The 71,382-nt window shown below is 35.8% G+C and overlaps 6 protein-coding genes across 9 annotated transcripts; 3 read left to right on the top strand and 3 right to left on the bottom strand.

The window, feature by feature from the left end:
• Window positions 1-13,928: 13,928 nt before the first annotated feature.
• On the top strand, window positions 13,929-25,450 carry LOC131632956 (ubiquitin-like domain-containing protein CIP73). 4 transcript variants are annotated; one of them, XM_058903680.1, is made up of 17 exons: window positions 13,929-14,148; window positions 15,540-15,729; window positions 16,157-16,301; window positions 16,903-17,020; window positions 17,648-17,728; window positions 18,610-18,728; window positions 18,813-18,887; window positions 21,406-21,567; window positions 21,681-21,750; window positions 21,847-22,022; window positions 22,195-22,359; window positions 22,445-22,516; window positions 22,588-22,717; window positions 22,808-23,194; window positions 23,621-24,009; window positions 24,348-24,422; window positions 25,118-25,450. In XM_058903680.1, exons 3-17 carry the CDS (start codon window positions 16,179-16,181, stop codon window positions 25,124-25,126), a joined length of 2,151 nt encoding a protein of 716 aa, XP_058759663.1. In that variant the 5' UTR covers window positions 13,929-14,148; window positions 15,540-15,729; window positions 16,157-16,178; the 3' UTR covers window positions 25,127-25,450. The 4 variants fall into 4 exon arrangements, with proteins under 4 accessions (XP_058759663.1, XP_058759656.1, XP_058759659.1 ...); XM_058903673.1 differs by having other exon boundaries at window positions 15,515-15,729; XM_058903676.1 differs by having other exon boundaries at window positions 15,506-15,729.
• A 4,867-nt stretch (window positions 25,451-30,317) lies between these two features.
• Window positions 30,318-32,179, bottom strand: LOC131602421 (uncharacterized). Its single transcript, XM_058874563.1, has 2 exons — window positions 31,960-32,179; window positions 30,318-30,736 (listed from the first exon to the last, which is right to left on the bottom strand). Exons 1-2 carry the CDS (start codon window positions 32,177-32,179, stop codon window positions 30,318-30,320), a joined length of 639 nt encoding a protein of 212 aa, XP_058730546.1.
• Window positions 32,180-32,733: 554 nt separating this feature from the next.
• On the bottom strand, window positions 32,734-33,477 carry LOC131602338 (uncharacterized). Its single transcript, XM_058874452.1, has one exon. The coding sequence runs from the start codon at window positions 33,475-33,477 to the stop codon at window positions 32,734-32,736; it is 744 nt and encodes a 247-aa protein (XP_058730435.1).
• A 2,736-nt stretch (window positions 33,478-36,213) lies between these two features.
• Window positions 36,214-38,055, top strand: LOC131632977 (small ribosomal subunit protein uS17-like). The gene is made up of 6 exons (XM_058903686.1): window positions 36,214-36,357; window positions 36,476-36,516; window positions 36,617-36,717; window positions 37,309-37,453; window positions 37,540-37,629; window positions 37,748-38,055. Exons 1-6 carry the CDS (start codon window positions 36,346-36,348, stop codon window positions 37,836-37,838), a joined length of 480 nt encoding a protein of 159 aa, XP_058759669.1. The 5' UTR covers window positions 36,214-36,345; the 3' UTR covers window positions 37,839-38,055.
• Window positions 38,056-60,264: 22,209 nt separating this feature from the next.
• On the top strand, window positions 60,265-62,419 carry LOC131632947 (probable protein phosphatase 2C 27). Its single transcript, XM_058903662.1, has 3 exons — window positions 60,265-60,601; window positions 60,993-61,190; window positions 61,331-62,419. The coding sequence occupies exons 1-3, from the start codon at window positions 60,443-60,445 to the stop codon at window positions 62,105-62,107; spliced, it is 1,134 nt and encodes a 377-aa protein (XP_058759645.1). The 5' UTR covers window positions 60,265-60,442; the 3' UTR covers window positions 62,108-62,419.
• A 454-nt stretch (window positions 62,420-62,873) lies between these two features.
• LOC131632938 (110 kDa U5 small nuclear ribonucleoprotein component CLO) lies at window positions 62,874-69,239 on the bottom strand. Its single transcript, XM_058903657.1, has 10 exons — window positions 68,351-69,239; window positions 66,640-66,708; window positions 65,348-66,541; window positions 65,132-65,230; window positions 64,861-65,019; window positions 64,696-64,781; window positions 64,417-64,615; window positions 63,964-64,074; window positions 63,644-63,850; window positions 62,874-63,374 (listed from the first exon to the last, which is right to left on the bottom strand). Exons 1-10 carry the CDS (start codon window positions 69,092-69,094, stop codon window positions 63,276-63,278), a joined length of 2,967 nt encoding a protein of 988 aa, XP_058759640.1. The 5' UTR covers window positions 69,095-69,239; the 3' UTR covers window positions 62,874-63,275.
• Window positions 69,240-71,382: the final 2,143 nt, after the last annotated feature.

Genomic DNA, 71,382 nt, shown 5'->3' with positions numbered 1-71,382 from the left:
TCGTACTTCACTTGAAGATCAAATCACCAACTTCAATAATTAACCCAGTGTGTTCATATAGGCACAAAAGTATGTGGTTTCTGAATTGTTGTTTATTGTGCGGAAATTTTATATAGTTGCTTTACTAACATTATGTCTCCCCAAGTTTTTAATTTTTGTCTTTTTTATTAATAATACTTGCTTGTGGTTTCTGAATTTAGGTTAATGATGTTAAATTTATTGAGATGACTAATATTTTTTAATGTTGCTCTTATCTTTTTTCCAAATTTGTTGATATGAATCCTCAAGAATCCAATAGAAAATAGAAAAGTAAAAAATCAATGAAGTTTTGTGAAGATTTTCACAATAAAATTGAGACAAAATCTAACGGATTAATAATAATACATTGGCTTTGATGTCATATTCCTATATTTGATATAAATCACTTATGAGAGAAAAGCAAATAAAAGTATACCCAATTAATTGTATAAATCATGAAAATTCTTGTTACACGAAGAAATACAAAACAACTATCTAGTATGAGCAACTAACCAGTATAAACTAACTAGTGTGAGTGAAGTTGTATCAAGTAGCGGAGCCAGGAATTTTAGTCAGCCTGGGCAAAAAATTTATACCATAAATTATTCATCTGTTTTAATTTTCACACTATATTTTTACTAATTTAGCCCTTAATTTTGCCCCTGATTTTATTTAAAAATCGGCTATTTAATTGGGGAATACAAAAAAATAGAGGTTGAGCCCGGGCGCGTGTCCGAGCTAGCTGGGCCTTAAAACTGCCCCAGATTGTATCTAATATTGGTCTTTATGTATAAAAAACGATCATTTTTAAAAATTGAAGTATGGAACAATATAAAATGAAAATTTCTTTATAGACCTCCCTACTTTCTTGGTCACCCCTGGTGAAAAACCAAAAATACCCCTACTTCGAAAATGCATTTCCGAAGTAATTTTTTTCAAAATTTTTTCAGAATTCGGAAATGCACTTCCGAAAACATGAAATTGGAGTGTTTTCGGAGATGAATTTCCGAAAACCCCCATTTTTGGGAATTTCGGAAATATACTTCCGAAAAATGTATACCCAGAACAACTTCCATGTTGAAAAAAACATAACTTCAAGATCTTGTTATGTTAGTTTACGGTTTCTCTTTCACGTTTCATGTAACTTTTTTTTTCGTTTTCATTTTAGTTACATTTTACATTGGGTTATACTACTAATGACAAACAGAAGAAGCCCTTTTGTTATACTTCTTTGATTTTTGTTGTTGTTCTCCTCTAACATGTTTAATGTACAATGATGATGTTGTTGTTGTTGGGAGTATTTGATGGATTAACAATATACAATCTTAGTTTTACATTTTGTTTTCTAGCTAATCCCTTTAGATATAGTTCTAATCTGTAGTGATTATTATGCAACTGTGATGGAGTTTTTTTTTCAGATTTCATATAGAATCTATTGTCTTGAGTGGTGCAAGAGCTAATAATTAGGTAGAAAGTGCAGAGAAATGCTGGCCAACCTTTCTGGATCTGCTTACTGCTAGCGAAGAGGAAAAGGAATGCTTGTTGCTCTGGGTAAGTATTTTTCGGAAGTATACTTCCGAAATCTCTAAAAATAGGTGTTTTCGGAAATGCATCTCCGAAAACACCCCCTAATTGATGTTTTTGGAAGTGCATTTCCGAATTCTGAAAAAAAATTTAAAAAAAATTATTTCGGAAATGCATTTCCGAAGCAGGGGTATTTAGGGGTTTTCGCTGGGGGTGAGCCCCATAGGAAGGTGGATAAAGAAATTTTCTATAAAATTTCAGAAATGATATAATGACATCAAATTTAACATATACACCGTAGATATATACTATACAATCTATTTTTTTTGTCTTTTTTTATTATATTTTAGGTGTATTGGAATTTGTGCCACTTTTGGGATGAAATGTAGTAGCTACGGTGTATTGATACGGTGTTATTAATTTGGTATCAATATAGCACCTCTCATAAAAAATTTATACAACACTTAAGAGAGAATAGTTTAACACTATGAAGACAAAACTCTAAAGGGTGTGAAAGCTTATATAAAGGATCAATTTGAAGGATGCTGGAATGCTTCCTACATGGTTAAGTTTGACAATGAGAATGATAATGCTAAAGTCATAAATGGTGGTCCATGAATGTTCTTTGATCAATATTTTACCATTAGTCAATGAAAACCAAAGTTTATTGTAACCACTATGAGATTAATAAAATTAGGGTGTCTATTATAATGCCAAGTTTAAATTTGGTTTATTATAATATGAGCCTTTTGTGGATTTTAGCTTAGATAGTTGGAAATCCTTTTAAGGAGGATCTTCAAACTTTTTTTTTGTTACTTAGAATGATTTACTAGAATTTATGTCAAAGTTAATCTAACACGTGTTGTCATACTTTAAATTTGTCCTACTTTTTTTAAATTTTTATTTGGCTTAGATTTTTCATTCATTTTCATATTCACTACCTCTCATTTAGGAAACTCATGCATTTGCATCATGCATACTCATAATCTAAAGGTCTCGAAACCAAGGCTTATGTATCTCCTCAATAAGAACAAAGGAGTGTTCGATAGTTATTCAAAGAATTGTGATTGGCTCAAGTCTTTTGGAAAGGGCAATTGATCACATGATTCATATATATCTACAAGTAATATTTAAATATAATATGTTTATTGTTGTGTGCTTGTTTAACTGTTTGGTGTGTATGAAATAGTCTTGGAGATATTAAGAACATGTTTGTTTCAGCTTTAAAAAATAGATTTTTTTTTCTTCGTATTTTTTAAAATAGATTTTTCAAAATCATTTTTCATGATGTTACAAATTTTCATATTCGTTTTTTCTAAAATAAAACACTAATTTTGACATGCTATAACATAAAAATACTTATTGAAGACCAAAACTTAGTAAAAATTACAATTTTTAAAAAAAGTGTTATTTCAAAAATAATTTTAATGAAAATCTATTTGAAATAGCTTCAAAATTAAGTGATTTTTTAAAATTTTGATATCCAAATTTTTCCTATAAATAAATGAAATACTTAAATTCACATTTTTAGAATAATTATTCAAGCCAAATTTTCATTTGAAGCTTTTATATAAAGTTTCTTTGTAAATTTTTTTACACAAAATTATGTAACCCTGTAAAAATCATTTTTTAAAAAAAACAAAAAAAAAGGGCCCTAAATTAGATCTAAAAAATTACTTCCAGGGATTGTAAACTATAATAATAATTATAAAACAAAAATCAGACTTAAGAGAAACAAATAGAGACTGAATTTACCATACAACGTTTCCGAATCAATAGCAAATTTGGTCACAACAAACATATAAATTAATTCAAAATCAATCACAAAAATGGTCTTTGATTTTGGTCGCTGATATCAGTCTCTGAAATCGGCCACTGAATTTGATCTCTAAATTCGGTCACTAAAAGGCTGTCTCTAAAATGGTTGTTACGAACTAGCGACCAGGGTTTTTGCTATTGCACAATCTTGGTCGCAAATTTAGTCGCGGATGAATTTATTAGTGACCGATTTTAAAGCTTCTTCGGTCTCTAATTCGGTCACAATAAGCGAAAATTCTAGTAGTTGAAGTTAGTCCCCTTTATTAATATTACTAATTTATTTTTCTCTCTAAATTGTTGGGATAAATAAGTTCTTCAAAAACATTACAGACCAGCGACATGAACATAATTTTGAAAATTGGAGATAGCTTTTGAAGACCATAAGATCCTGCACATCTTATTTTAAAATGGCGAAAGGTGTTGACAATTGTAATCAACTCCATTAGGTAGCCCGTAAATATGGAACTTCATTTATTAGCCGGAAAAAACACAACAAATAGTGGTTAAAGCTCAATTGTGATTGAACATATAAAGAAAAGAAAACTGTTTGTAAGGTGTGAATGTCTGCTATGAGATTCAAATAACAAATTGCTAAATGGTTATTCTCAAAAGTTTGATGATTATGATGCTCTCCATACAGAGTTGTATGGTGTATATCTCAGTCTGGATTTGACATGAAGACGAGAAGTCACACACTTACAAATAAAGAGCAACTCAAAAGTTTGATGATTATGATGCTCTCCATACAAATTTGTGAGGCATGTACCTCAGTCTGAATTTAACTTGAAGACAAGAAGTCACACACTTACAACTAAAGAGCGACTCTAAAGCCCTTTTGGATATGGTAGAGAAAAATATTAAGTTCAACAAAGGTGTTCCCACCCTAGTTCGTTGTATATAGAGTATTCTGAATTATAACTAGCATGTTTGAATTAATCACCCATGGCATGAAAACAACATAAATGCATATAAGTTAGTCAACTTCAGTATTTCTAAGGGTTATTTTAATATCCATATTATTGAGACTCTTTCAATGAGTTTCAAAATTTCCTTCTGATGATATATTAAAAACTTGCATTTTTAAGAGTGTTTGTGTAGTTTAGTTTGTTGTTTTCTTTGGACTTTTGTCTCCCTTTTCCCCCAAAAATGAATTAGGTAATAAAATAAAAACAAAAAACTCATGTCATTACATGTTTAAATTCTTCCTATTTCATTAAATTACAAAAATACTCCCTTCATTCTTATTTATAAGAAAATTTTAACATTTTACATTTATTGCATTAATGATGTATCTAGTCTTTATATCATCCAAATACAACATTTATTCAATGACGTAAAAAGTCAAAATTTGCTTATAAATAGGAATGAATGGAGTATTTAATACGTAGAGTGCAAATTTAAACAAATAATTCTCAGTTTCAAAATCTAATATGTAATTTTTTGAATCAAAGAGACTTGTATTAATTCAAAAAGCCATTATATACACGACGATCGCTAGGATCCAACTAGGGTTGGACATGATTTTTTGAACCGGCCCAAACTGACCAATCCATGAGGCCCGCACAGGTATGGTTCGGGTTGGTATGGTTTCCGGGTTAACGGATTAGCGGGTTAATTGTTGTTGGATTCACATTGGTTTTTGTGGTCAGTTTTGGATGGTTGAATTGAGCCCATCATAAACTAAAACCGACCGCCCCAATCACTTCTGGTTGATCATTAATTAAAATGGGTTGGGTTGAATTATTTAAAATCTCAATAAGATATATCTAAATCCTTATATATCATTGCTAATGAGAAACCCTAGCCGTCAGTTTTATCTTTCACCTTCAACTTTTTCTCTCGCTTCATTTTTCATCCTCGTTTTTCTTTTCTCTTCCTGCATCTTTGTTTCCGACTTTTCATTTCCTCTCACAATTGGTTATGAAACTAATCAAAGGTAAGCATTGAGATTATTTCATATTGTGTAATCTTTCTCTCCTATATTTTCTTTGTTAGATCTATATTTTGGTTAGATCTATATTTTCTATATGTTAAGTATATATTATGTTAATGTTCTAACTTCTTCTCTTCTTCTGTTGTATTTGGTTAAAGCTATATGTTGTTATTGTTTGAGAAGATAGATGGTTGAACAATGAGCTTGGAAGAATCAATTCTGTTGTAAACTTATCGTTTACGTTTCTTTCAATTTTTTGATGTATTTTGGAGTTTGATGTATCTTGTATTCTAGAAATAAAAAATTTGTCCAACTTTAATATTTTGGATGTTTTTTTGTTATTTTAATTAATATTTTAAAATTATTTTTTGATATTTTCTTATTCTCTGATCAGGCAGAGTAATAAAAAATTTAATTTGACGTCAAAACCAACAATTAGAAACAATGAGAAATTAACACTAGAAATAACTCATAATATTTTACTGAAAGATTGAGACAACAATGGAGAAAAAGTGATTTGTACTAAATGAAGAAAATCGGTCAAATCGATCCGTCAAAGCGCCAAACTGTGAACCTGTAAATCGACAAATATGTATCTTTAACCGGACGAAAAAGGAACAGTACATGTCAACCGATGGTTAGGCCAGTTTGGGGTTTTCGGTCTGAAAATTGAACCGACCCAACCGTTGTCCACCCCTAGATTCAGCCATCTAGAAATACAAAATGATATCAAAAAGAGAAACCACCCCTATACCATCAAATAAGCTATATATCTCCTAAGTTTCCCACTATACCAACCTCTATAAACTATCATATCGATTATATTTTCTATTACTTTATTTCAATTTATAGGATTGCCAAAACACTTTCTATTTCGATAGTTCCAGACACCATAAACCGTCTCAGCAACTGCTAGTTTAAGTAAAGTAGTTTTGCATCCTTTTCCTTTAGTATGATTGGTGAGCCAATGCAATTCTTCTTCCCATTCCTTAGACTATCTACAATAGTTTACATATTCAACACCTTTTTTTTTCACTTTTTACACTCCACATCATCTTCTCTCTCTTTCACCTAATAATTCAACATTCATTCAGCTTTTACTCACTACAATGGTTTGTGTTTATAAAATTCAACACCCTACCCCACCACTTTTATTTCATATTTTAATTTTCTTTTATGTTTTTGTGATTATATATTAATAACAATTGTCGATTGAAATTAAATTAAAATAATTAAGACTTAAATTTTTTATTTTTTATGTTTTTTCTAATTTAATAATTTATTTTTATAATTTTATATTCTTAATTCATTTTTTTATTTGCAAGTAATAAAGACGATATATAGAGATAGTCATTATTAAAACAAATAAAATTACAAAAAACTTAAAATACAATACAATACACTAAACACACCTAAAATGAAACACATAACTTAATTAGCACAATAGACTCAACTCACAAACAAGAATTTATTGGAGGCTAAATAGAAAAATAAGAGAGAAAAATAGATTTTTTTTTCTTTGTCCAAATCAAATGAACTAAGGCTCTATTTATATACACAAAAAATGATGAATTTTGGTGAAAATAAAAATTGATTTTCTATAAAATAATTGACTCCAAATAATTAAGGTAAGATAAAAATATAAACAATCACAACAATCAATAAGATTTTGCAAAGTATTATAAGTGGCCCCCACTCATTTCTCATTCAACATGTTGAATGTTTTCAACACAAATTAATCCATGTCACTTTCAACACCTCATTCAACCATCAATTGCAATTATTCAACTATTGAAACATATATTCAACACCCCATTGCAAGTGGTCTTAGGAGTATGTTTGACATGATCCAAACTAAAACCTTTTCCCATATCTCCTATAAAACTTTATAGTAAAAAAGGATGTGGTTAATGGTTTCCTCCACTTGGCAGAAACAACACTTCGTATTATCTTCCATGCCAAACATATGCATTTTATCCTTGGTAGCTAACCTCCCGTGACAAGCAAGTCATATTGTCATTAAGGCTTGAGGTGAGACTCTTTGATCTCAACCATTCAATTTCAAGTATATACTTTCATGCAAAATTTTCTCTTAGTGAGCATATGATTTCAATCAACCTACATACTTCTAATAATCTCCCATTGCTTCGAGATAACTATCATATTCCAAGAGTGTGTAGACTTAATTGGCATCTCCAATAATGCATATGCACTCATTTAACCCACATACTACATACCTTTCTCTAGACCATCAAACTCTTCTTTTTTATAAAGAAATGTACCAACCAGTTTCGATCCACATAGTGAACCGACTAATCTGATTTTGTGGTTCAGAGAAACGACTCGCTGACCAAACCTTATTTCCACCAAGAATCAAACTCAGATAATTCCCGAATATTTTGTCCTTAGTGGAAGCTCCTTTCTCACTATAGCCCAAGTATTTGGTTAATATTGGTTAATATGTGAGTTTTGTTAATAAACAAAACAAAACTCATTATTTTTAGATTTGAGTTTGCATAGTTACAATATTTACTAAATAAGAATTTATAATTGCAACAAAACATTTATGTAAAATATATAATTTTTGGTAAAACTATAAAAAAAATTAATAAATAATAAAAATTCTTAAATTGTTGAATAACATTAGTGATAATAATAAGGGTTTAATATACTTCACCCCCTGCCAATATAGCGAGTTTTGGTTTACGCCCCCTGAAGTTTTTTTTATTAAAGGCCCCTTATGAAATATAAATCCTGGATTTACCTAACCCTTTTACCACATTTGCTGATTGGACTTGACTTAATTGAATATGTGGCAAAAGGAGACTTGATGACTGTATATGATAATGGACTTTTACCATTTTATCCCACAATCACCTCTCCAACTTCCATCTCCACCATTACCAACTTCAATCTCACATTATTTCGCCGAGTTCATCAATGTCGCAATTCATCAAAGCTAAGAGGTCCAAAATCATTATGTTTTCATATGCAACCAAAATCAAATGGTCCTGCAAAAAGAAGACAGAAGTATTCTAAATATGAAGTTTTTGTTATTGGTTCTTTACAGTCGGTTCAAGTTCAAGTTCAAGTTTCCATCAAAACTCCATCAATGTTCATTCAATTACAAACACAAAAAGTTCATAAAAAGGAAGTGACTCGGCTCCTCAATCTGAAACTGCGACTTGATCTAGACCAAAGCAAACTGGTTTAGCATCATTGAACCAAACCGAACCTGCTGCAAGATAAATCCACTTCAGCCCCAGCTATATTGATCACACAATCCTGCATAAGTAAATAAAAGACCTGCAAACATCAAACAGTTTCATACATTCATTCATCAGACGGTTTCATCCAAAATCAAATTCCCTAACCTATTGAAGCTAATAGTTTCACAATTTATTAACCAATATCAATGTAAAGCTAACATCACAGCAATTTAGCATTTACAACTAATATAAACCTCCATTTATGCCATAAACTTGCAGCCATACAACAACAACAAACAGTGTGTTCCAACCTCATATCAGTGAAACTGTTTAAAATAAAATTCCCCCGTGGGTGTGTTTTGCATGCATCTAAAGCATTGAAAGCATTGAATTCAAGTTTAAAAGCTGTTGATGGTTATGAAGAGGTAAAATTTATATTTCAAAAGAGACTTTTCAAAATAATTTATTTCACAAATCACTATTTTTGCAAGCCAACGTGTTCCTTAATTGCTTAGTAATATGATGCAACAACTTGACTTAACTTTTTGCATCAAAGCAGGTGTGCATACTCATTTGGTTTGTTATTCAAATAAGAGTTTATATTTCTTCTTTGCTTTGAAACCTCCACCTTCTCTTATTTATTCATGCAAATCAACAGTTTCTTAAGCAAGAAAAATGAAAGAAGTATAACCATGTAAAATATTAGGACACAACAAACATACATATTTGCTGCATATTGTCAAATTAAGCAGACAAACTTTAATAGCTTATCTCCCTTCAATGATTCTTGTGATACCTGATTGTCTTTTTTCCCCTCATCTACCAATCTCTCTTTTTTTGTTTTGATAGACTGTGACTGATTTTTGACATCAGAATTATTATCATCTTTCAATTTTTTCTTGCTGTTGTGGTTATGGTGGTGGTGTCCATGCCCCCACGAATTAGCTCCTCCAGAGTTTTCTTCAACATACCTCACTAGCTTTTCCACAAGAAGAGTACAATTCCAGCTGCAAGAACCAGAAAACATAATAAGAAAGAGTGACTCTTCCATCTAAGTAATACCAATTTCTAAATATAAAAAACTGACGAGAAAAATCTATAGTAATGTTGAAAATATTGGTCATGACGACACCATAGTGGATTGTGGTGGCATTACAACCGAATCGTCATGGCCAATTTGTGAAGGACGGTGGTTTCATGACGTTTTATGGTGGATATGCCGGCTTAAAATGGCAGATTTTTGACTTTCCGCTAATTGCAATTAATAACACTGATTTAGAAATGAAAGAGATCAATCACAACCACAGAAAATGTATAAGTACTTCCTTTCTTGGATGCTAAAGTTATTAATTACCTAAATGAAGACAAGATAAATATAAACTTATTCCATGCAATTTGTCAGTGGAAGAAAAGGAAGCCAATAATTCAAAATATATGTATATGAGTAATGGATTCAAGTACTCAAATATTATCTCTTTGTTTTTCGTTTATTGCACTTAAGAAATTATGAAATATGACTATATGAGTAATGTTGCTTGCTATAAAAAAAAGAACTTGGTATACTGGAAATTTTAAAAGAAGGAATATATAATTCTAAAAGCACTTAAGACACAGGGAAGAAAGTAACAAAGAAACATCCAAAAGAACTCATAGCAACGTTTATAGATCCGTAAGCGCGAATAGTGTACAGATGCTGGTTTGTTTAACTCTTTGGCAAGTTCAAGCTGCTGCCTTAACACTTCCACCACCACCACCATTACCAACTTCAATCTCACCTTCAATCTCACTTTAAATTAGTGATTTGGGAGGAAGCTGTTGAAAATGAGATGCAAGAAACAAAATGGTTTTAACCAAAAAGAACAGTAATGGCGGCGAATGAAGACGGAGGAGAAGAAACAATTTTGTGTTTTTTCTTTTTTTTTCAAAATCACCAATGTTGAGTTTCATGTTTTTTTTAATTAATTAATTAAATAGTTATTTTATTGCCACCTAAGTCAACAATGGGTTTATATTAGGGGTGGCAAAACGGGCCGTGGCCCGCCGGGCCAGCCCGCCACCCGCCAAATAATGGCGGGTTGGGTAGGGATTTTAGGCCCGCCGCTCGCCAAAGCTCGCCCCGCAAAAACCCGCCGCCCGCCATACCCGCCCCGCCAAAGTCCGCCGCCCGCCAAAACCCGCCTCTCCTCCAAAACTCACTCTTTTTTAGTTAATTCTAGTAATTTTAATTCTTGATGGTTTATTTTATACATTTATTTATAAATATATGTAATATTTTTTTAAGTAAATTTGTTAAAAAGTTGCTTTTATAAAAAATTGTTTTAAAAAATAAGTGAAAAGTTTAATTAAAAGGTAAAAAAGCCTATTAATCTATTAAAAAAATATAAATAAAAATAGGAGGGTAAGTCCGCCGCCCGCCAACCCGCCATCTTGGCGGGGCGGGCATGACTTTTATGCCCATTTTACTTGGCGGGCATGCCCGTCCCGCTCGTTTTTTGGCGGGCATAAGACGGGGCGGGCAGCGGGCGGCCCGTTTTGCCACCCCTAGTTTATATGACATTGCCCAGTCAGCAAGTGTGGTAAGAAGGAGTGGTAAATCTATGTTTTGGGTTTTATAAGGGGCGTTTGGTAAAAAAAAACCTTCAAGGGGGCCAAACCGAATCTCGCTATATTGGCAGGGGGTGAAGTATATTAAACCCTAATAATAATTTATAAAAATAATTAATATTACATTTAAACTTGTTAAAATTAGGCGGAGATTAAAGTGAATGTGAAAGATGAGCACATTGGTTGATATAAAATAAATTTGTTTACAGTAAGATAATTAACATTATTGTATTATTATAGTATAATAAATTTAAGTGTTTTTATTTATTTATTTATTTATTTATATAGAAAGAGTAAAAGAAGGAGAAGTAGGTTAATTGATTTTAACAAATTGATTAAAAATTTGGTAAATTAAAAGCAAACAATGTTTAAATTGGAACAAAAAATGAAAGAGTAAACAAGAGAAAAAATTTGGCATAAATATAATTTTATTTGTATTTTTAAAGTAAGTTTATTTTCACATTTCTTTTTAAAATGCTAATACCTATAAACAATTCTATTCGTCTCATTTTAAAATAATAATTGATTGTGTTAATTTAAGTAATAAAATATTATTTATTAAAGTAATGTATTAATAATTAGGAAAATATTAAGTTATTTATATTTTATTAACTTTCCTAAATATTTTATTATAATATTATTAATAGTTAGAAAAAAATATTTTATAAAATTAATAAAGTATACTATTTATGTTACTTTATAATTTATTAAATTTACTAAATATTTTATTAAAATATTAGTAATAGTTAGGAAAAATATTTTATAAAATTATTAAATTACCAATAATTTTCTTGAATATTTTATTTTATTATAAAAGAAAAAATAATTCAAAATAAAAGAATATAAAAAAGACACAGACAACAAAGTTAATAATTTAAAATATGTTTACATTCCTTAAAAAACTTGGTATAAATTAATTATTCAATTGTTTTTAAAATCAATTAGAAAAAATAAAAAAAGCGGTGGTAGCTATGACCGACTCTTCACTCGATAACAAATGGCCAAATTTAAAGTAAAGGGTGAGAATTAATTAGAAGAAAAATAAAATCACACGCAATTGGAAGAAAATAAAGAGCTTCAAGTAGACAAGTAAAGATCAAGCCTCTCATTCATTTTTTTATCCACCATCTTCTTGAAATCAGAAGCAAGAATCAATGCAAGTTTTCTTAACTTAGACTTTGATCTTAAGGTATTTGAACATGTGATGATGGTTGTGCAAAATGTATGTGGATTTTAACATGATAAATGAGTTGTAATCATGTTTTTCTATATGATTAGTGCCAAGAACATACTTATGATTGCTAGGAAGGATTAGGTTTGAGCAGAATTTAAAAGTTGGAAAAAAATCTGGTGAAGAACTACCTATATTGGGAGTTTTAGATGCGTTTTGAACCTATTATGGTCGTACTGAATACTATGTTTATGTTGTATCACTCTTTGGTTTTTGTAATGAAAGGAAACCAACACATAAAATTTAATGATTGGGTCAGCTACGGCCGTAATGAATACTACAGTCAAGCTATAATACTTTTTGGATGTTGTATAAGAGGATAATCACTTATGAATGACACACATGGGGCGGTCGTATTTGATACTACAACCAGGTTATAATATCCCCAATAAGATGAAGGAATTTTTTTTTTTCATGTCTAAAATCTAACTACATGCGAGCAATGACCTTAAGCATAGTAAAATAAAGATTAAGAGGGAATGCTAATTGGAAATTGCTCAAAACCAATTATTATAAAGCTAATAGTGAATCCCTTCTTGGGCGTATGTTATTTAAGGAACGCATTAAGAAAAGACTTAAATGGTTATATAACCTTCCATTGTGCTAGTTCTGGTAATGCGTCTTGGAATGATAATGGTATTGTGAACTCCATTGTGAAGTGTTGTTTATTATCACGACTTATTACACATAAGTGTGGTAAGGATAATAAGATGCATGTAGAAGTCAAGCATGTCTTAACGCATGATCCAGACTGTATATTTTGTTGCAGAATTGGAGTATCATAGAGTTATAGTAAGATGTTGATAATCCGAATACTATGCTCGAATGTAGGGGACCGTTGTGGTCATAATCTGTGAGTTATATAAAAGTATATGGTAAGCATGACATTTCTATAATACGTGAGATATATAATTTATCCCAATAATGAATATAAAGTTGTTGATTATCTCATAAACTTCTCTGAAATAAGAAAGTCAGATAACTTTGTTAGATTCGTGTATTATTGGTTTGTTGAAATTAGAGGGAGTTTTGGTAATTAAAAAGTATTCCCACTAAGATTATATCTCATCCCACGTTGTCTATGTCTTTTACAAATACATAGGTAACGAGAAAGAGTAAGGAAAAAGTTGTTTGAAAATGGATTACTACATACTATCTAATTAGTTTTATTTTCTATTGTACCCTAATATGTTTTTTGTGTGCTAGTCTCTTTTATTTTTATATTATTTTGATTAATCCAATACAAATGTTAATGTCATAAGTTATTATTCTAAATTCTTAAAAGATTAGGGTAGTATAATCAGGGATGGTAAAGTGGATGATCCGTCCCGTTTAAACGGTAAAGTGGATGATTCGTCCCGTTTAGACCTATCCATTTAAATCTGTTCAAAAACGAAGTGGAGTGGGATGACCAACTTAATCGTCTAAACTCAAAATTCAAATCCGTCCCGTGAGTTGGCAAAACGACTCGTTAGGCTCTTAATTGTACTTTTAACTTTTAATAAATAAATAAATAACTCGGTATAAATCAATTATTTATTATTTAATTGTTTTAAAGATCAAGAAATAAAAAGGCGGCTGCAGCTACGACCGACTCTTTCACTTGTCATCGAAGTTCCGAAGTTGAAGTAAAGGGCGAGAATTAATTCACTACTCCACAATCCAACTCAGCCTTGCATGCACACCAGCTCGTTGTTTCAGAATTGAAAAAAACCCGTGCGTGCGTGAAACCCAACGGTGAAAGCTTTAACGCTGCAACACCCACTCCCATTCTCAATCCCTAATCGCTTCCTCTTCCACTTCACTTCAAGGTACAGATTCCTCATTCACCATCTTCATCTTCTCTCCATTTTTTCTCTATTCAATACCCTCTTTTCATTTTCAATTTCAATTTCAATTTCTTGTTCATATTCAATCATCATAGCGTTTTCTTGGTTCGGTTTTCGTATCTTGTTCGGTGAATAGTAATCGGATTGTTGCTGTTTATTCATCATCGCTGCTTTCGTAACTAGGTTTTGATTATATACTGTTGTGTCTTTAAGCAATTTTTGTAATTTGTAATCACTTTACGAGAAATTGAAATTAGGTTCGCGAATTTGTTTCACTTTTCACAGGCTTGTATTGGATTGTGTTCACATAATCATGCATGTTTTGATTCTTGATCATTTTGTGAACAAAAGGGGACATTTTTGAACTGTTTTGATCAAGTAGTATTTTTTTTTTTTTTTGGATGGTATTTTTTTAGGGCATATATTAGTCTTAAGAAAAACTGGAAAGTGCAAACTGATATTAACGTACTTTACTTTCTTCAATCTTCAATCTTCAATAAAGATACAATTACAAAATGCTATGTACTTGTATTTGGGTTTTATTTATTTATTTATTTATTATTGGGATAGGAATGTTCTTGATGCCTTTCATTTTGGATGCGAGAAAGTGTAGCTGATAGTTTAGCTGTGTTTTGATTTTTTCCTAGTTTCATTCCTATGCCTTCATTTTCGGTTGTAAGAGTTAAGTCCCGTGCGGTTTTCTTCTTCATTTTTATATGGGTGCGATTGACTGGACTACAAATTGTGGCTACATGCTACCATGCAATGAAAAGCTTCTAAATTTCATTATGGGTTTTACTTCCCTATTTCATGTATTATTTCTGAAATCAAAATTTTATGAATTTTGAATGTGCGCTTTTTTGGGTCAGGAACCCTACAAGTTTTGTGAAATAATCAATCTTAATCACAAATGGGCTGCTTGTGCAGTTGCTTTGCTGTTTGAGAAGTCACTGCCTTAAATTTTGTTACGCCAGCTAAAATACTTAAAAGTTGTCTGTTTAAACATATATATAATTGCATTGGATGATCTTTATCACATATTGCATTGCTGATGATAATATGATATCAGTATAAACATAAGCAGTTATTACTTATTAGTGCATGTGTAAGGGTTTATGCTTATGCACAATAGAAGAGGATTATAAAAAATATGAGTTCCTAAGTAGGTGCTTATCACATATATGCTTATGCACAAATTTGTAGGGAATTGTTACCAGAGTGAATATTGTTCTATTTTACTCATGTTATCAAGTTTCAAGTTGTGCTTTAGCTTCAGTTTATTGGGATTGGTTGGAGATTTCAAATTGTCATGATATCTATCATCTGCCATGGTGATAAGTTGGTGCAGGAACTCTAATGTTAATCCCTTATAGGATGGGCTTCAGACACATCATCTTATAAGCATATGCTTTTTGAAGAGGATATACGCTACACATGAAATGGTATCGATGGCTTGTTTTCCTAACTGCATGTGGGGATAAGCTTGTCTTTCCAAACCATCAGGGTTGATGTAAGAGTTTGAGTCTCATACTGACTGGGTGTGCAGCACAACTCCCATCAATGGTACTCTTCCCTCTTACCAGGTTGCTTGTAGAAGTGGGTTCATCACTATAGGAGTTCCATCAAGGCAGAATGAATCTTGCCTACATGTAGGACAGTTGGAGTTGTCTTTTAATTCATTATGTACTTTTCTGCAAGGGTTTGATGATTGCGGAAATCATGTGAACTTCCAAAATTTCATATTGTTGTTCATAAAATCCATTTTGCATTAATTGATCTTTACATGCGAAGAGGCTTTTATACTTCTATTAAGTTGGGAGTTTAGCATGTAAGCTGTAATATTGTGTTCATGTGATTTTTTTCAAATATTCTTTCTTTTCATATTGTTTATTTAGTTTCACGTGGTTTGTTCCATAAACACCTTGTGTCATGGAAACAACAGAAATACCAGCAAAATACTAGTAGTTTCTGACGCCTTTTCATTTTATAGTGTATTGTGCGGTCTGTGGAGAATGGGAAGCAACAACGTTGAGAAGATCCCTAGCAATAACAGCACTGGAAGTTCAGAAACCACTATTGAGATAAAGCTCAAAACACTGGATTCACAAACTTATTCCCTCAAAGTTGATAAACAGGTGATTCTTTGACTACTCTAAAACTTTCTTTTCTTTTTCTTATAAAATTTCTTCAGTGTAACACTTCTATTTTATTTCACGTAATCTTACTTCTTGCTCTTCCTTTAATTTAAAACATATAGTTAGAATACATATCTAGTTGTGCTTTGGAGTAATTTAGAATATCTTAGATTATCTCAATAGGTAACTAGAATCGCAAACTCCTATGGATTTAAGAGGTAACTCGAGTGTTTGACAACCATAACTCTAATACCGTAAACTCCAATGAATTTAAGAGGTAACTCGAGAGTTTGACAACCATGACTATAGTACAATTTGTTTTCCATCCATCTTGAAAGGTGCTTGATACCTTCGGTTGTGGCAATGTCCACATCAATGGTGGAAAGCTGCAAAGTGCTCTGCGGCCAACTTCTTGATGAAATCCATCGAGTTTTCCAAAGCTGACACTTATTTCTCATATACTCTAAGACAACTTTATTTAATTATTGCTGGTTGGTTGTCATAACTCCTCAAAACTGCTATCTTGATCATTGAGCTGGCATCTTTCTATTACTTATCTGAACTGTTGATTGTCCCTCTAACTATTTCTCCTGTTCTGCAGATGCCAGTCCCTGCTCTGAAAGAACAGATTGCTTCTGTAACTGGAGTGATATCAGAACAGCAGCGCTTAATTTGTCAAGGGAAAGTTCTCAAGGATGATCAACTATTGTCTGCCTACCGTATCCTTTATCTTTCTATTTTGTGTTCAACAACTTCAAAAAGGGGGCCAATGTGCATTTTATTGGCAGTTGATTGACAAGAGTGCCAGGTTTCTTATTTGATATAGTTATGAGAAAAGATTTTGATTTTCAAATGGTGCCATTGTGCAATACAGCCTGAAGGCGTTTCCTTTATATGTAGTTGATTTTTCCTTTTGTGGTTCCCTTTGCTTGTCTAGCAGGTTGCCAATCATTAACTTCGCCTGTCACCAAACATTAGGAGTTTGAGATTTTGGGGCGGAAAGGTCCAGTAAAAGAACAGATTGGTAGAGTGGGCATGGTAGTCATAATAGTGGAATATTTATAGCAAAATGACTTTGTGTTCGTGCCAAAGTTTTTGCACCTTTACAAAAAGTACTTTGAAGTAAAATTTACTATCAAGTACATTGATATTGAATATCAATATTGAATAAATATGTTACAAAACAACAAAGCATGCTTGTTTATGACTTAGATTTGTGATAGACCTTTTATTTACACTCAATCAATTCAAAACCTATGATTTGTTGTGTCGCCATTCTAGTTTTAATTTGTATTATTCATATAATATTTTTTCTTCTATTCGGGTTTCTTCCCTAACGCAAGTAGACGTTGAAGATGGTCACACATTGCATCTGGTTGTGAGGCAACCTGATCTGCCACCTCCAGGAAGTCTGCCCAATCATGCAGGTTTGATGCAATTTTGTATATCATCTTTGCTATTGTAATGACTATGAATCCTGTTCTTATTTATTTGGATTTATAGCGTGGTTCTGTTTTCATTGTTTTGTGATTGTTTTGATAATTTCTTTCTATGTAAAAGAGTTGGTAAAATATGAAAATTACCAAGGTCTTCATCATTGAGCCATACCTTACTAGTAGGCAAACTGTCTTCTAAGAAGGTTATTCTTAGTTTAAAGCTATTAATGTTTCTATCTCACATATTAAAGCATCCCAATGGGAAGAAAAATGAGTTGCATTTGACTTGCTGATGAATTAGACTTTGGATTTTAAATATCATTACTCATGCTTGAAGAATTAGTTAAGATATTAAGTAATCAGAGCATCAGAGTGTATACTGATCAGGTGCACTTGCAAGAATTAGAATGAATAATTTGTTCGATACCACAGTTTGTGCTGGAAAAGGAAAGGAATCAGAGCATAAACAAATGATTTGGAATGGAGGGAGTACAATCGTAGATCTTATCAGTCTAAGAATTAACTTGCGAGTTTAACAATCATGCATGCTTCTGTCTTAGTTTTGGGGCTTGTCATCACTCAATGCTATCGGGGATTGAAAGCTTAAGATATGACTTGAACAATGGTTATAACTTATAAGTGGAGGACAATCCCAAAAGCTAACTCTTGGCAAGAGCTAGCTTTCGGGATTGAGTTAGGCTCAAATCCAAATTCTGAAGTGTCTCTTCATAAGTTTATTTTAGGGGTGGGGTGCAGAACAGATTCATTGTAGATCTTGTTTTGTTTATGCTTTAACGCCATGCGCAGCAAATGAAAATGTTACTATAATACACCGATAGGTATTTACTGCTTGCTAATCATCCATTTTACAGTGACTGAGCCAAATTCAAGCACAAGCCATAGTCACGGTACTCAAATCGCTCCAGGTGTATTCATTGAAACTTTTAATGTTCCTGTTCACGGCGAGGGAGTTCCACCTGAAATAAATAGGGTATATTTTAAATTGAAAGAAAAAGAGGTACACCTGTGGGTTTTTTTTTGCATGTTTTTGTTTATTTTTTATGTTATTCTGCAGATTGTTTCCGCTGTTCTTGGCTCTATCGCTGGACTTCCAAATTTCGCAAGTGGTGGTGAAGGGGTTATTGTCAGGGTGAGTTCAACCTTTCATATGTTTATTGATTTGTAGTGTTGCATTTTGACAAATTTAATTGTAGCCACCCACCAAAAAACACTGAGAGGAAATGTGCGAATATATAATATTCTCATTCTGTATGTTCCTTGAGTATTAAAGGGAAGAGGAAAAGAAAGACATTATGAGGACTCAGTCTGAAATTACAATAGGAACTAGAATTTATTAGAACGGAGTTAAGGCAGGATTCTCTTAATTACGAAATGAACTGCTGTACTGAGGGTCTACATCCTCCCAAAATGTCAGACTTCCCTCTTAACCTCTTCTCTTATTTATAGGAAACATGTCTTCTTTCTCTAATTACCCACTAGTTAACTCTAGCAAACTTGGTGTAATGTGGTTTTTATTTTCACTGATGTACTGGTTGTACTTTCCCCTTTTGCACTTCTTGTCCTTGTGACTCAGTGAGTCTTAGCAATTTAATAAAAAAACATTCTTTGCCTTCGCTATAAAAAAATTAACTCTCAACAAATTAACTCCTATCTCATCAACTAACATATGCATATCAATCTATTGATAGGAACTGGAACTTTATTAGAGCGAAAGAAGGGAGGATTCCCTTGTTTATAGAATGAATTGCAGAACTTTTGGAGGTTGCTTGTAATTAGCTCTAACAAACTAACTCCAATCCCATCAACTAACATATACCTATCAATCTATTGATTAGAATTGGAATCTCATTAGAGCAAAACTAGGAGAGGATTCCGTTGTTTAATGTACTGCAGAAGTTTTAGAGTCTACAACCACCCAAAAATTCTTTCAAATAAAAAAAATCCCACTCTCTTGATCTCGCCTTTTAATATATGTGACGAGCCTAGTTTCTCTAATTACCCATTAATTAACTCTAATAAACTAACTCAGATTCTCTCAACTATATGTATCTGATGAGGGAAAAATGAAGTTAAACAAACAGAAAGAAGATAAGATATTACAGTTTCAAGCAGTCATGTAAATTCAGGAGATGCAATAACTTGATATGTGTAGAATTGGAGAGCGAGACTGCAATGGTGTGTTTTGTTTTGTTTCTTTTCTTGTCTTATTTAAGGATGGTTTTATCCTTTTATTAAACATAAAAGTGTTCTGGTCAAGGTTGTCTGAATCGAAAGAGGATAGTAAGATCGAAAAATCGTAAATCGCAACCAAAATCGATGGATTCTACTGAAATCGTTTTGTTGAATCAAAAGGGGAAATCAAGATTGCATAATCGAAAATCGCAACCAAAATCAATGGATTCAACTCATAATAGTAAACATATATATAAGTACTCAAAGTTTAAATATAAAACAACCAAGTCTCAATTCTTAAATATGAAAGTACTCAAAAGTTAAAAATCATAAAACAAACATAAAACAACCAAGTCTCAAATCTTAAATATAAAACAAAATACTTAAAGCCTAGATGCTAAATTAAATTACTAATGCACCATCTACTTGGATCATCTCCCATAATATCAACATTGTCATCTTCATTAATCTCATCATCTCCACCACTACCACCGCCACCGCCACCATCATCATCACCACCAATACTTAAGACCGGGTCACAAAACTGAAACGGGTCGTCTTTACCCATTCTAAAATTACTCTAAAAAACGGTGGAATCCATATGAGATCGCGGATTTTGCTGCAATTTAGCGATTTTGTGCGATTTTATTGGGGATTTTGCTCTGAATTAGGATTCTACTCACGATTCAGATCGTTTAGGGTGAGCTAAATCGCAATATCCATGGATTTCACAATTCTGATCGCGATTCTGACAACAATGCATAAAACAACCAAGTCTCAAATCTTAATATAAAACAAAATACTTAAAGCCTAGATGCTAAATCATTATGAGATCGCGGATTTTGCTGCAATTTAGCGATTTTGTGTGATTTTGCTCTGAATTAGGATTCTACTCACGATTCAGATCGTTTAGGGTGATCAAAATCGCAAAATCCATGGATTTCACAATTCTGATCGCGATTCTGACAACAATGCATAAAACAACCAAGTCTCAAATCTTAATATAAAACAAAATACTTAAAGCCTAGATGCTAAATTAGATCACTAATGCGCCATCTACTTGGATCATCTCCCATAATGTCAACATTGTCATCTTCATTAATCTCATCATCACCACCACTACCACCACCACCACCATCATCATCGTCATCACCACCAATTCTTAAAATCGGGTCACAAAACTGAAACGGGTCGTCTTTACCCATTCAAAAATTATTCAATAATAAAAAATAATCGGTGGAATCCATATGAGATCGCGCTTTTGCTGCGATTTTATTGGGATTTTTCTCTGAATTAGGATTCTGCTCACTATTCAGATCGTTTAGGGATCGCAAAATCCATGGGTTTCACGATTCTGATCGTGATTCTGACAAGAATGGTTCTGGTGATGTGTTTATTTATTTTATTTTATTTATTTATTTATTCATCTGGCAAATCTTTGACATTACATCTTGTCTGTACATGATTGGATAAAGGAGCATGATTCCCAAGGCCTTGGAAGAACTTCAGATTCTAGTGGAGTATCAGACCCGGACCGTCCCTTACCTGATCAAACTGGTTTACGTAGTTTGTCGGATAGATTACGGAATACTTTTGGATTTCCGGCATCAGTCTCTCTAGGGTCTTCGCAGCCTCCTGTATGATGCTCCAAGTTTCATCTCTACATAATTCAGATACATATTTTTTTAGATTTGATATTTGACTTTCTGTTGGAATTAAACATTTTAATCATTAATATCTTGTTTTTTAGGTCATTCCTGACTCTTTGACAACTTTGTCCCAGTATCTAAGTCATATGAGCCATGAATTTGATACAATTGGTAAGCAAACCATTTTGAACTTTATAGTTATCATCATTAGATAGCTCCTGCTGCATTCTTGTTATTTGAGAATGATGAAACATATTTTATTGGCAGTCAGAGAAGGGGAGAATAATGCCCAAGCAGCTGAGGCTCATAGTAATGATGAAGTGGGATCTGTTACTTCACGTTTGGGTTCAACACCGGAAAATCTTTCATCACCCGCATCCTTGGCAGAAGTCTTGCGTTCTACCAGACGAATGATCACTGAACAAGCTGGGGAGTGCATACTTGTGTGTTCTATCTTCTCATATTTTTATCTGTATATAAGCTGACCCCCTAACAATTCAATAAAAGACTCCCCCTTTATTTTTCGTTTTTCCTTTCTCCATAATTTGAACTTGAGTAATCTCTTCACTAATGTTAAAGGTAGAAATTTATTGAGTTCATTACATATTTCCACAGCAACTGGCAAGACAACTGGAGAATCAAACAGATGTAACTGATGCCCAATTGCGATCAACTGCCCAATCTAGGGCTTTGGCGACTGGAGTATTGTTTTATAACCTTGGTGCGTTTTTACTTGAGCTTGGTCGAACAACCATGACAGTGCGTATGGGTCAAACACCGGTAGGCTTGGTTATCCATCCTTGTGATATTTTATTTGGTACTGCATCTGTTTATACTACTTACTAATATTGTGACTTTTGTGCAGTCTGAAGCTATAGTTAATGGTGGACCCGCAGTTTTTATATCACCTACTGGTCCTAATCATATCATGGTTCAGGTTGCACTTGTCCTTCGTCTTGCATGTCATGAAACTATCATACTTTTGCTTATTGAAATGCATGTTTCCAGCCTCTTCCTTTTCAACCTGGAGCAAGCTTTGGTGCTGTCCCTGTAGGAGCTGCACAGTCTGACTCAACTTTAGGTAGTGGACTTGGCTCAAGTTTTTTCCCAAGACGTATCGATATACAGATAAGACGAGGTAAATCATTTATTTATTTATCTATTTGTGTTATGCAGCCTGTGTTTCTGTGTAATGCTTACGTCCTGCAAACTTTATTGTTAATATTAGGCACTTCAACAACCACACCGAATGCCAATCAAGAAGAGCGCGGGGATACTCAACCTACTTCAGTTCAAAGAAATCCAGCTGAAAGTTCTGCTAATCAAGCAAGCGCTAGGCGATCAGATGCATCTATTGCTGGAGAGTCAGGAATAAGGATAGTGCCGATTAGAACCATGGTTGCAACAGTACCTGGTCCCTTGAGCCGTCCTTCAGAATCATCTGCTACTTCTACAGGGCTTTACCATCCAATTATTGGGAGATTTCAACGTGTAACTACAGGACATGCAAATAGTGAACCGGGATCTCAATCAGCAAGTCAGCATCATGCTGCACAACATTCAACTCCTGAATCCATATTGCCAAGGCAAAGCGCTGAAGACTCTGCAAGGAATGGTAACTAGACATAATGAGCAATTAACATTTCACAAAGATAACTGCTTCCTAGTACTAGAAGTTTCCTAATTTGATATTTCTTTTCTTTTTCTCATCACTGATATTGAAGATGTGGTTCTATTCAATTTGGTATTGCAATTTTCTACTTTTGGCTCATGTTTGACTTATTAGAATATGTAAAATATTTACACAGCTTTGTATTTTTCTACTCATTTTTGTTTCTTCCTCAAAAGGTTGCTTGTATATTCCTTCATTTTGTGGTCACTCAATAGGTTGTTCGCGTAGCCCATCATCACTGTGCGCACTGAGTAACTGCTGACTAAAGCTTATTGTTATGTAATTTGATGATCTACAAACGTATGTGATACATAGGTTAAATAAAAATATCTTATGGGCTTAAATAAGTTTGTTATTGGATTTCTGTAGGTACCTCGTCAACTCCAAACACGAGACAAGAGCTATCTAGTTCACGTGTTGTAAATATCAATATTCTGTCAGCTGGTGGACCCCAAAACAATCAAGAGTCTGATAGACAGATACCAAGCAATGTAATTCAGTTTTTAAGAACACTCTTTCCTGGTGGAGAAATTCACGTGGAGGATTCAAGCTTACAAGGAGTAAATGCGGGTTCCGCCGCAGTTCATGCTGCAACATCAACAGCTGCTCCCCAAGTCCCTACGGCTGAACCCCATGTCAGTGATGAAGGAGTATTTTTGTCAAATGTACTCCGTGAGATCATGCCGATCATATCCCAACAAATAGGATCTGAAATAAATTCTTCTGATGATCAAATGGCTCAAGATTCGTCGACCCAGGTTAGCACGCCTCATTATTGTTTGTTTTATTGTGATCAATTTTTTTCATGGAAACTTCAACTGCTGATACCCTTCTCTTCAACCACCCTAATAACTACTGGATTCTGATGCGTACTAGGGACTTCCCACTAGTTGAAGGTGGGGAATTCCAAAATAAAATTCCTTGGTTCAAACCCTTAGGTCTTCTTTGCTCCCAGGTTACTGAGCAGCTATATAATGTAACAAAAACAAATAGGTGCAATTGTACAGGAGGACTTTATCTTTTTCTGTGAAAATGGAATATTATAATCACCCTCGTCTGAAAAAGAAAAGAAACTGACTAGCAGGTATATATGTAGGTTGAAACTAACGCTGGGACATCACGGAGGCACAGAGGTTCTGAACCAAGCGCTCCAGATCCAAAACGCCAAAAGGTTTATCTTCTACTTTTGAGTTTGTAAACTGATGTTCTATGTTACATTACATCTGTGTGGCATCATGATTGTTAATATTAATTGCTATAACAATAACAACTAGAGTCCTTTATAATGGGTTAGATACATGAATGAAATGGTACCTTGTAGGGATCCTATCTTGGGCTATCTCTAGTCCAACAGTTATTATCAAGCTATTTTGACTGGGTTTCTATCGATTTTTGTTGCACATGTCCAAATCATCCAAACCATATTAATATGATTGTACCACTTTTCCCTCTATGTCGCTCCAAATTTCTTTTTAATACATATTTATGAAGTTAATGTGCTCAAACCCATAAAATACGCAAAGGTTCTAATATTTGGGTTGTAAAACACACTTTGATTGTCCTTGCAGAATGTTGTGATTGTAAAACTTGGGCAGGCAAAATAAAATAGTTTGGGTTTAATGATAAATAATTTTATTTGCTTATAATTTTAAGTAGCATCGATTTTGAATAGTGTTAAATTACTGGGTCCGTGATGGGAGTATTGAAAAACTTGTCTAGAAGGTGGATTTGGTTGATACTCCATGAGGAAGACTTCATTTCCCTTTTTTAATTGCTGTTATTATTTCTCTAAAAGTGCCTAATGTGTTTTGAATGTTCTTAATTATTGTTACAACTTTTGAACGATGATGTAACTTCTTGATGCAGATGGAATGATGGTAATTGTAAACAAAATATGCTCATGGAAGGTTGTGGTCATAAGAGTCAGACTTCAGGGTGATTGGTTCTCTTGATATCAACTTGGTATTTTGCGCATCTTTAGGTATATATGGCAAGCATGATTTAACATTCAGCTGTAGACAGTTTATAAGAACTGTGATATTGCTGTACAATATTGGAATTAGAATTGGAATTGGAATGAATCTTTTCTTATGTGACTTTGTTTATGCTTGGAAGTGATTATAGAATCATGTTTACCATCGGTTAGAATTGAGGTGACATCATATAAATTTCATTGGTTTCTTTTAAACCATTAAATTATTTTCTTTGGTTTCAATTTTTTATCGTACAAATTCCATGTTGCAAAGGTAACAACATCTGTGTACAAAACAAAGGTTGAAGTATCTATTTAGCCTGCCTATGAGTGACACATTATCTACGGTCTTCAGCTTAGTAAGCCACCACGTTTTCCTAAACGTCATACTAAACATGATATGGAACTGAACTATATAAACCAGTGTGTTAGAATAATTCAAATTCCCTAGAGAATTCTATATTCTTTCATTTGAATTCGTTTGCTATAATATCTTAAATCTGTTATTCAATTAAACACTATTTGTAGATTGTTCCATGCTTCTAGAGTATTCGAAAGGTATAACTGAGATATTCCTTTAACACATTGATCATATCTTTTGGCTAACTTGAGTTTTCCTTCAATTATTTCAACTACAACTGAGGTGAATCACAAAATTCTTAGCTCAAATATAGTGTTGTCATGTCTCTAATGCTCAAGCCGCACCACCTAATTTCTTTAAGAAATAAGTGAATGGATGTCCTTTCTACATTAAAACAATGCCAATGCACATCACTTTCAACTTAAAATATATTGGCAACGAGAAACTAGCTTACAATTTCTCTTTTAGTTGTGGGAGTGGGAGTATATCCTCTTATTCTTCTACCACTCATGTCCAACACTTATTTTACCTAAAAAAAAAGGTCCAGCACTATAGTTAGTCGGCTTATCAATATGGTGAAGTTATAACACTGAAATCCTTCAAAAACCATTGATGGAGATTAGCAAGTCACAGAACTCTACACCTTCTCCCATGTTTGATGCACTCCACCATATTGAATGACCCACGTCATTTTGTATGTCATGACCACTAACCAAACTAATAAAACAACATTGTAGACCAATAAAACACTTATTACTATATGATTTTATCTGATCAGAATGGATCATTACGGCAGCTGGATCTGGCTTGATGAACAAGGTGGGGGGGGGGGGGTACCTGCAAGGTTCTCCGATGCTAAAGTCAGAAGCTATCGGAGAGAGCGAGGGTTTAAGAAGTAGAGAATGAATACCTGACCCTCTAGTGAAAGAGGGTATTTATAGCCCCCAGCGCTGGACCAAGGTCTCCTAATTGGGCCAAATCCAATTGGAGGCCCACGTGCTAGGAAACTGTCAGAACATCCTCTGCTAGGGCTGAGTCAGCAGGTGACTCACGTTCTGGATGAGCGTGACGTAGGATTCGGAGGTGGTTGACCGGATCCTTCGCTGAAGTGTTACGCATGTGGTCTTCGTGCTTGACCAGTTCGTAACGGTAACAAGAAAATGGGCCTAAATGGATTGGGCCTGCTCGGGTGGCAAGGGGAACTGGGTCTGCTCGGCCCAGTCTAGAACAGGAGCCCCCCAAGTCGTTAGTCCCGTGGGAGTGACGACTTTCGCTATGGGGTTGGCCGAGCATATGTCCGAAGGAGCGTTCGTAGCTAAGGCCTTCTCGAAGACTGGGTCCTCGGCTCGCGGGGAGCGTAGTCGTTGTGGAGAGACGTTCAGGTCGAGGAGAAAATCGGTTCGACGACACATAGTTTGGCCGAGGAGGTGAACGGAGTTACTGTTGGTTTTTAATTGAAACGATCTACCTTGTCAGGCTTTGACTGACAGGTGGCGACCGTTTGGAGCGTCATCATTACCCTGCTGTTTTTTGGTTCAGGCATTAATTGCGCCCTTTGGGCTCCCCAAGGCATTTTATGGCACCTTTTGCGTTTTCCTATGCTGGGAGCCGCCTTTTGGGGTAGGCAATGATTGCGTCCTTTAAAATCCCTAGGCAATCATGGCGTCCTTTCGCTTCCTTCTCCTATATAAAGAGTGAGGAGGACATTCATTTGTCACTTAGCTTTTGAAACTCTCCCAAGATTTGCTCAAGGATTTCGCCTTCCACCGCGTGTTCCTCTTCTGCTGTCTTGATCCAAGTGTCCTCGACTTCTCCTTTGTACTTTCTTCATAGATTTAGGAGATCTAGCTATGAGTAGGCCGAGCGGGTGAGGGAATAGCGTATGTTTTGTATGAGTTTGCCGAGCGCGGGTTTGGGTTGACGAGGGAAAACGGTTGCGTGAGTCGAGTAGGTTATGAGCGTGGCGGGGAAATGAATGTGTGCGCCGACCAAGTTATGAGAATGATCTTTGAATTGCGCGTTTGCCTAGGGTATTTTAAATGGGACGAGGACGTTTAGGTGAGAATTCGTCTCATAGCTTATTTAAGAATGGCGTCATCGGCGAACTCTAGATGGCTATTCCTCGTCGTCTATTTTCCTCGCCCTTTCACTTGGCATGCGGTGGAAGGGTGGATTTGACACGTCGAATTCACTGTTTCCTCTACTTTTCAGGTAAATGGCTCACGACGCCCGAAACGATGATGTTCTCGACATATCCGACGAAGAAGAGGCGATTGGTCGTTCCCAAGATGAACACATCCCAGTTGTGGAGACTACTCCGAGGAAATTCGAGGATTGGGTGGCTGTAGCGCCCCGAAGTATCGCCTTGCGTTTCACGATGCACCCTAAGGAGGCTTTTAATGTCCTTGAAGACCTTGAGCCGGGCATGGAGCCTTCGTGGGGGGCCTTCGCGCCGAAGTCCCACCAGAGAATTTGTTCGGCTTATCCTGGTCCTCGATTCGCCATGTACGAGTTCGTGTTCAAGGAGGCCGGTCTGAGGCTTCCCTTTACTCATTTACAGCGGAGTGTTTTTAGTTGGTTGCAACTGTGCCGGTCCCAGCTTCACCCTAATGCTTTCGCTTTCTTAAGGGCCTTCGAGATCGTGTGCTGCTTCTTGGAGATCGAAGCCACACTTCCTCTCTTTTTTAGAGTTTTTCACCTTCAGATGCTCCGTGATGTGGACGACAAGTTTAGCTGGGTCTCTTTTAAGAAGCCGAAGAAGTTGTTCGCCATCTACCAGGACTCCATTAAACACTTCAAGAATCGTTACTTCATGGTTAAGTCATACACTCTCGAGGCCGAGGACCATCTGTTTGAGATCATCGAATATTACAAGGACGGGGTGAAGAAGGTAGGACCTTTTGCTCGGTTTCCTCTAGAGTGGCAGTATGAGTACTTTGAGAAGGGGACGCATGCTTATATCTTCAGGGATGAGGATTTGAACGATCGAGATTTGACGGGCTACAAGAGGCTTGTCACTTTCGTTGATGGGTTTAGGTTGGCGACGTGTACGTTGCCCAATGGGGATCTTCTATTCGGGGATGATGGGGAGCCTCAGATTGAGACTCGTCATATCAATACTAAGGCTATCCTCGAGTGCGAGACTGACGGGGATGCCATGATTTTACTTGGTGAGAAATTTTTTGACTGTTTAATGTGTTTGTCTTGGTTGCTAATTTTTCTTTTCTCCTTCAGGGCAAATGACTGACTTGCACGACAAAGTTGTGAAGATGAGGGCGAAGAACAAAGCGGCTGCCAAAGGGGCCGTGAAGAGAACTCGTGTCGAGGAGATTAAAGCGGCTGTTGCGGTCGCTGTTGGTGGTAGCTCTCCTTCCTCGGCTGGAACAACGTCGAGCAGTTCTTCGGATGAGAAGAAGCAAAGGACTGAGGGGGTTCCAGAGGTCTGTCCCCTAATCAATGACAACCCTACCGACGACGACATCGTGCTGCCTCCCTGCACCTTATATCGGGGGCTTTTCTCGAGGAAGAATCTTTTGCTGGAGCGGGATGAGGTGAAACACATCATTAGGCGGGACAGGGTGGCTCGGGGAAATGATCTGGCCGAGGATGTCGAGGGGATGATGAGGGTGGCCGCTCTGGCCATGGCTCTAAATGCTCATAGGGTTTGTCCCCAGCAGGATTACGACGTCCTGCTGCAGAAGTATGAAACGCTGGAACATGAATTCGAAGCTTATAAAGATAAGTATGAGATTCACACTCATGTTGTTGAAGACCTCTGCAAGGCTCAGGATAGGGTCAGGGAGTTGGAAGCCGAGGAGAAGAGGTTGCGCGAGCGGGTCGCCGAGTTGGAAGAGTCTCATCTTCCCGGGGCCGACGAGGCGGAGGACGAGAAGGCTTTGGAAACTCGTTCTCAGCTGTTGGGCAAGGTGAGGGAGCTCGAAGTGGATTGCGTCGCCACCTTGGGGGCTGGTTTCAAGGTGGCCGTGGAGCAACTGCGGGTCCTCAACCCGCGTTTGGTCACTGCAGGTATCAGTCCGTATAACAAGGTTGCGAACGACAAGATTGAGGCGAACCCAGACTTCGATGAATGGGAGGCTGAGCAGGGTGAGGAGGACGACGGGGGTGAGGAAGACGATGGTGGTGAAGCGTGATTGGTTATTTTTTGTTTTCGGCCTGCGCGCCAAGATTTTGTCAGCCTGCGAGCCGTTTATGACTTGTATAATGGGCGTTTGCCCGACACATTTGGGGCCTTCGAGTCGTCGTAATGCACTTCTTTTTTTTGTCATTGTGTTGTTATCCTGTTACGTTCGTATGTTTAAATTAGCAATTCGATGTATGTTTGCTCGTTTATTTTAGCAATTCGTTTTATGTTTGCTCGTTTATTTTAGCAATTCGTTGTGTTTACTTTCTTATGCTCGACCAATATTTGTCATCCGAGCGTGTGGGGAACGAATCGGGCAGGCGGGGTGTACTCCCGACCTTAGGAGAATTCGAGGTTGCGTTTGAAACCAAGAGCTCGCGGCGCGGACTATCCATCGCGAGCTGGTGTCCGGCCAGTGTGGTACTACGACGGCGGAGCTAGATGTAGGTCTCCCCGTCGAATCGGGTAGCTGCTCGGCATGGGCTGCGACACGATTTATGATGCATGAGAAACAAAAACGTCCGTACCGAAACGCGTCTCTTGGCCGACCTGGTGGCGTCGTTGCCGAGCGATGGTTGGTGGTTTTGACGTTTTAGCTGTAGTATTGATGGAGTTTTTCGGCGTTCCATGGTCGAGCAAGTTTTTCCCCGAGTAGGTTTTCGAGGTAGTAGGCTCCGTGCTCGGTTTTCTCGTAGACACGGTAGGGGCCTTCCCAATTGGGTGCGAGTTTGCCGTCGCGCGAGTCTTTCTTGTTTCTGAGGTGGACGAGGGAGCCGACCTCGAACTCGCGTTTGATGACCTTCGCGTCGTGGCGCAAAGTGATTTGTTGTTTGATTTTGGTTTCTCGGAGTGACGCTCCGAGGCGTATCTCCTCGACCATGTCGAGTTCTTCCCTCATAGCCTCGTCGTTTAGTTCTTCTTCGAGAGGGAGCTCGGTGCGACGGGATGGTTCGCGGATTTCTACTGGGATTACGGCTTCGGTCCCGTAAGTTAATCTGAACGGAGTTTCTCCTGTGGTCGAGTGGGGAGTGGTTCGGTATGCCCATAAAACGCTGTGGAGTTCTTCGACCCTAACCCTTTTCGCTTCTCCTAGACGTCGCTTGAGCCCTCGGAGGATGACCCTATTGGCGACTTCGGCTTGCCCGTTGGTCTGGGGGTGTTCGACAGAAGTGAAATGTTGTTTCGTGCCGAGTTAGGCGATGAAGTCTTAGAATTTTCTGTCCGTGAACTGTGTTCCGTTGTCGGTGACGAGAGCTTGGGGTATTCCGAACCGTGCGAGCACGTTCCGCTTGTAGAATCGTAGTATGTTGAGGGAGGTGATTTTGGCGAGGGCTTCGGCCGCGATCCATTTCGTGAAGTAGTCTACGGCGACTATTAGATACTTGTTTTGATACGAGCCAACGAAAAACGGTCCCAGGATGTCCATTCCCCACCAGGCGAAGGGCCAGGGTGACGATACCGTTTTCAGCTCGTTCGGGGGCGCCAGGTGCCTGTCGGCGTGGCGTTGGCATTTATCGCATTTTTGGACGTGGTCCTTGGCGTCTTATTGCATCGTCGGCCAATAGTATCCCGCTCGGAGAGCTTTTTGGGCTAGCGAGCGTCCCCCAAGGTGCTGTGCGTTTATGCCCTCATGAATCTCTTGCAGGACCTCGAGGGCTTGTGTGGAGTCGAAGCATTTAAGTAAGGGGATGGAGAATCCCCTTCGGTATAGTTTGTCTTCGATCACTACGTAAGAGCAAAACCTTCGTTTGACTATCGCGGCCTCTTTTTGGTCGGCTGGGAGTTCGTTTTTCGTCAGGAAGTTGTACACAGGGGTCATCCAGCAATGGGCTTCTCCGATGGCGTTGACTGTCGGTGGGTGGGTGGCCGCTTGTACGCTTGGCCGGGGGAGCGTTTCTTGAATTACGGATCGGTTACTCCCCTTCTTCCTGGTGCTTGCCAACTTGGAAAGGATGTCTGCCCGCGCGTTGTGCCCGCGAGGGACATGTTCGAACTTGGCTTGAGCAAAGTTTTTGATTTTCTCCTTGACCATGGCCAAGTATTCGATTAGGAGTTCATTTTTGGCTTGATAGTCACCATTTACTTGGGAAGCGACGAGCTGGGAGTCGGTGTAAATGGTGATTACCCGTGCTCCTAGGTCTTCGGCTAGACGGATTCTCGGTAAGAGGGCTTCGTATTCGGCCTGGTATTAGATGTTTGGAACGACAGGATGAGCGAAACTTCTATTAGGATGCCTTCGTTGTTTTCGAGGATGATGTCTGCCCCGCTTCCTGACGAGCTGGACGCTCCGTCGACGAAGATCGTCCATTCGTCGTTGGCAGGTGTTAGAGGCCCGGGGATTGTCATCTCGGCGACGAAGTCGGCCAGGACCTGTGCTTTAAGGGCCTTTCTGCTTTCGTATTGGATGTCGAACTCGGACAACTCGAGGGACCATTTTAGCATTCTACCGGCCATATCTGGGCGGCCTAGTAGTTGCTTGATGAGCTAGTCGGTTCTCACGACAATGGTGTGCGCGAGGAAATAGTATCGTAGTCGTCTCGCCGCGATGACGAGCGAGAGGGATACTTTCTCTATTTGCTGGTACCTCACTTTGGGTCCTTGGAGGGCTTTGCTTGTGAAGTACACGGGTTTCTGTCCTTCGTTCGTTTCTCGTATGAGCGCCGCGCTTATGGCCTCGGCAGACAAGGCCAGATAAAGGTAGAGCGTTTCTCCGACGTCTGGTCGGCTTAGGAAAGGCGGCTGCGAGAGTACTTGTTTGAGGTGGGATAAGGCGTTCTCGCATTCGTCGGTCCACTCAAAAGTTGCCTCTTTGCGTAGAAGTTTGAAAAACGGGAGGGCGTGCTGGGCGGATTTCACGACGAAGCAGGACAATGCGGTGAGATTGCCGTTCAGGATTTGGATTGATTTTTTGTTGTTCGGCGTGGGGAGGCTGGAGAATGCTCGACACTTGTCTGGGTTGGCCTCGATGCCCCATTCGGTCAGGTAGAAGCCGAGGAACTTCCCGGCTCTTACCCCGAAAGTGCATTATCTTTCCGAGGAGCATAACCTCTTTTGGTGTATTTCGAGAGGCGTCCCTCCTTGATGAGTGTTTCGATTGCGTCTTTTAGGTGGACACAATCTTCGGTCAGATGCCCATAAGATTTATGGTACTTGCACCATTTGGATTTGTCTGCTCCCGGCCGCGGGGCCCCTGGTTTCGGAACACAAACTCCGCCGTCTTTGAATTCGATGCTTTTGCATTCTGTCCAAATGCTCTCGCGGGGAGCTGTGAGAGGGGTATATTCCGTGAAACGCCCAAACGGGCCTCGATTTTCTTTGCCGTCGCGGGACCTCTCCTCCCTTCTTTTTTCTCCTCCACGCCGAGGAGGAGTGTCGTCGCGTCTGGAGCTCTTCTCAATTCGAGGAGGATTGGCCCTTTCCTCGTAGGTGATGTACGCTTGAGCTTTGATGAGGAGTTCTTCCAAAGTTCGCGGCTTCTCGATGCCGACAGCTTTGTGGAAGTCGCTGCCAGGTCGGAGTTCTTTATCGAGCAGATACAGCTTCATTTCTTCGGTTGTGGGCACCTGAACTGCTTTGCGGTTGAACCGGTCCAAAAAAGCTCGGAGTGGCTCGGTTGGTCCCTGTACTATAGCTTCCAGAGAGGCCTCTGTCTTCGGGTGCCGACGAGATCCGGTGAAGTGGTGGGAGAACTTGTCTTTGAATTCGGCCCAGGAGCGAACCGAGTTCCTTGGCAGATTCTTGTACCAAGTCATCGCTCCTCCCCCAGTGTCGTGGGGAAGATGCGACATTTGATGGCGCCGCTGACAGAGTGGTAGTCGAGCATGGTCTCAACGCTGAGGATGTGGTCTTTGGGATCGGTGGTCCCGTCGTAAAGGTCCATCACCGGAGGTTTTTCCATTCCCTTGGGGATCCTTGCCCTTACAATTTCCTTAGAGAAGGGGTTCTGTCTCTCCTCGTCACTCTCAAGAGGCGAAGGAGTGTAACGGTGGTGACGAGGACGTTTCGGGGAGTGTCTCGGCTTGGAAGGTTTTCCAGTTTTCTTGAGAGTTTCCCCGTGCCCTTTGTGAGGGGAGGTGGGCTTCTTCCTCGGCGATAGATCTTTGTGCTTTGAAGCAGAGGTCTTCTATGAAGCTGCGCCACGATTCCGCTTACGTCCTCGGGGACTTTCAGAATCGGATAGGTCACGCCTGTACTCAAGAGACAGGCTGCCCCGTGTAGGGGACGGGCTGTGGGACCGGTTGCGACGTCTCCTCCTGTGAGGGGAGCGAGAGCTGGAGGAGGAGCGGTGGCGGTGACGCCTCCTCGGAGGCGACCTGGAGCGGTGTTTCTGTTCCAATGTAGCTATAATCCTTTTGTTCTGTTCGAACAACAGGGTGTTGGTCCGGTTGACTGTGCTAAGCAGTTCGGCTGTGACCGGATCAACGTTTTATGGAATCGGGATTTCTACTCGGGTGGAATCTGCATCGGCTTCCAGGTCCTCGAACTGTTTGGAGCTTGGGGTCGACGGAGTGGCCGTCTGACCGTCTCTTGAAGGTGGTCTTCCGTCATTGTGTTTGGATTGTCCGACGGGAACTGCTTGTCCGTTCTTTGGTTGGGGCTGCCCGTCACGATGAGGACGAGACTGGTTGCCAGCAGCGGTTTCTTGGATCAGTCGTTTAACGCTGATTATTTTATTTCTTACAATAATCAATTATTTTAATTTTCACCACATTTAATAAAAGTATTTAATAAGCAAAATATACCATTTTAAACTCTTAATCAGTGCCCCTGGGGCACTCGTTAGCATTACCCTTTTTTTTATTTATTATTTTTTATTAATAATTTTAGTTATCAAGTAATTTATTGTGGTTAACATTTCTGTTTCTTAAAAATGAACAATGAACTGTCGCAAATTCGAACTTATGTCTATATAGTTTAATTAGTTGTTTACCCTACGATACAGGAATAAATTTTATAGAATTTATATTAATAAACACATACTTAAAAAATTATTTAAGCATTTCATATTGATTGTGTTTTTTTATAAAAATATTGACAATTATAATTTATATATTTTTTTGAAAATATAATTAAAAAAATGTATAATTAAAATATAATAAAATTTGCAAAGTGTACAAATATGCACAAAAATTTATATACTAATATTAATATATATAAATAATTTTGCAAATAAATTTATTTTGAAAAAAAAACTATAATTCAAAATTAAAGATATAGTAGACAAACCATAAAAAAAAAATGAGAAGAAAACTTAAGTAAGAAATAGAAACATATCATAGAAGAATAAAAGATTAAATAAGTAAAATTTATTAATTAAATAATAAAATTAAAAATAAGTTAACTCTATGACAAATAATTATATTTTGTTTATTAATAAATAATATAGTTATTGGAAAAAAAACTAAATGAATTTTATTTTAAGGGTCAAAAGTATTTTCATTAACATTAATAAATGGTGGTGAGAGAAGTATCTAATGAAAAACTTACATAAAATTATTATTTATTTAATTTATTATATATTATAGATTTTGGCAGTTTTAATTTATTTTATATAAGAAGAAGTTTTAGGATAATGATTTAGTACGATTGTAATATTTAGAGCTTAAAGGTTGTGCACTGTCAGTGTAAAATATTCACAATCTTTAAAAAGAAATATTTTATATGTGATTTAAAAAAAATAGTCACACTTCTACAAAAATTAACGTTTATGATTTCACTAGCCGTGTAAAACTGCTTTACATCGTCGGTGTATTTCCATTAAATCCTAATATTTATTTATTTATTTTATATTTATTTAATTTAATTATTATTTATTTATATAAATTTTTACTTTTTTTAATTATTTTTTAATTTATTATTTATTATAGGATTTGGCGGAAAATTTTATAATAGAATGGATCGTCTACCTGTAAGGTACTCTGATGCTAAAGTAAGAGGAGAACAAGTACATAATAGATGTGATAGAATGAATAATAAATACCTGACCCTCTAGTGAGAGATGATATTTATAGCCCCAACACTAGGTCAAGATTTATTAATTGGGTCGGATCCATTGGAGGCCCACGTCATAGGAAACTGCCAGAATTCTACGTGGTAATGCTGAGTCAGTGAGTGACTCACATTCTGGATGAGCATAACGTAGGGTTCGGAGGGAGTTGTCTGAATCCTTCACAAACGAGTTTGACCTCATGCTCTCCGTGTAGCACATGGGTTGGACCCATAACAATCGCAAGGGGGAGGACGCGAATTGGGCCAAGAACATATATGGGCCTGCCCGTCCAAGATGTGGATTAGGTTTGCTCGGCCCAGACTCTGTAGATTGGGCTTGACGGGTGTTTGGGCATGTTCGGCCGAGATCAAAACATTTTTATTAACCATTTGAATAAATTAAAAAAAAATTATTAAAATTGTAAAATTTTAAATTTTACATTTCAAAAGAACCGTGAATATAAATTAAATTAAACAAAAAATGAAGTAATTTGTTTTTCTATTTGCCACGTTAAAAATTGAAACGCAGTGATTTAGGGTTTCTCAATTCTCATCAAACTCGAGTAAGAGGGTTTTCGACTAGTGCGGCTAAACAAACTCTCTTCACCTCTGCGAAATCCCCAAACCCTACCATGGCTGAACAAGTAACTAACTTCATCTTCCTTTTCCACCCTAATCTCATTTCAATTCGTTTTCCCTTTCTTCCCATTGTTCATACATTTTCCATTGATTTTTGTTTGTTTTGAATTTGTGTTACAACAGACTGAGAAGGCTTATCTGAAGCAACCTAAAGTGTTTCTATGGTATATATAAATTTCAGTATTCCCAAAATGATTCATCGTTTTGTCTCCTGTTATTCTGTTATTGATGTATATTTGTTTGTTATTTGTGTTAATTTTATAGCTCGAAGAAATCTGGGAAAGGAAAGAGGCCTGGTAAAGGCGGAAATCGGTTTTGGAAATCTGTTGGTCTTGGATTTAAGACTCCCAAGGAAGCCACTGAAGGTTCCTCTCTTTGCATTGTAAATTAATTTTGTTATTTTACTGGATCTGGGTTTTGCTAATTATTGTTATTTATAAATGATCAATTTTGAAACCCTATTATTATCTATTCTATGTGTTTTCAGTGTTGATTTGATGGTTTTCTTTCCGGGGAAGCATCTTAATGTTAGATTTGTGTGTAATGATTTAGTCTTTCAGAAGGCTGAGCCTGCAATGGAAGATTTATCATCCTATAAATACAATGTGAACCGGATGGTTGAATATTTCGGCTAATTTTAGTTTCTTTGGTTGTTTTGTTTACGTATGGAGAAATGTATATGCACCGGTGTTGTGTTGTGTTAAATAATTTCAAATTTTAGCGAACAAAATAATAAGCTCAAGTCCATTTACTTTTTGAACTGTCATATTTTGATTAGAGGGGACAATAGTTCTAAATAACCCTAGGCAAAACACATTTCGCCATTGCTCATGACATGATCTTCTTGATAAACTTTTATCATTCCTTATGAGACGACTTGGTTGTTTCTTTCTGAATGTATTTGTGTGGTTGTTTTTGCTTCTAATTGAAAGCCAATTTTTTTCCTTGCAAAACAGGAACCTATATTGACAAGAAGTGCCCTTTCACTGGCAATGTTTCCATCCGAGGTCGTATTATAGCTGGAACTTGCCACAGTGCTAAGATGAATAGGACTATTATTGTTAGGAGGAATTATCTTCACTTTATTAAGAAGTATCAAAGGTATTTTCCTTTCATTCCATTGTGTCCTGTCTTTATTTGCACGCATGGAGAAACGTAATTTATAACTCTTTCATTTGCCTTTATAGATATGAGAAGAGACATTCTAATATCCCTGCTCATGTATCACCCTGCTTCCGTGTTAAAGAAGGAGATCATGTTATTATTGGCCAATGCAGGTGAGACTCAATTGGAGTATCCTTTTTGTGTATATTAAATTAATAAGAGTATCTTGTTTATATATTGACATAGATATAGATGTTTGTCTGATTTGCTTTATTTGTACCATTTCATTAGGCCACTCTCCAAGACAGTGAGGTTCAACGTCTTGAAAGTGATCCCAGCTGGATCATCAAGTGGTGCTAAGAAGGCATTTGGTGGAATTTGAGATGTGTTGAAGGAATTCTGGTTTCTGTATGGTGACTAGTATTAAAACCTGTTCAATTTTGTTTTGTTATTGAAGTTAAAGTTGAAGGATTTTGATTATGGTTATGAAATATTAGTAGCATTTATATTGAATTTTGACTTCAAACAAGAATTGTTTCACTTCTTCTAAAGGTTATAAAAGACACAAGTAATCTATGTAACGCCGACACTTTAGAAAAGTGGCAAATGGCGCGTCTGTGTTTGTGTCTGTGTCAGACATTGACACGTACACCGACACTTGTGATTATCTTTAATTTACTCATTTTTTTCAAATTATTATTAGTGTCGCCGTATCGGTGTTGGTTGTTTTTGAGGTGGCGTGCTTCATAGTAAGTAACCAATGTTTAGTTTGAGTTTGAGACAGTCTTGATGCACTATGAATGCGTATGGAATATTAATCATTGATTTTCAATTTATTATCATATTCTAACCAACAATATAAATTTCAGTTTAGAGGAGTTAAATCTAAATAACTTTGTACCATGCTTCCTCTTTGTTTATGCCTTTCAACTTTATAAATAATTTTGGCAATATGTAGTTTTCATATTTGTTCACATATCCATTCATGTAATAGATTGATGAAGTAAACAGTGATATACGTAAAGGAAATTAGTATTCATACATGCTGCACAATCACTGAATATATTTTCATGGTAGAAAAGTTTATTAGACAATACAGTGTGGAGAATGATAATTTTTTGAAGCATTTCAAATTAAGCAAGAATGAGATGGCGCAAATCAGTTTTTATTATGTCATATGACCTATCATTCTTAGGGGTGTCGATTTGCAACCACTAATATGGAATTTTGTGGTGGTTGTCTTGTTTGGGTTCTGAAAGTTGGGGAATTTCCTCTTCTGAGGCGGTTGTCTTGTTTGGGTTCTGAAAGATGGGGAATTTCCTCTTGTGGGGATGAGAAATAATGTCTTGAAAGTTTTTTTGGGTGGGTACAAGGAAGAGAAACATATCACCAGAAAAATGTCTAATGTCTCATTTCTGCCGAGTATCATAAAATCTTTAATAATAAGTAATATAAATTGTGAGAAGAAAAAAATGCACTGACAATGTAAAATAGTTGTACATTGTCAATCAATTACCATCATGTATCATGTCAAGTTATCTTAATATATTTAAGTTAGTTGTCAAGTTATCTTAATATATTTAAGTTAGTTTCAAGTTATCTTAATATTTTTAAGTTAGTTTTGTGACATGATTAATTAATGAATTCTTATTTGATGACAGAGATTTATGTGTTGTTTTTATCTTTTCATATTATTTCTTTTATAAAATGATTAGAAGTTAGTAAAAGAGATTTATTGTTTTAATGGTGGTCAAAAAATTGAAATATATATTGTCAAATCAAAAAGATTTATTATAGAAAATTTTTTTTCTATATTTTCTATTTATTTTTAAATTTTATTATTATTAATTTAATTAAAAATAATATATTTACCATTTTTATATTATTTTTGGATTTTTACGAGGATCTACGGGGATGGAAGACATAATATGTGGCAAGGATGGAATGCATCCGTGATTTTTTATTAATAATCAAGTTTTTCAATTAAATTTTCTCAGTAACTATGTTTTCTCATCATTTACTCAAATAATAAGGTTTTGTTTTGGCTGTAAGAGGTGACGTCATCTCATAAAACAACTTAGGCGCCATATAAAATGATGCATGCATAGCCAATGCACCGTATGAGATGGTGCATGCTTACATGAGTGTAAATTTATTTCTTATAAATAACACCTTCATTCTTCCACTATTCTTGACACTTCTCGTTTTTTTTCTAATTTTTTCTTCATTTCATTTTTTCTAACATGATTTTCAAAAGAGATGAGTATGCTTGTTTATCATCTATCAAATCCCGATTAAACACAACACAACAAGAACCTCATATAGTTAGGGGACAACGACTTAGGATAGAATTGCGGTGCGGAATCGATGACCGTTTGCAACCCCCAGACAATTAAATTATATGTAATTTTTATTCTCCAAATATAATGGTTATATTTAATTAATAATAATAGTTTTTTGTTAATTAATTTTTTATTATTATTTAAAAATATTAAAAAATAATAAACAACAATTAGGCGCCATATGAGATGGCTCTGCAAAATTATACGCCATCTCATATAATACCTATCTTTAAATTTTGAAGCATGTCACATCTAATCCGACGTCACTTCTTACTACCAACACGAAAATTTATTATTTGAATAAACAATAAAAAAAATATGATTTTTAAAGAAATTTAATTAAAATTTTTGATTATTGTTGAAAAAATTTCTGCATCCGCTCCCATTGACATCTTTAATCATTTTAATCTCAATTCTCTATAAATCACATCAGTTTTTATTTCTGCAACACTAAGTTTATTTCTCATGTTGGTTTTCTTTCTCCAACACTATAATATTATTGTTGGTCTTATATGCTTTGCTATGAAAAGCATATAACATTGACGGCTTATATGTGTATTATCGATATGCTATTTTTCTCCACTTAGATGTTATTCAAATGCATACGTAACACGCATTATTATTAACTTAGACTAGGGAAAGTTGAAGACTTGAAGTTGATTTCCAATGGTTGAGACTTGAGAGAGTGACATTATTGACCTTGCTGTAATTGAACAACTTATGTAGTTCAAGTGTCACAAACTTCTTGACATGAAACCACTATGTCGGTTTATAGTGGTGTTAACATGTTTGGGACCAGACAGGATCGATAATGAAATCGTCAACTATGTCTACCTAGCCTAGTTTTGCTCCTAAGAAAAATATGATTGGGTATTTTCTTTTCTGTTTTCAGTAAATTACACACCTAGCATTGATGTAGCTATTTTCTATTGGAATTGGATCCACGTCCTTCCACAAAACCATAGGTTCCTAGGAAATTAGAAATATTGACTTTATCTAGGGGTGATCAAAACCAAACCAACTCAATAGAAAACCGCAAACCAAACCAAACCAAACCGAAACCGCAAAAAACCGCATTTGGTTCGGATTAGTTTGGGTCATCTTTTAACAAAACCGCACGGTTCGGTTCGGTTAGCGGTTTGTATTTTGTAAACCGAACCAAACCGAATCAAACCGAATCAAACCGCATTATGTTACAACCTAACTTTTACTTAACTCACATCCAACCCAAACTTAAATCTATTACACTTTAGTCTTATGATTACGAACAATTTTCTCATCCTTACACATATGATTTTAGTCCTGATCTTCTCAAATCTCTAATAGCATTATCGCGTCTTCTTTGCCACATACATCTTCCTTTTTTTTCTATAATCTCTACTCTCTTATATTCTTTCTTTTTCACCTTCTCATTTTTATGCAAATGTTCCCTACTTTAGTATCGTTTTTATCGCATATCTTCTTCTATAATCTCTCAATTCCTTTGTTTTTTTCTTTTTCACCTTCACTAATCTCTCATCTCTTCTATTTTTGTGTTTCATTCTAATAATTTTTATATTGTTTTATACTATTATTTTATGTTTATTAATTTCACTTTTATTTAATTTAATTTTTACGTATTAAATAGAAAATTGTTGTCAAAATATGATGAGTTTTGTTGTTATTTGATAGTGTATGAATGTCTAAATACAAAGTTATCTTGTCATCTATATGTATATGTATGGTTCAATAAAATATTTGTAAAAACCCGAACCGAACCAAACCGCATTAGTTTGGTTCGGATTTTTTTAAAAGCCAACCGAACCAAATCAAACCGTACGATTTTTTCTCTTGCGGTTCGGATGATTTTTTTTGTCAAAACCGCCCAAACCGCACCGCGAACACCCCTAACTTTATCATTGTTTCAACTACTTTACTCTCATTTTAATTGATTAAATATATTTGTGATACTACTTTTAAATATTTTAAAATTTGATTTTTATATCTCAAAATATTTTCTTTTAAAAAGAAATTTTTTTTTTTAAATTTTCATCCACACTTTTGGTTCTTCGTACAACTTAACATCAATTTTTACAACTTAGCGACAGAATTAACGACGATTTTAACAATAATTTATTATTTAACGATTGAATTAGGGACAATTTAAGCGACGATTTTAGTATTAATGAAAATTTTACAAGAACCATTATTTAAAAAAAAAAATTTAGAAAACTAAAACAAAATTAAAATTTTTTAGAATAATCACAATCATATTTAACTCATTTTAATCACAAACTTTGTCATTAGATTCTATTACTTCATATCTCTTAAAGTAATTCAACTATTGAGAAAAAAAAGTGTATGCATAATTCATAAATCACAACTCAATTGATAAATATTAAATTAAATATTGTTGATTTTGTTCGAGGCCACCCAGAAAGCTTTAAAGGTAAAAAGTTATTAATGAAATAAGAATCTAATATACACATCAAAACATGTAGTCAAATCTATTTTTATTTGAACATTACTATTTAGTACGAAACAATTTGAAAAAGAAATGGAAAAATATACACATATCATTATTTTAGGGTGAAATTTAAAATTGTTTTAAAATTTTTTTTTTAATAGAAATCATGGGTGATGGTGTTAAAGAATGATTGATATTTATTCTTGCATTTCTTGTTTTCATGTTTTCTCATTAACAAGTATTTTTCTTTTTATTTATATATCACTTTTCACTCTCATATTAACTTGAAATTTAGAGTACTAATCTTGCACATTGTATCAAAGACAAAATCTCAGGATGATCACAACTAATTCTACCTCGTAACTTATCGACTCTAGTTCTACTACTATACTTACTATACTTAGACTAAAAAATATAATTGTTTTTAAGTACAAAGATATAATAATACCTTAACGAAGTACTATTATTGTTATTTTAAATTTTTCTATCTCTAATAATAACCATGTTAGTTTGTTGTGTCAATTATTATGGCCACTCCTCTTGAAAAGTTTAATTTTCTTCGTGGTTGAGCATTAAGCCTAGGGTTAATAGGCATTTACCTCCCTGCCATATAAGCGAGATTTGATTTTTCCCCTCTTAAAAAAAAAATTGTGATTCCCCCCTTGAGAAACCAGATTCCAAACTGCATCCCCCCTCATGCTGACTTGGCCATGGAATCTTCATAGTTGGCCTGCCAAGTGGCTTTTCTAATTTTTTTTTAAATCCACGTCATTTTTTTTTCATTTTTTTATATATTATTTTTTTTATTACGTTTTTTAGAATTGTTATTTTAATAATTTTTATAAATTATTTTTATAGAGTATTTATTAGTTATTATGAATTGTAAAAATTAATCTTTGGGCCAAAGCCCTTACTTGTTGCATTAGAAGCCCATTTAAGAAGTCTGTTTTTAATTCAAATGGATGTGTGTGTGTTTGCTATATAAAGACTCACTTTGTCTTTGAAATAATCGATGTGGGACTCAGCAACACTAACAAAAAACAACAACACCACCATCCATAGAAATTTGTGGCAGTCTGAAAAGGCAACACTCACTTTGTCTTCATCCCACTACTCTGCAACAAATTCAAATTTCTCCCCACTCTCCATTCCACTACCCACAATTTGTACAAAGATCAGAAAATTCAAATCTTCCTCCAAGCTATCAGCAAGAACCTGAGATTTGCACCATTCTGAAACAAAACACAAACCATACATTCAGTCACCACAGTGATATCACTGAATCACAAACAAAACACAATACACGCCCTCGTCAAACCAACCTTTCACACAAACCAGCATTAACACACATAAACTCTCCCCTAAATACTCAAACTCATGGCAACATCAGTTCACCCTCAGAGTAAGCCAAACACACACAAAAGCTCGTAGCTATAACCAATCCAAACCTTCTTCAGCATCTAAACATTCACAACCTTCAGAATACATTACACCGATCCATACAAAAACTTCAAACAGAAACCATTAAACCATCAAGCTCAACACACTGCTTTAACGATGATTCAAAACTGAACCTCACCTTTACTCCATAAACTTCACCCTAACTTTCAATCCCTCGACCTCCCTCGGTTTAGAACGCAGCACAAAGACACACACGGTAACAAGCATCAGATTCAACTCATATCATCATCACACTTCAAAGTCGATCCGCATTGGAGAAGCTACATCAACGATCCGCAAGCACAACACCATCGCACCAAATCATCAACAAAAACATCGCAACAATAGCTTGATTGAGAATAAAGAGAGGTTAGAGGAATGTTTGAGTAGAGAGTGAGGAGCGTGTAAGAAATCTGAAGAACAGGGGAAGTGTTTGGTTGGACCGAAGCAGAATAGCATAAGGGGCGGATCCCTTTGTTTAGTGTCTAGGGTTTGTTTTCTTTTAATCAACCTGGGTTGAATAATACAAGATTCAAAGCCCACTAGCCACAAATTTCTATGGATGGTGGTGTTGTTGTTTTTTGTTAGTGTTGCTGAGTCCCACATCGATTATTTCAAAGACAAAGTGAGTCTTTATATAGCAAACACACACACATCCAATTGAATTAAAAACAGACTTCTTAAATGGGCTTCTAATGACATTTGGCCCAAAGATTAATTTTTACAATTCATAATAACTAATAAATACTCTATAAAAATAATTTATAAAAATTATTAAAATAACAATTCTAAAAAACGTAATAAAAAAAATAATATATAAAAAATGAAAAAAAATGAAAAAAAAATGACGTGGATTTAAAAAAAAATTAGAAAAGCCACTTGGCAGGCCAACTATGAAGATTCCATGGCCAAGTCAGCATGAGGGGGGATGCAGTTTGGAATCTGGGTTTCTCAAGGGGGGAATCACAAATTTTTTTTTAAGAGGGGGAAAATCAAATCCCGCTTATATGGCAGGGGGGTAAATGCCTATTAACCCTTAAGCCTATATAGGTGCTTACTTGTAAAAAAGAAAAGTGCCTATATAGGTGCAAATCAAAAGTGTTGGGAGTTGGATATGCTACTATTCTTTCGGCTTGTTGTAGTTGTTGTTGACACTAATAATTGCACTAGTGAAAAAGAAAAAGCTGCTTTAATTTCTCACAAAGTGCTATTTTTCCACATAGTTCTCATTGTTTGGTTGCTATGTAATGTCGATTCTCTTTTTATGGCCTTACTTTTAAGACTCTTTGGTGTTGTCTTTTACACCATTGAGGCAAATATACGACGGACACAAATTTTGCGAACGCTTTTGTACCACGTATGAGTGCAACATCTTTTGCTTTCCTATTAACGCACAAGAAACATTATTGTTTGTGTATCTTTTTAGTGCAAAATATCTCATTTGTTATGGAGTATAGTTTGATGTGACCACAAATACTTATAATACGATGTATCAACACTATGGCCCTTGTTGGAATCATGTTAGAGGGAACCACACACAATTTGTAAAGCTTGATGAAGGGGAAGGAGATCAGAAAATTAAAACAGTATAAAAATGAGAGAAGAGAGAAAGTTATGAAGTTTTGGGGTGACTAGATATTTAAGTGAAATTTTCTATTTATATTAAAATAATTGTAACACCGATCTATAAATGGAAGACTCATGTCATTTGATTGTTATGGAAATAAATATTAGATGAGAAAACAATGAGAGAAAATGAAGATTGGAGGTTCGAGCAATTGTGTGCACAACATGAGTTAATGTTTGTCAAACAATCAAAAGTGTGTATAGAATGCACGTTAACATGTGTGAAGAGGATGGCGTGAACCAAGCCACATGTCTATGACCGACTCGAATCAATTATATAATCCTTAGAGCTTGATAAGGAAAAATGGTTCAATTCCTTTCGTTTTATCTTGTCAATCATTAACTCGTCTTAAAAGGAGACAGAGCACAGCAAACCAACTAAATGTGTTGGGTCGGGTTGAAAATCTAACTCCCACCTTTTTTAATGTGGATTTGTCAATGTTTTTCTGAAAATATATAAATAAAAATATTCACAAAGATATGTAAAAATAATCAAAAAAATAATAAATATATTTTATATACACCAAAATATATGACTAATAATTTTTTTAAATATTTAAAAAATATTTTATATATATTCATATATTTATATACACCAAAAATTATCTTGTGCCTTCGCATACGTTCTATGCGGATGATATCATGGTATTTACTCAAGGTAACAAGGGTAGTTTGGTAACTGTTAAGGATTTATTCAGGAGGTGCGCTGCAGCTTCTGGCCAATGTATTAATCATTCAAAATCGATTATGTACGCCGGTTCCATGACCTCTCAACGGCACCGTATGCTTGCTTCTGTGCTTAATTTTTCTATTGGATATTTACCTTTCACTTACCTCGGAGCCCCTATTTTTCAAGGCAGACCGAAAATTTCTCACTTCCAAGCTATTGCGGATATAATTTTTTGTAAGCTCGCGTCTTGGAAAGCAAAGTTATTGTCTATTGCTTGTAGAGTTCTTCTCATTAGAACTGTTATTCAAAGTATGTTGCTGCACACCTTGATGGTTTTTTCTTGGCCGGTTTCTTTGCTTAGAAAAATTGAGAGATGGTCGAGGAATTTTATTTGGTTCGGCGATACCGAAGTTCGCAAGATTGTCACTAGGTCGTGGAAGGACTGCCGCCAACCTAAAGAGACGGGAGGGTTAGGCTTAAGTTCTATCGTGGCTCTCAATGAAGCGGCTAGGCTTTTGAACTGTTGGGATTTTGCGAACTCCATGGATAATTGGGCTATGCTTTTGAAAGCGAGAGTTCTTAGGAATGGTGGCCATATCAAACATCATGTTCGCTCTTCTATTTGGACCGGGATGAAGCACAAATTCAAGGAATTCAAAGATAATTCTGCCTGGCTGGTTGGCTCTGGTTCTAACGTTAATTTTTGACTCGATAATTGGTGCGGGAAAACTCTTGTGGAGATGCTTAACATTTCTGAAGCTCTTCACTGCCACCTTAAGACTATGCTAAGTTATACTATTCTTAACTCTTCTATTATCTTACCTCCTTCCATTCATCATCTTCTTCATGCTCTAAAGACCATGGTTCAGAATGAGGTGATTGCTAATCACACGCAGGATCTTCGTGTGTGGTGCCCGGCTTAGGATGGTACCCTAAATTTGCAGAGGGCGTACTCTTTTGTCACGGGGCAGCGTCGTTCTGTTCATTGGGGAAAACTCATTGGCATATTAACATTCCTCCTTCTACTTAGTTTCTTTTCTGGAAAATTATTCGGGGAAAATTGCCTACGGATGCTCTTTTGGTCCGTAGAGGTTTGAACATCGTTTCTATGTGTAGTTTGTGCTTTAAGCAATATGAGAATATGAATCATATCTTCTTTGAATGTGGTTACGCTAAGAAGATATGGAGTTGGTTTTGTTATTTAACTAGGATCCCTCTTATTTCATGTCTCTTGTACTGTTGGAATGTTGTAAACAGTCGCAGCTCTAAAACGTCTGGAATTATCATTCTGGCTGGCATATCTAATATGTTCGCCGTTATTTGGAAAGCTAGAAATAAATCCAGATTTCAAGACACCATTGACAGGTGGGAGATCATGGCATCTCGTTTGTTCTCTCAAGTGGTGCTTACCGGTAAAGCTCTTAAGTCTCATTCGGTGATTAATATGGATGACTTTCGTTTCCTTAAAGCTTTTCGGCTTAATATCATTCCTTCTAGTCCTACGATTGTCAAAGAAGATATTTGGACTCCTCCTCTTAAGCTTTGGTTCAAAGGTAACTTGGATGGTGTTTCGTCGTCTAATTTGGCAGCTTGTGGAGGATTATTTCGCAATCACAAAGGGGTTCACTTAGGCAGCTTTTCCTGTTTTTTGGGCAAGGTGATGCTCTTTTTGCTAAGACCATGGGTGATATTCATGTTATGGAGCATGCTATTTTCTCCCGTTGGCAATTTTTCTGGGTAGAAACAAATTCTCTTCTTGTTATTCAAGCTTTCTCTAATCCTCTTTTGGTGCCTTGGAAAATTCGGAATAGATGGTATAACTGCATTCAAGGCATTTCTTCTATCAGTTTTTTGACCTCCCACATTTATCGGGAAGGTAATCATTGTGCTGACATCTTAGCTAGTTTAGGCCTAACCCTTAGAAACTATACATGGTGGGATAGTATCCACTGTAATATAAAAAAATGCATATATTAGGAACTTGCAAGGTTTGCCTAATTTTTCAATCTTGTAAGTCTTGAGGTTTTGGCCTAGTCCCCCTCATTTTTGTTGCTCTTTCCATTAATAGATTTTTGGGCTTGGCCCATTTTTTTTAAAAAAAAAATATTTGACAAATTATAAAAAACTTATACTAAATTTATGGAATTAAATTAATTACATTAATTAACTTTTCTCTCTACTCTTTGAAAAAAAATGTAATTTAAAAATAAAAAGAAATTTAAAAAGAGTTTTTTAATTATATTTTAACCTAACGAGGCCAACCCGCTTCTCCCATCATAACCCGTTCATTTTAAAGATTAGGTAGGGCGGGGAAACTAGGAATGGGAAATTAAAAATTGTATCTCGACATACAAAATTCAACAAGCTAAACAGGTTAACCAACAATTCAACTTGTTTTGTCATCTTTACTTGGAGTAACGTATCACACTCGTTTTGTCATCTTTACTTAGAGTTACATCTACTATATAAACAGTTGAAAAATTTGAAAGTTCTTTACATGGGAAGAATTTTTCAACTTACTACTACATCCTTATATTTAACACACAGTTATTCAAATGTGTCAACAATCTCACATTTGAATTATTAAGAAAAAAATAGCATCAAACGTTGCTATAAAGTAGTAGATCAACAAATGTGTCAATAAATTTAAACCTTAGCGTAGTAAATTAGATTCAGATTTAATAAGAGTGAATGTGGTTTTGAACTTTATTGCAAACATACCACATACAATTCTTTTTTAAGGTGTATTCTCAAAAACTCATGATATAATAGTCATGCATGTCTATCTCAATTTAGTGAACACTCTAAAAAATTTACTTAGATGTATTTTAAGAATTGACCCGACTCTCACATTCACTTAGGCGAGTTTATCAAGAATACTATTGTATATAGGTACTCCACTCTACTTGAGCTCTGTTTGGTAAACTTAGAAGTTGGATGATAAACTAACTTATAGCTTATAGCTTGTGACAGATGACAGATGGCTGATAGCTTATAGCTGATGGTTGATAACTGATAGTTGATAAGCTATTTAAAGTGTTTGGTAAAATTAAAAGTTTAACTAGCTGATAAATGTAAAATGACATAAAAAGATATTTCTTAATTAATAATTAAATACACATTTAAAATAATTAAAATTAATAAGGGTATTACTGGAAGAAAAAATGATAAGCTATAAGCTAAAATACTATTTAAAATAGCGTCTGAAAAATATGCTATAAACTAATAAAATAAGCTATAAGTTCATGATGAAAAGACTATTACCTCTATTATTATCATACGAGTTTATAAACTATAAGCTATAAACTATAAATTATAAGCTTAAAATATGACTCGTCAAACAGAGTCTTGGAGTAAAGATCTCTCTAAGAATTTATATTAACTTAATTTCTCATCGTTCCCAGGCTTCTTTGATTTTTAGTGATATGTTAATCTCATATCACTTTATAACTTATTACTACCAATTAGGGATGTTTTGTGGCTCGGGTAAATTCAAACTAAATCATTGTATTTGGATTGTACATTTTTCTAATTAGGTAAAAAAATCAAATAAACTCGATGTTAATTGATTGAAGTAACATATTTCTAACGTTCTAGTATATTTCTAACGTTCTAGTCTAGTCTATAAACATATAACATATGATAAATGATTTAAATTTGTGTAAAAATTAATCTAAAATTCAATTCTGACACACTTTATTTATACTTAATAGTCTTTTTTTTTTGGAGCAATAAAGAATATATATATATATTCCAAAAACAAATTCAGTACAATCTGATCAACTAAGATCCAAGCCCATGGTTACAAGTAGACAAAACCAACATTACAAGGCATCAACATACTCTCCTAATTTCCTGTCAAGCTTAGCCCGATACTTGATCCGATCCAGCACCCACTGCAAATTGAGTTGCTCCATTCTAGCATTCTTAAAGACTCTGTTATTTCGCACGATCCACACATGGTATATGACTTCAGCTACACATATGCGGAGAAACTTGGCTCTATTGCTCTTCCCTATAGCAGTAGTTGTAATCCAGTTTAGCTCCTCTGTCCATGCTTGAGGAGAGTGTGGAGTATGACTCCAATTCAACACCTGCAGCCAGAAAGCTCGAGTTTCCCTACAAGCAAAGAAGAGATGCTCACATGTTTCAGTCTCATTACAATACAAACAGACACCATCAGTCACAGTCCCGAATTTGCTCAGCCTATCTTTGGTGTTTAAGCGATTCTGGCATGCCATCCACAAGATGAATAAATCCTTTGGGCTGGCCAGATTCCCTCTTAAGATGTTCCACCACGAGACCAGGCCACGATCCCCTCTTAATTCCAGATAAATTTGCTTGGTTCTATATGTACCTGTTTGCAAGAACTCATTCCACGCTCTAGAACTCATAAACAGGTCCCTGTACTTAAAGATAGACTTGATGATCCAAGAATCACTCTGCTTAGCACAATAGTTTGTAGCATCAGCTCCTCTCTTCATATAGTAGTGACTGACCCAGCTAATCCACATTCTATCCTTCTTTACATTCAGATTCCAAAGCAACTTGCCCAAGGAGGCACGATTCCAAATAGTTAGATCAATGAGGCTAAGACCTCCAGCAGCTACAGGGTCACAGACATGTTCCCAAGAGATGGGGGCCTTGTTACTAATAGTATCTTTACCAGTCCATAGAAAGCTCCTGCAAAGGCTTTCAATGTGGTGGATGATCTTCTTAGGAAGGGGAAAAATCTGCAGCCAGTAGTTAGCAATAGAGAAGAGTACACTCTTCACCAAGAGGAATCTGCCAGCATAAGATAACATTCGAGTGCACCAGTGATTGATTCTACAGGTCATTCTATCAATAAGAGGTTGGCAGTTATTAATTGTAAGCCTCTTACTATCCAGGGGAACTCCAAGATACCTAAAAGGCATTTGCCCAATCTGAAAACCAGTTTCAAGCATCAGCAAATTCTGACAGTTACTATCCACTCCACCCATGTATATTTTGCTCTTAGGAACACTCATGACCAGACCTGTGGTGGAGGAGAATTCTTTCACCTTCTGCATAATGAGTCTAATGGAGGTGGCATCTGCCCTAGAGAACAACAAAATATCATCAGCAAAGCATACATTCAGGATCTTAAGTTTTTCACACCTAGGGTGAAACTTGAAGCCAGGGATATCACCCAATGTTTGAAGCACCCTGTGTAGATACTCCATAATCAGGACAAAAAGCAGAGGAGATATTGGATCTCCCTGCCTTAGTCCTCTCTTAGCATTGAGAGTAGTACTGGGTTCACCATTAAGAGAAAACTTATAAGAAACAGAGGTGACACATGCCATGATCCAAGCAACAAATTTGTGAGGAAATCCAAGTGCATACATGATATTCTTTAAGGTAATCCACTACACAGTATCATATGCCTTTTGTATATCCATTTGGATCATACACCTAGGTGATATATTTTTCCTTCCATAGCCTCTAACCAGTTCCTGTGCTATCATAATGTTGTCATAGATAATTCTGCCAGGTATGAAAGCAGATTGGTTATCATTCACAATGGAACCTATAACCCTCCCCAATCTGGAAGTAAGAATCTTGGACAGAATTTTGTAAAAAGTACTACAACAGGAAATAGGCCTCCAATCTTTCACAGTCTTAGCTTCATTAGTCTTAGGAATCAGAGTAATCAGGGAGCAGTTTAAGTCTTTGTGCATAGTGCTAGTCCTGAAAAACTCTTGAATAGCTGTTATTACATCCCCCTTCACAATCTGCCAGGAACACTTGAAAAAGTAAGCATTGAAGTCATCCAAGCCAGGGGCTTTGTTGTTGCCAATGCTACTCAAAGCATCCCACACTTCCAGTTCTGTAACAGGTTGGATCAGACTTAAGGCATCATCCCTTGAGAGCAGACTACCCTTACTAATGCTGGCAATATCAATCCCCTGCAGTGTATTTGTAGCAGTCCCTACAAGGTTTGTATAGAACTCTAAAATTTCCTTGGCAATCTCTTCCTTAGTGGTAAGAGTATTCCCATTCATGGATACCAGAGTTGCTATATGCTTGTGTTTGTTCTTCTCCTTCACTGTATTATGGATGAAAGTATTGTTGCCATCCCCCAAATGCAACCACTCCACCTTGGCTCTCTGTTTAAGGATACTTTCCTCCATTTGATTCAGTTCCACCACTTTATCAGTTTTGCACTTAACTTGTTCAATGGCTGATGCATCAAACTTATTGTTCTCAAGGTGTTGGTGGGCTTCCATAAGGTCACTTCTAGCCTGTTGAATCTGAAGCTGTAAATTAATGAACCTTCTTTGAAGCTGCCCTATAGGCCTCTGCAGTCTCCTCATCTTTTTCCACAGTTTTTGCATAGCAGTTCCATGGGTATGTTGATTCCAACTAGTTCTAACTACTTCCTGGTAATCCTCTTGCTTGGTCACATAGTTCACAAACTTGAACATAAAGCTTCTATTGGCTTGGGCAGCTATCCAATTAACCCTTATAGGGGAATGATCCGAGATGCTAGGGTGAAGAACCTCCACACTCACACTCTGATACTTTTGGAACCAATGACAATTGCCAATAAGCCTATCAATCCTTGAGTATATAGCACCTGTGGTATGTTTATTAAACCAAGTGAAATGACACCCTTTTGTAGGGGCTTCAAACAAACCCTATCTCTGCATCATTTCAGTCAAGTCACTATATTCATTGATATGTACACTATTCCCTCCTATTCTATCCTGGCAAGTTAAGACATTGTTGAAGTCTCCCATAACAATCCATGGACTAGATATATTTACACCCAAAGTATCTATTTGGTCCCAAAGATTCTTTCTCAACTCTTTTTGATTCATGGCATATACAATGGTAGCATAATAATGGATACTATTATTCACATTACTAACCTCCACATGAATAAACTGTTCTTCAATAAGAAGTACCTTCAGTTGCACTTCAAGATCCTTCCACAAAATCCAAATCCTACCATTAGAGTGGTGGGAGTAGTTATCTATGAAGGACCAAGACTTACCAAAATTTCTTCTAATCTTGCAAGCATTACTTTGTTTTACTCTAGTTTCAAGCAATGCTACAATAGGGACATTAAAAGTTGAGAGGTAGGAGCTAACCTCTCTATGCCTTGCCTCCTTATTGATGCCCCTAACATTCCAAGTAGCAAGCATTAACCATTACTGCATCCCACCTCTGGGACAGTTCCAATCCCAAGGGGTGTGAACACATTCTGTACAAGCATCTCATTAACAGGGGTGAAAATGATTTTCTTCTTGGCTTTATCAGTTCTATTAGCACTTACCTCAGTCCATTCATCATCCTGGTTATTCTTCGGGATAATACTCTCCTTAAGAGGCTCTTCCACAATCTTTTCCAGAATTTGCCCCTCAACCACAGTATCCTTAGGCTGCTTTGTTGGCTTCCAAACTTTTTGCACAGGTTTCTGTTGCCCATTAGGTTGTTTACTCGAGCAATCATGTCCTATTCTCAAGCAAGTATGGCAGTATCTTGGCCTCCATTCATAGTCTATCTTCTGTTCCCACTCCCTACCATTATGATCTTTTATGGTCACACCTCTTTTAACCGGTTGGGTGATATCAACCTCAACCAACACCTTTGCATAAGAGATGCGCAACTTTCTAGCAGTGCACTCATCAGTCATAATAGGCCTACCAACAGCACTAGCAATCTTATATAGACTATTTTCTCCCCATAAGTGTAAGGGAAGATTTGGCATAGTGATCCAAAGGGGAAGAACCCTAAGTAAGTCAGCTTTCAGTTCAAAATCAATCGACCAGTATTTCGAAAAGAGAGGCTTACCATAGATGAAATAAGGTCCCTTCTCCATGACTTGACTGAGATCTTCATAACTCTTGAATCTGACAATGAAGTATCCAGAGTCATTGAAGTACAATTCAGGGAGAGCGACAAAATTCCAGGTTTTCTCCATGAAGTTCTTCACTGCGTGCATCGAGAGAGTTTCTCCAAGAGCAAAGAGTATGATCGCATTCTCCCAATACCTTAGTTCCTCCGTAACATCTGCCTCTTCAATTGTAATTGTCTCCTTGCCATCAATCAGCTCTGGCGCAACAAATCCAACGTTCATACCTCGGTTCGCATTTCGGTTACCCTGGATGACATTGACCCAAGGTTTCGTCGTGGCTATCTCCTTCTCCGGTGATTTCGTAATCTTCACCGGACTCTTTGTCACAACAGGTTCAGCAGCCTCTACGATTGTTTCATTGGGGGTTCCCTTTTGTACATGAGTCTCTGTATCCTTTACCACTGTTACCGTTGAAGTAGAGAGCGTCGCCGCCGTGAATTTCGGCCGGCCAACGCGCCGTTTAGCCTTGGTCATTCAAACCCTAGCAGAGCTCCAATGGAACAGTTATTATTTTTCAAGCGGCCGTTTAGCCTTAGTCATTTTTGAACCTATCTATAATAGTTTTGAAAAAAAAATACAAAAATAAGAATGAGAAGAAATTTAGAATTGTATATTGAAACACCAAATTCGTGGAAAATATATTTATAGTTAGAATATTTTTGAGTTTGAGTATTAAAAATGATTATCAATTTCAAAAAATTAATCAATATAATTGTGCATAGGCAGCCAGATAATATAATAAAAAAAAAAATTAAATAAGACAAATTCGATATAAAACAACAATAAAACAGAACTTTTGACTAATCATTTAATAAATTCTCAAAAGTCTTTATGTTAATTGCTTGTCTAATAAATATATTTTAATGAAATTGGACCCCTAAAAACCCTTTCTACCCAACTCTCAAGGAAAATATTTAATTAAGGGCCACTATCACCGACAACTAATAAATGTATTAGTTTTTGTAATTCAACTGGATTAATTCTTGCTGCCACGTTTTTTAAATAAGATATCTTAAATTTGTCTCACTTGTATATAAAAGTCAAATTGATTATTTCCGTCACGTTAAAGTTGATCCTTTTTATTTCATAAAAAAAACATGTTATTTACATTTTTAAAAAAATTAATTTTAACTTTATAGTTTTTAAAAAATAATTTTAAGATTTTACTCAATAGTAATAAAAATTATTTTTAATTTATTTGTTTTAAATTAAAAGATTAATTTGATATTCAGTAATTTAATATTTATCGTAAGATATTTTAACTTGACAAAAATTATATATGTATTATTGTAAAAAAAAATTAGGAGAAATTACACAAAAAAGTTAAAATTATATCATATAAAAAATCATAAAAAGAAAACATTAGTTTTATAAAAAGTTGTTTAAATCAATTTTTTATTTGAAGCATTTCACAATGCCTAACTTAAGAAGACTTGATGATTTGACTCATTACCTAATACCTAGTATGTGGTGTCTCTTATGTGCATTTGGATCCCAATGTCATATATGTTGATGATCAACAATAGTCTTTCATTTTGAATGAGGATGGTAAAAGTTTTGGATTTCATGTTATGTATGCTTCCAAAGCTATACTCTAAGATTTCATTTGGCATATTTTGCCATACATTTAGGCTATATTTGGGAGTTTGAAACGGAGGGAAAGACTTTTGAAAACGAATTTTTAGAAAAATATAAAAAAATATTTGATATTTTTTGAAAAAATAATTTTGTTTAGAATGATAAAAGAGTTATTATCATTACAAAAAATTTAATTTTTAAAATAGTATAACAACCTAAAAGATATTTGAAAAATTTATGTAAGCATTCCAAAACACTCCTTCAATACAATTTTTGAGTTCTCCATTTTATGGGGTTTTTGGTGGTATGTATAAAATCAAACCCTCCAAAACCTTCATACCCAAAATATTTTTATTCTTTTCACCAAATTCTTCCTATTTTCCAAAGTCCTCCCCTCCATTTCCCTCCAAACTCTCAAACATAGCCTTAGTTGAATCGTCAAGGTACTTGGTGTTGGTTAGGAGATTACATTACAATAAAATATTTTTTTTAGCGAGATACCATATTGGTGGAATAATTGAACGAGCTAAAACTAGGGTAGGTAATGAATCGAATCAATTCAAAAATAATTTAGAATTCAGTTCGACAATTAAATCGTTGAATTAGGTTGATGAACTAAATGAGCTAAAAACTAAATTCGTTAACTAAATGAGCTGAACTTGAACTATGCATAGTTCGACTCGTTAGGTTCATGAGTCAACTCGATTATATATGAGATGAATTATATTGTCTTTAAAAGTATGTTTAAAAATTTGCTTTAAATATTACCCTTGTATTTTCTTTTAATCTAATAGTTTTAATTGATAATTTATATTCTCAAATGAGCAAAATATTTCTAAAAATAATTATACAAATAAAATAAACATCGTACAAATTTCAATCTTATCATTTTTATTTTATTTTTATATATTTTTTATTTAAAATAATTAATTCAAAATGTTGAATATATATAAAAAGAAGACTTTAAAAAATGACTTTTACATCGGTGAAACAAGCGAATTGAACCTAACGAGATGAACCTAGCAAGTTGGACCGAGTTGTTCGTGAACTTCTAATATATCGAGTTTGAGCTGGAAAAAAGTTCGTGACGGACTCGAACGGATATTTGAGCTAAACCAATTTTTAACGAGTCGAGTCGAACTGAAGTGAGTTTGAATCGACTCGACTCATTTCCAACCCTAGTAAAAACAAAATTTGATGGTATTTTTAAACTTCTTCCCTAATAATAAAGGAGATATACCTTCGGTTAGAAAATGATGTATTTTTAAAATTTTGAACAATAATAAAATATTTTGGTTTTTCGCGCCTTCTGATTTCTTCCTCCAAAACTCTAGTTTATTTTTATTTAAAAAATGTGTTTTAGATATTCCCTCGGTTGAAGAATGGACTGATAGAAAATCTCTTAGTTATCCTTTCGATTGATGAATTGAAAGATAGAAAATCCCTTCAGCTATCCCTTCGGTTGACATATGGACTAATAGTAAAAAGGCCTTTCGTCATCCCATCAGTTGGTGAATTAAACCGGTAGGAAAACCTTACTTATCCCTTTGGTTAAACCAACGAACCGGTAGGAAAAATAATTCTCTTTGTAACTTCTTCCCCTAAACCCTGTTCTATTATGATATGAAACCAAACGAAACGAAACGAAACAGAATACATAAGCTCATCCTCTCAAAACTTTTGTAACTTTCCCCCCGAATGTCATCACCCACAAGCTCATCCTTTCTAAACAAAACATTTTCCTCCATAAGCTCATCATTCACTCCATGATTATGTATCAACATTCGAAGCATCCACGCTTCACCACCATTGTTTTCATTAGAAACATTCGACCATTATCGTCTTCATCAATGTCTTTATAATCGTTTTGTCTTCGTCGCCATGTCGTCTTCATAAGCGTCTTCTACATTTTCCCGTATATAAATATTTGTCCATGCATGTCTCATATCTTATTTGTATGAAAATTAGTTCTAGTATTGTAACTTATCAATGTTAGGTTTATCAAATTCTTAGTTGTGAAAGGCTCCACCTTTCACTGAAATAATATCATGTTATCTATGATGATTTTAGGCCAAAAACGCCATAGATGTTTATCTAAGTTCATTGTTTGAAGATTTAAATGTTTTTTTGGAAGGAAGGCATTGATGATGATGCGTATTTGGTTGAAACTTTTAAGATGTTTGTCATGTAGTTCTGCACCATCAATGACTTTCGTGGTTATGATCATTTGTCTGGGTACATCGTTAAGGGACATAAAAGTGTGTCCTATATGTGAAGTTGATACATGCTACCATCAACTAAGTAATGTAAAAATACTATTTACCTTGGGTATCAAAAATATCTAATATCCAATCATCGATATTGTAGATTACAGAAGGCTTTCAATAGACAATAGAAGTTTGATATCTCTCCAAAGCCCTTTACCGGGAAGGAAATGAAATAGTAAGATATAGGAAAATTTTGTATTCTATTTTTTCCCGAATGAGGACAGTTTTCCTTCTATAAGAGAAGATGAGGCTCAAAAATAAAATAATTCATTGGACAAATTAATGGAATAAGTGATTAGGCCAATCTAATATTGACCTTAAATAGTCGATTGTTTAAGGCACAAATGGAAGATTTTGATACTTAGCCATTACCAATCATTAAAATATTGTCCAGTCGATTTTAGACTCAACAAGAAAAAAATAATTGACTTGGTAGAGCTAATAGATTATATAGTTGTGAAAAGACTTCCTATCAATCATACAATTCTCTAATTAGTTAGATAGGCCTTAAAAATATTTTCAGGAGTTTTTAATAAAATGATATAGGCCTTAAAAAGGTTTTAGGTGTGTGTGAGTTGTCTTAGTATCTTAGGAGTTACTTTCCTACTTTCACAAGACTTTGGTCACTCAGACACACGTGACTGGGCGATCTTTAAAACTTCCTCGCTTTCACAACTCTAAAGCTTTCAAGTTCCGTTACGATATACACCGATCATATAAGCACTCGCTGGAACCTTGAATCTTCTATTTAATGAGGATCGAGATATCTTCAAGTTAATCACCATCATCATAGAGTTGGAAAGATATCACCACAACTTCAATAAGCATTGGCGTTGTCATCATCAAAACACCGAGACAGTCAACAACATCAAAATCATTAGCCACATACCTGCAAATGCATAGATCTATATTTTCCTCTTTTTTGATGATGACGAAACATCTCTCATACAGGTGGTAAAAGAGAAAAAACAGATAAAATTTGAAATGGTTAAACCCCCATTCACGTAATTAGAGAATATACTTTATATTAACACTGTAATTACTGAGTTGTTGTTTCTTCTGAATAATCTTTGCACAACAACTACTGCAGCTACGCATTTTGACTCAATTGTGGATAGCGTGGCACTTACTTGTTTCTTGCTATGCTAGGAGACAAGTAAGTGACATGTACCGCTAGTACTTTTTCTATCCAATTTTCTAAATGTACAAGAGAATGCAGGAGCCTGCTCACATAGAATGCAAAAGGCTCTCCTTGTGTGAGTTTTGCGAATGACCAATGCTCCCATTCCTCCTAGGAAACGTGGAGCAAAGGAGACCAAGTCATCCCTCAATCGTGAGAGAAATTATGTGTTCCCTCTATCCACGTTCCTCGGCCATTTCTCCTAAGACGCCTCATAAACCACGTGTATCACATAAGACAGATTGTTAGTTTTGGACTTAAGTCCAACTAATTATTTAGGCTATCATCTTGCTTTGTATTTTCTAGACGACCTGCTATTGCTATACTAAGGACTCCTTTGACAATCAAGCTTCACCCGGGCACTCCATCAAGGGTCATTTTCTTTTAGGCCGAGTAAACTTTCCATCATTTATATTATGAATGCATTATTTTTGACTATATGATGAATATACTATTTTATAATTATATGAACTTGTTTATTTAAAAGTATATATTTATATGTAGTATTACTGTTTGATATTAAAGAAAAATTAAAAAAAAAGTTTTTTAAAATAAAAAAGCGCTTTATAATTATGTAAAGAAATAAAAAGATTAAAAAGTATTAAGAGCGGTTTTATTATAATTTAGAGCTTATAAATTAAAAAATGCTTTCTTTTCCCACCTACTACATCATTTTTAAAAGCGGGTTCATTTGAATGAAAAATTATCCTTTGTGGTTAAGCTTTGAACAAGCCATTATACAACTTGTCAAGAAAACCAATGAAAGGAATCAGACAGAGAGGGTTAAAAAAAAGCATAAAGTTTGGTTATAAATATAACAAAAGATTTTTCACATGGTATGATGTGAAAGGGCATAAAGGTAGAAAAAGAGAAAAAAATAATAACAATATAATAATAACAATATTAAAAAGAAAGAGTGGGATTGCAATTTGATAGGTAAGCATAGAAAACGACATTATCCAATAGCATTAAACATTATAATATCACAGAATCACCTAATAAATCCAACCAACAATTTTAGGCCACACTTTTCTTAGAAAAATCTAGAACTTAAAAGATTCTATTTTCTCTCTTTCACACTATTATTATTACTTTTTTTCCTTTCTTTTGCAACACCATATAGTCCGATTCAGAGATCAGTTCTGATATCAAGTGATTTCAGTTAGTCTAGTCAATTCTGGACTCAAATAGTTTTAGTCTCCTCCCAATCGCAGTTACGAGGTGGTTTTCCATAACAAATACAGTGTCAATCATCACTGGAACAACTAACTATTTTATTATTATTATTATTACTATTTTATTAACACACAAAAAACACTAAAAATATTACTATAAACAAACAACAAAAATAACACATCAATTTCTTCAACATATTCTAAGAATCTTCTCTTTCTCTCTCTTATATAAAACTCCATATATCAAGTCTTTTATTGTTGTTGTCAGTGACTTTTTGTAATTACTTTCTGATTTCCAAACCTACAACAGCTGCAACTGCAAGTTTCTGAGCTGAAAAAAGTTCCACTTGTTAACAACTACTGTTGTTGTTGTCAACATGTGTGTGCAAGAGGATGAACAAGTTGATCAAGATAATGATAAAACAATTTCATGGCCTTTGCATTGTGATCTATTGCATGCCCAGATGGATAATTCAGAAAAAGACTCTTCTTTTGGTGTTTCCAATGCCCAAATCAGTGTTGCAGATTCATTTCCTGTTAGTCTTTTCTTCCTTCTTTTCTTCCTTTCTATTATAAGCTGGATTTTGATTTTTGAACATGTTTTTTCAATCTGGCTTCTCAGACTTTAATTATAATTTGAAGCTTTTTTTTAATTGAATTATTTGTCCATATGATGATTTTGTTTTCAGCTTATTTCCATAAGTTTTTTAGAATAGCTTATGAAAATACCTTATAGCTTATGTATAAGATGTTTGACTTTATTTTATCTTTGGTTATTCTAATTTTCTTGTATGCTTGTTTTGTTACTTTGGTTGAAGAGACTGAAAAAGAAATTATGATTTTTTAGGTTGTTTGGCCTTGAAATTCTCTTAGAAATGATTATCAAAGGCTATATGTTTATAATTATAACTTTTGTGTATATTTTAGCTGGAAAGTATTTGTGAAGATGCAGTGATTACAGAGAAAAAACAGAATGTGGTGAATTTTGTCCCAACGCTTCGGTCAGGAGAGTGGTCTGATATCGGAGGTCGGCCTTACATGGAGGATACTCACATATGCATCGGAGACTTGGCGAAGAAATTCGGTTATGATGCTGTCTGCGACAAAGCTGTTTCCTTTTATGGTGTAAGCCATCTAACTGATTTTGTTAACTGTCTATTGTCATAACAAAATCGAGAAAACATCTTTTAGTCCTTTTGATTAAGAGGGCGTGCACCCGATCCTAATCAAGATTTAACATTGAAGGTGAATGGTGTATTGTGTAGGTATTTGATGGACATGGAGGGAAGAGTGCTGCACAATTTGTTCGCGATCATCTTCCGAGGGTGATTGTTGAGGATTCTGACTTTCCTCTTGAACTTGAGAAGGTGGTCACGAGGTCGTTTTTGGAGACTGATTCGGAGTTTGCGAAAACATGCTCTGCTGAGTCTTCCCTTTCTTCTGGTACAACGGCATTGACTGCAATTATATTTGGAAGATCTCTACTCGTGGCTAATGCTGGAGACTGTCGCGCTGTTTTGTCCCGGGCTGGAGGAGCTATAGAAATGTCCAAAGATCACAATCCCTTATGCATGAAAGAAAGGATGAGGATTGAGTCGCTCGGCGGATTTGTCAATGATGGTTACTTGAACGGACAGTTAGGCGTGACGCGTGCTCTAGGAAACTGGCATCTTGAAGGAATGAAGGAAATGAGTGGAAGAGGTGGACCATTGAGTGCTGAGCCAGAACTTAAACTGATAACATTGACGAAAGACGACGAGTTTTTGATAATCGGAAGCGACGGAATATGGGAAGTTTTTCGTAGCCAAAATGCGGTCGATTTTGCTAGGAGGAGGCTTCAACAGCATAATGATGTTAAACAATGTTGCAAGGAAATAGTAGGTGAAGCAATAAAGAGAGGTGCAACAGATAATTTAACTGTTGTGATGGTGTGTTTTCAATCAGATCCACCACCAGCTATGATTATTGAAAGGCCTAATAGATTTAGGAGAAGTATATCTGCTGAGGGACTTCAAAATCTTAAATGCCTGCTAGAAGGATAGATTATTCTTCTCAGCAACACCTTTGTTTTTGTGAGGTGAAATTGTTATGTACATAAATTCATGTATGTCTTTATCTTGTGCTTGTGCTGATCAGTGATCACTGGTGAGGTAGATAAAATAATGCACTAATGGGGCTAAATTCAAATTCAAATAAAATGTATACTATTGTATGATTGTTTTTCCCATTATTAATGGGAATGAGAGACATGAGCATGTATATCATGAAACACAATGTTATATTTATAATTTTTTAAATTCTCCTTGGGAGAGTCATGAACAACATTGTAAATGGACTCCACACTGATAGTTTTGTATTAATTTAACTGTTATCCTATTCATGTGCTTTTGCACTTATTGGTGTTATTTTAAAGAAATTAGTATACGAAAATAGTGAGGAGTGATTTGGATTCTGATGATAGAATAGTCAACCACTAATTCGAAAATTTGGTATAGACTTAAATGACTAAGACCGATTCCGTGACAAAACCATAGTTACTCCTGAGCTATTTTTTATCAAGAGATGTAAAAAAGGAATAAATTGTGAGCATTAAAATACCAAAAAGATGTTGAAATAACTCAATGAAAAGGAATCATGCCAATGAATACATTGGTTTACACAATCAGCTTAAAAAAACAGAAAGGGATGTACAAATTGTCAAACTACAAAACCAGTGGCCAGACAAGATAATAACGTGAAAGTGAAAGTGAGTATCCTGCATTATCTAGTTTTTTTGTCTTGACCAATGTCACAATTCTCTTAAAGACCTTATCTTAAATGAGGCTTTGTTGATATATGTCAGTCAGTATGCAGACATAAATACAAACTTTTTCATACAATTTCAATGGTTATATTTTTGGGGGATATGCTCCTAGTACAAAATATTTGATAGCATAATAGAATTAGAGACAACATGCCCCAATCGCAGCAATTAAAAGCTTTTCCAGTTCCATGAGAGACCATAATTGACTTCTAGTTGAATGCCATAATAGCTAGCAGCAGTATAGTAAATAGCTGTGTCACACACATGCCAAATTTGAATGCCATAATAGCTAGCAGCAGTATGGTAAATAGCTGTGTCACATACATTCCAGTTTCACAGTCTAAAGGCCCGAATTTCAAACTAAGTCCAAAATGAAAATCAAACCGGACGGAAAAAATTGTGAAGAATCATATCATTTGTTGATGAAGATCTGCCGCCTGTTGTGCGAGTTCCACCATCATAGCCTCATCAAAGAACTTACCTATACTTACATCTTCACTCATTCCCTGCAAGAAAAAACACATAATAAATCCTTTGAAGGAACAAGTTATAATAGATGATGCTGCTTGCTAGCATTCCTCTAAGTTTGCATGACCCTATCTTCTAGTTTCATGTAGACGATGTATTTTCTATTCCCTTTCTTTCTCCAGAAGGATAAAGCAAATCATTGGTTATAAATGTAGAATGAGTATCATCATGAGACCTTCAAGTAAGAAACACGGTACATTTAAATAAGTTATCAACTCTTGAGGAAAAAAACGGAAAAAAACCATACCTTCCTGCGCCTTGTTTTTACCATAAACTCACGGGCAAGATGCTGGATTGGTGCTGGTTCAAGTGGGCGCAGAACAATGCTTTTGTCCAGTGGATCTCCTGGAACAATAGCCCAGTGATCAAAAACTGATTGGCAAAACGCTTGACCCTGTGTATGGTATCTCAAGTCCGTCTCAAAACCAAAAGATTCGATCACGGGCAAAAATGCCTGAAAAATGTGGAGAACAGGGTCAGTAGCCATATAAGTTTAAAACCATGGCGGTGCAGAGAAGAAAACCACATTACATTAAATAAATTTATAGGGAAAAGTTAGTCAATGACCTTAACGAGATAAGCCGGGGTGCCAGGTTGAGGAACATCAGCAGTAACATGTCCACGCCTACGAGACAACACAGTGTAGATAGCAGATACACAATCTATTGGTGTTTGAATCTGACTCAAAGGCAAAAAGAACAATACTATCAGAGCAAGCATGAGTGAAAAGGTAAAACTGATGTTCACGGGTTACTATATGAAATTAGTGCAAGCAAATACAATAACTATTTTGCTAGCTTCTGTAAAATTACATCACTCCAGCCACATACAAAAAGGCCATTCTGCTTAGACCATCATTTTTAAATATAAAGGATGGATGTGCTCTTCTTGTTAGCTTGTATGCAGCTCCTTCTCAATAGATATAAATCATCATTTAGTTTGTGAACCATTGAATGATTACAATTGAGTTTTACTATAGGCAGCCAATATTGAAGCATAAAATAGCAAGTATATACATACCTCAACGTAATATACTGGTTCCATAAGGCGGGGGGTGGCCATAAGGAAAGCTGAATAAGCCACTCGCCGTGCTGTTGGAATGATCTGGCCAGATCCACGATGAAGTGGCTCAGGTGCAATCCTTGCATCAACAATCTTAAATTTAACATTCCGAATGGGTTCATCACACAAAGGTCCTTCCCGTGCACCCCACTGAAATCTGTTAAATGACATAACATTATCAAAGTGAAATCAATTAATCAATGAACGACTAAATAAATCACTGTATTCTATGTTTACCCCTGAACAATGGAATCCTTCACAGCATTGAGCAGGTTCTTGTCAACTTCAGTAGGAAGGGTGTCATCTAAAAGAATATTAGGGCCCTGCATTGGAACTAGAATATGTTACACATAAGTTTCAGAAGACATTTGGGTAAAGAAATAGATAGATATAGTGATTTACCTGTTTATCAGGGCCAAAAGCCCAGATTGACCGAGCAGCAAGAAGATCCCAGTCATATTTAGTCTGGAAAAATTCACCTAGTTTCTTTCTGTTCCAGTCAGTGCTAACAACACCATTCTCTATGTCTTCTGCCAGACCTCTTTCTAGTGGCTCCGCAATCTAAAGAATGACCAAGAGTTTTAGGAGTGAAGTGAAAAATACCCAGCCTAAGAAAAATGTATCTGTGAACTAAGAAATGGACAATTTGAAATGAAGCCTATATAATACCTACCATTGTTATTTTATTCTTCTTGTTTGGTGTTTCAGCAAAACATTTCATTGATGAAGACTCAACAACTGTTTCACAAAATGAGACAACAGGATCTGCTACCTGCAAAAGAACAGGAAAGGACCATCTTCAACAAAGGAACAGCTTTAAGTCAACGTCTAACCCAAAAAAATGAGAATCAAAATCATTTGAAAAGGGAAATAGAAAGTGATATATGACCTTGACTTCAACTTCAGAATAGAGCTCTCTCAGGTCCTTCATAATTGAATCCAAGTACAGCTCACCAGTCCCTAGTATAGTGTGTTCCCCAGACTCCTCAACTTTAGTAACTGCTAAAGGATAACTCTTGCTAATTTTCCTCAGACCCTCCACCATTTTTGGCAACTCACTTGGATTCAACGGCTCAGTGGCGGTTTTTACCACAGACAGGGTATTGAACAGAAGGGGCCTGAATATGTATACATCCTCATCAAAATCCACATTACAAAGAGTTGCAGTTTTCATTATTGAAGCATCCACACCTTCAATTAAAACCCAAGAACCAGGAAGAGCCTCAGCTATTGGCATCCTGTCACGAGCTTGATAAACCCACAACTTTGTTACTTCTTTTACAGTCATGTCCTCCTCATCATCTGGTGAGTATCCCTCTCCGAGAACTCGGACGGCCTGTCCTGTCTGTATCTTGCCGCTATAAACTCTACCAAAAGCATCAAACACACTACAATCAGATTTTGGATACAATTTGGTTATATTAACCATTAGTGGGCCAGAAGAATCACATTGTGTCATGGCTTTGTAGATGGATGAGTCTTTGGGTCCAGTATATATATGATCAACTTTCCTAACTGCAGCATCTCTTGGTGAAGGTATGTGCTGAACAAGCATATCAGTGAAACCTGAAGCTGAACCAAAAACAGAGCTGCAAGCCAGCCTCAGCAAAGGTCTGACATTCAGTCTATAGGCAGCGTTACTTAGGGTAACACCAAGTTCCGCAAGCGTTGTCTCCACACTCTTTTTATGCTCCCCAATCACTTGGCTATATATTTTGTATAGTGGCTCTAACACAAACTCGACGAAAGATCGTTCTCCACCACCCACAGGAGGTTTCTTTTTGAATGCTCTGGTATCGGGATGATAATAGTAGTCACCCCAAAGGCGGGAAGCAAATTTATTAGCTTCCAAGGGAACTCCATGTAGCTTCCCATACAGTTTAGCAAATGATTGCAACGTAAATGACCATCCAGCAGTGCCACTTGCGAAACAAACATTTCCTGCAACGGGATCTATAACTTGGACATCACCGGCAACTGAGGAGGCAGCAGCTATATGGTTATTAATGACTTCCAAAGTATGCCTCAATTTATGGTAAGCATCTTTTGGAGGCAGTTTAAGTTCAGTTATGAGCCTGTCAACCTAAAAACAAAAACAGTGAACAACTGAGAATAAAATAGGAGAATAAGATAAAATACTAAGACATAGCAAACATTCATATTGACAATAATTCTGTTTACCTTATTCATTACAACAACAATAGGCAATCGCTCCTGAATTGCATGACGTATTGCCCTCTCTGTGTTTACCTACAAATAGCAAGAAACTAAAAACTCAATGTTGTCATACAGCTAGTTATATTGCAGAATCTACCATCATAGTCTAACCGATAAGTAATTGTTTTAGCTTTGAGAAATGAAAAGAGCAAACATATCATAACCTAGGAAGCACAGACACATACACAGACAACCCTGACATGTGGATACTAGTGATAATATAAGAAAACTGAAGTAATTAAATGTTCGCGTGTGTGTATGTTAGTGTCTTGTCGGGTACATGATACTATTACTAACCTAGGTTGTTAATCTCGGAAAGCAACGCGCAATGCCGAACCCCCAAATTGCTATAGCAGCATAGCGGAGAGCGGGATAATCACTATTGTGAAGACTAAAAACAATGTATATAGGAAATAAAAATTCCAAAAGCATACATAAATACTTAGAAATAGAAATTGTAACCGCATATATCATAAAATTTCAACAGCATACATATCCCATCAAAATTTTAAAGGAAATTCCTCACAAACAATTATTTTCTTGCTCTGGTCTTTATAAGAGTTCCACTACCAATCAATATCAAGATTGCCACCAATAGGTTTACAATAACTTTTGTTGATGGAAGTTGGTGTTACACTTACAGAGGCATAGGATGATGATGCCGTGGTTATTTAAATTGAAACAGAACAACGCAAACAGAACAGAGGAGAAGGCGAGGGAGAACAGCGGTCAGCGGAAAATGGGAAAGCAGGGGAGAAGGAAGGGGAGTACGCTGTGCGAAAAACAGTGAAGATTGGAGAAGAATTGTGGAAAACAGGAACTGAAGATGGAGTAAAAAGACTACTATACTCTTAAAAGAATTTGGGTTTACATATTTACCCCCAAAATGAGAAGCACTGTTATTGCGCTGCTACGACACTGCTATTTGCGGCCCCTATGACCCCTATTGTTAATAGTGCTTTGTAGGCCAATGGCGTAGCGGTGAGGGGTCGTGCCACTATGCTACACTGCTATAGCACGCTATTGACAACCTAGATACTACCAAACAAAAAAAAGGACACATCTTTAATATGGAAACTCATTGCTACATAGATTATAACTACTATCAACTTATCAACCAGAATTGACCTAAGCCCAATGGCATGGCGATGAGGGGCGTGCCGCCATGCTACATCCCACAAAATGAGAATGGTGGCTAGAAATTTACTAATAGCACTGCTATTGGACTGCTACAACGCTGCTATTTGAGGCTACTATGACCACTAGGCCAATGACTACTATGCCAACGGCGTAGCGGTGAGGGGTCGTGCCACCACACTACATCCCCCAAATTGAGAATGGCGGCCAGTAAACCGCTAATAGCACTGCTACTGGGCTGCTGCGACACCGCTATTTGCGGCCGCTATGACCACTAAGCCAATGACCACTAGGTCAATGGCGTAGCAGTAAGGGGCCGTGCCGCCCCGCTACACCACTAGAGCGTGTTATTCAAAAGCTAGACACTAACACGCGTTGGGCATTGAACAAGTCTTTAATATGGAAAATCAATGGTACATAGATCATAACTACTATCAACTTATCAGTTATCAACCAGAATTGACCTATGCCCAAATGCCTAAACATCAACAATAGATACTAATCACCAAAGAAATAGCATAGACAAAAAGATAATTACCATAACACCTTCACCAGCATCAACAACCAAAACAGCACCATCAGCAAGCCTCAAAGCAGCAGTCATTTCATCCGAAAAGTTAACATGACCCGGCGCATCCATAATATTACACAAATAAGACTTCGAATTACTATCTTCCAACACAAGCGACATAGGAACAGCTTTAATAGAAATCCTCCTCTCTTGCTCATCAACCCTAGTATCAGTATACCTCACATGCTTCTCACTCTGAGAATCAAAAGTCGACATATGATGAGTCTGCTCCACAAGCATATCCATAAAAACTGTCTTCCCATGCTGCAAATGCCCCACCAGAGCCACATTCCTCGCCAACGAAGGATTCGACATCAACCCTAGCATAAACTGCGACGAAACGTAAGTCGAAGAATCCTTAACACCTACTTCAAATTTCTTATTCTTCACTGGCTTAATAATCGGTTGTTCTAGTGGCTGTTCATCTTCGTCCATAACTAGGGTTTCAACGTCTTCGCCGTAAACTTCTTCAGCGGTTGGGTAGTACTTTTTGTCCTCGGCTAAAACTACTTGATTTTCGAGCATGTCTACATCGGCGGAGGTGCCAGTTGTCAGCCATCCGTTTGAGGGACCTTCGCCGTCGGACTCGGCGGCTCTGTTGGAGTCTTCGGGTTCGTCACGGTCGGACTCTTCTTCCCTGTCGGAGTCTGGGTCGGACTCGATTTCGGGTCCGATGTAGTTACCGAACTCGTCGTACAAGCTGTCATCCATGGTGAAAAGTGGGAATGGATTGAGAGAGATGGAGTGTGGGTAGCACCGGAGAAGAGAGGTAGAGGTTTTGAGCGGTGGAGGGTTTTAGGGTAGGAAAGGAGAGCAGCACCAAAGAGGGAAATTGAAAGGAAGACGAGATTTAGAATCAACTGGGCTAGGCCCAATTTTGTTATATGGCAAAATCTAGAGAATTTAACCTACAATCTTGGAATTATATATGGCACCCCATACATTGCCTGAATTTACCATCTTATCATTCACAACTTTAAAATTATATTGTAAATTCACTCAAAACTTTTGCATTTTTCAAAATTTGCTAGGAGATAATGGAAGTTTACAAATTCATATAAAAAAATTGTAAATCCATACAAAAATTCATACACTTATACCAAAAAAAAAATTGTAAATACCAGCAGCTCAACTTTTTAAAAATAATACTCTAAAAATTCAGTTTGTTTCAGCATAAAGACGATGCAGAGGATTCAGGATTTTTCAGCATCTTGATTATGTCGTCGAGAGATCTTGAAATTGTCGCATCAAACTTCATCGGTCCTTTAGTTGGCCTACGGTAAAATGTTTCTCATATAACCTTCAAATCTTCATCAGTCTTCAACTCAATAAGGTCGTTACCTTTTCATCAGTATCAATTCAGTATGCACAAAATTTGATCTTATCCACCTTTCTATTCTCGGCATTGAGCAAGAAATCATTCAACTGGATTTCAAGACGGCGAGATATGCGGTGTCCTTCGGAAGTCGAAACTCTACATGAGATTTCACTATGTTAAAATACACTTCTGCGTGAATCAAAAATTGAGAAAGAGACATTTTAAGATATTTTTCTCAACAACATATGACCCTTATATATACAAGTTTAGGTTCATTCTTGACCATACAAAATGGTCGACGCGATCACAATCGTACAAAACATCGGTAAAATCGTAACTATTGGAAATTTGGATTGTAAGATATTTAGTATTGGTTAAAATTTCTTATATAAATAACACTTTGAAAAAACCAGTATTATTTTAAAGATACCGGGATTTTTTTTAAAAAACCGGCTTAAGTTTATACAAGCAATTTTGAATGAACAACTGGAAATTTCAACTAATACCGAAAATTTCTAATGAACTACTGAAAATTTTGTTAGCACATTTTGATCTAATTTTTTTCAGGGACAATTTTGGAACTAGTGAAAAATATGGGGGTGGCAGGTTAAATTCTCCAAAATCTATCTATTTTGTGTAATTCTTAAGGGCTACTTTGTACACCATCCTATGCGGTGTTAGTTCACCACTGAGAAAAGTCACAGATGATTCTAGATTTTAGAGATGCATATCCTGATGTATATGTATTACACATAATTAATGCTTTTATGAGTGAGTCAGCCCATGTTTTCCAAAAATGTGTTTGGAGATGCATTTCTGAATCTATATTAGGATGAATCGATAGATGCATCTCCGTAGCAACCCTTATTTCAAAATTTAGCGAGTTTTACGAAGATGCATCTTCGGATGGGTTTTAATTCATATACCATGCATGCAATCCTTCCCTTCCCTTATTCATTTGCTGCACTTAGAGTTGTTCAAAAAAACGATGAACTGGATTGAACCAAACTGAAGTTAAAATAATTGAACTCTTATGTTTGATTAATGAACCAAACCATATTGTACAAATTGTTCTAGAACCAAACCAAAACCAAAACTGAACCTACCCGAAACTGAAATCGAAGCAAAATTGAAAATGAAAAATACAAAAAACAAGTTTTAAAAAGAAATTAAAAAAAAATATATTGTTTAACGGTTCGGTTCTTCAGTAAATGGTTTAGTTTGGGAAAAATAACTTCTAATTGTTCGGTACGATTATGAATTTTGAAACGATAATACCAAACCAATGATTATGGTTTGGTTTGGTTCTAAGTAATTTAAAATGGTTGGGTTCAATTCGGTTGAATTTTTACTGTGGTTTGGTTCAGTTCGATTTTCTCACGGAATTATACCATGTACAATCTTAGCTACACTTTCAAAAACCCTTCAAAGAGCTTGTGGGCAAGAATCAACTAGATCATTTTTCAAGTTTAAACACTACTTCTATCTCATTACAATTAATCTTGGGACATTTCATTCACGTCATTCAATTCACACAATAACTTTCAATCGGTAAGTTTCTCATTTCCTTTCTTTTTTTTAGTTGTGATGCTTGTATTAGGTAACATAGGTTTTTTTAAGATGTATTGGGTCGTAGTTATATCCAAAATAAGTAGGTTGTATAAACATGCATTCACATTTG

This window comes from Vicia villosa, linkage group LG1 (genome assembly GCF_029867415.1).
Source record: "Vicia villosa cultivar HV-30 ecotype Madison, WI linkage group LG1, Vvil1.0, whole genome shotgun sequence".
NCBI classification, from domain to species: Eukaryota; Viridiplantae; Streptophyta; class Magnoliopsida; order Fabales; family Fabaceae; genus Vicia; species Vicia villosa.
The sequence above is the reverse complement of the archived record's forward strand: the minus strand, read 5'-3'. Positions and strand labels throughout refer to the sequence as shown.

Bases quoted from the DNA above. Each gene is read 5' to 3' on its own strand.
- LOC131632956 (XM_058903669.1), top strand. From the start codon at position 16,179: ATGGGAAGCAACAACGTTGAGAAGATCCCTAGCAATAACAGCACTGGA. The intron at 18,888-21,405 runs GTGAGTTCAACC...GATTGGATAAAG, and splicing joins GTGAAGGGGTTATTGTCAGG to GAGCATGATTCCCAAGGCCT. The intron at 21,568-21,680 runs GTATGATGCTCC...CTTGTTTTTTAG, and splicing joins TAGGGTCTTCGCAGCCTCCT to GTCATTCCTGACTCTTTGAC.
- LOC131602421 (XM_058874563.1), bottom strand. From the start codon at position 32,179: ATGGCCGGTAGAATGCTAAAATGGTCCCTCGAGTTGTCCGAGTTCGAC. The intron at 30,737-31,959 runs GCATCCTAATAG...ACTCGACCACAG, and splicing joins CATCCTCGAAAACAACGAAG to GAGAAACTCCGTTCAGATTA.
- LOC131602338 (XM_058874452.1), bottom strand. From the start codon at position 33,477: ATGACTTGGTACAAGAATCTGCCAAGGAACTCGGTTCGCTCCTGGGCC.
- LOC131632977 (XM_058903686.1), top strand. The intron at 36,517-36,616 runs GTATATATAAAT...TTAATTTTATAG, and splicing joins CAACCTAAAGTGTTTCTATG to CTCGAAGAAATCTGGGAAAG. The intron at 37,454-37,539 runs GTATTTTCCTTT...TTGCCTTTATAG, and splicing joins TTTATTAAGAAGTATCAAAG to ATATGAGAAGAGACATTCTA.
- LOC131632947 (XM_058903662.1), top strand. From the start codon at position 60,443: ATGTGTGTGCAAGAGGATGAACAAGTTGATCAAGATAATGATAAAACA. The intron at 60,602-60,992 runs GTTAGTCTTTTC...TGTATATTTTAG, and splicing joins GTGTTGCAGATTCATTTCCT to CTGGAAAGTATTTGTGAAGA. The intron at 61,191-61,330 runs GTAAGCCATCTA...TGTATTGTGTAG, and splicing joins AAGCTGTTTCCTTTTATGGT to GTATTTGATGGACATGGAGG.
- LOC131632938 (XM_058903657.1), bottom strand. From the start codon at position 69,094: ATGGATGACAGCTTGTACGACGAGTTCGGTAACTACATCGGACCCGAA. The intron at 66,709-68,350 runs GTAATTATCTTT...TGCTATTTGTAG, and splicing joins ATGCTGGTGAAGGTGTTATG to GTAAACACAGAGAGGGCAAT. The intron at 65,231-65,347 runs GTCATATATCAC...GTTCTTTTGCAG, and splicing joins ATTCTGAAGTTGAAGTCAAG to GTAGCAGATCCTGTTGTCTC.